The 72,089-nt window shown below is 35.5% G+C and overlaps 5 protein-coding genes and 1 non-coding gene across 6 annotated transcripts in view; 5 read left to right on the top strand and 1 right to left on the bottom strand.

Annotated features, from left to right (window-relative positions):
- The window catches only part of LOC136229085 (BTB/POZ domain-containing protein At5g66560), a 3,062-nt gene extending 1,552 nt beyond the window's left edge, over window positions 1-1,510 (top strand). Inside the window, exons 3-4 of the mRNA XM_066017651.1 lie at window positions 1-402; window positions 480-1,510. The exon at window positions 1-402 is cut by the window's left edge and continues 927 nt beyond it. Of these exons, the coding sequence (XP_065873723.1) occupies window positions 1-402; window positions 480-1,043 (966 nt within the window). The 3' untranslated portion in view covers window positions 1,044-1,510. The remainder of the gene's footprint in view (window positions 403-479) is intronic.
- A 5,146-nt stretch (window positions 1,511-6,656) lies between these two features.
- Window positions 6,657-8,851, top strand: LOC136229086 (methyl jasmonate esterase 1-like). The gene is made up of 3 exons (XM_066017652.1): window positions 6,657-7,072; window positions 7,175-7,315; window positions 8,441-8,851. Exons 1-3 carry the CDS (start codon window positions 6,701-6,703, stop codon window positions 8,717-8,719), a joined length of 792 nt encoding a protein of 263 aa, XP_065873724.1. The 5' UTR covers window positions 6,657-6,700; the 3' UTR covers window positions 8,720-8,851.
- A 414-nt stretch (window positions 8,852-9,265) lies between these two features.
- LOC136229087 (salicylic acid-binding protein 2-like) lies at window positions 9,266-10,298 on the bottom strand. Its single transcript, XM_066017653.1, has 3 exons — window positions 9,900-10,298; window positions 9,662-9,799; window positions 9,266-9,572 (listed from the first exon to the last, which is right to left on the bottom strand). The coding sequence occupies exons 1-3, from the start codon at window positions 10,269-10,271 to the stop codon at window positions 9,291-9,293; spliced, it is 792 nt and encodes a 263-aa protein (XP_065873725.1). The 5' UTR covers window positions 10,272-10,298; the 3' UTR covers window positions 9,266-9,290.
- Window positions 10,299-16,416: 6,118 nt separating this feature from the next.
- Window positions 16,417-19,946, top strand: LOC136231149 (cold-regulated 413 plasma membrane protein 2-like). The gene is made up of 4 exons (XM_066020442.1): window positions 16,417-16,884; window positions 18,216-18,323; window positions 18,403-18,473; window positions 19,496-19,946. The coding sequence occupies exons 1-4, from the start codon at window positions 16,709-16,711 to the stop codon at window positions 19,747-19,749; spliced, it is 609 nt and encodes a 202-aa protein (XP_065876514.1). The 5' UTR covers window positions 16,417-16,708; the 3' UTR covers window positions 19,750-19,946.
- An 8,941-nt stretch (window positions 19,947-28,887) lies between these two features.
- Window positions 28,888-28,974, top strand: LOC136231735 (small nucleolar RNA SNOR75). Its single transcript, XR_010690101.1, has one exon. It is a non-coding gene; the product is annotated as a small nucleolar RNA SNOR75 (small nucleolar RNA).
- A 10,001-nt stretch (window positions 28,975-38,975) lies between these two features.
- On the top strand, window positions 38,976-41,127 carry LOC136229441 (oxygen-evolving enhancer protein 1, chloroplastic). The gene is made up of 2 exons (XM_066018233.1): window positions 38,976-39,269; window positions 40,269-41,127. The coding sequence occupies exons 1-2, from the start codon at window positions 39,036-39,038 to the stop codon at window positions 41,022-41,024; spliced, it is 990 nt and encodes a 329-aa protein (XP_065874305.1). The 5' UTR covers window positions 38,976-39,035; the 3' UTR covers window positions 41,025-41,127.
- The last annotated feature ends 30,962 nt before the right edge of the window (window positions 41,128-72,089 follow it).

Here is a 72,089-nt window from a genome sequence, read left to right on the forward strand (position 1 = left end):
ACGGCAAACATATTAAACGCATCTGAATCATGTCGTTCTGCTCTAGAGAAGAAGATTGGATCACAGCTAGAGCAAGCTACACTAGACGATCTATTGATTCCTAGCTATTCATATCTTAACGAGACTTTATATGATGTTGATTGCTTGGAGAGAATCTTAGGCTACTTCATGGATGGAGTCGGAGATAGGAATTCAGACGGAATTGAAACAGAGGAGGACGATCACAATGTGAGATCACCAACGTTAATGCTCGTCGGCAAACTTATCGACGGTTATCTAGCTGAGATTGCCTCCGATGCAAATCTGAAACCTGATAAATTCTTCAATCTGGCGATCTCTTTGCCGGAGCAAGCTAGACTTTTCGATGATGGTCTGTACAGAGCCGTCGACGTCTATCTCAAGGTAAAAATAGACCGCACTCGTTTTCAAAATCTGCAATCATTTCATTAATTAATTTAACTGTTTCATTATCCTTAAAGGCGCACCCATGGATAGCAGAGGCGGAACGAGAAAAGATTTGTGGAGTAATGGACTGCCAAAAGCTTACATTAGAAGCGTGCACCCATGCTGCACAGAACGAGCGGCTTCCGCTGCGCGCGGTGGTTCAAGTTTTGTTTTTCGAACAATTACAACTCCGCCACGCAATCGCCGGAACTCTGATAGCAGCGGAGCATGATCCAGCAAGGCCGTCGATGCTGAGACTTGAACACGAAGAACTAGAGAATGAGGGAGCAATCACGGCGGCAGCGGAGGCGGGGGCACCGGAAAACAGCAATACGTGGCGATCGGCAGTGAGGGAAAATCAGGTACTTCGACTAGACATGGATAGCATGAGGACGCGGGTGCATCAGCTGGAAAAGGAATGTTCCACAATGAAAAAAGTAATCGAGAAGATTGATAAGGATAGCCCACCACCTCCACGTGGATGGAGAGGATCACTAACTAAAAAACTAGGGTGCAAATTCAAACCCCAAGTATGCGATTCTCATGAACAAACGGTCATAAATGGAAGGAAAGGAAGGGAACACCATCACTCAAAATAGACCTCACCGTACAGGAACTCCGAGAATTTCGTTAATTAATTTATTGTGTAGGTGAGGTCCATGCGTTTGCTATGCATAGTACATTGAAGTTACTGCCACGTATGCTTCTCGAGTATTTTTTTATTATTATTTGAAAGAGGGTCATTTTCTGAGCAATTTAATTTGTCTGATGGGCCAAATCGCACAGCTTTTAAGAAAATGGAGCGAGTGGGGGAAATAAAAGTTTGTGCAATTTAAACTTAGTAGTGGGAGTTCAGTTCAAGTGGGTCCAAATCCAGATTACATGAGGTTGGAAAGAATAAGAATTGGTTTAGAAACATAAGAAGAAATTGTAGGTGGATATATAATATATTATAAAAATATATATTTGTCCCTGTTTTCTTTGGATTTTTGTGTGCTCTAGTTGGAGCCAGATAGCATGCATAAATATGATGTGGATGTCGCAATGCAATATTTAACTTACTGTTTCTGTTTAATCTATTACTATTATTATTGTTTTTTTTATAGATCAGTGATGGTCAACTTGCAAAAAGAAAAAAAATATTGGCCCTTGAAAATATATAGTAATTGGAACCATAAAATTTTATTAATTTATAAAAATATTAATTAATCGGTAAATTAATAATTATTAATTTATAGAGTGATTTTAAATTTTTTTAAAAATAAATTTTAAATTATTAAATGTTTTAAACATTGCAAACTTCGTACAGGGAATGACTTTATTACAACGAATTTAGAGAAAGCAATCCTAAAGAAGACATTCATAAACTTGAGGGAATGATTGGTCAGCTTGGTTATCCCAATCAAATGAATATCAATCAAATATTGGACTATCCAGGTGAAAACAATGAATGCTCATAAGTCCAAAGTTTAGAAGAAATTGTGACGAGCGTTATGCAAAATTCAATTGAGAATAAAACTGATGATGATTCGGTACCTTTGAAACGAGTCACAAAAAAAGAAGCAATTATAGCATTATCCACTCTTTACAATTTTTTGTTACAATTTGACAAAGATACACCAGAACTTTTGAATACACTAAGAATAGTTAGAGATGAAATTCAATTAGATTTAAATTTCAAGAATAAACAAAATACTATAGATTCATATTTTGCTAAATTATCCCAAGTATGTATATTTATATATATTTCGCATATGTATTTGAGAAATTATTAATTTATAGAGGTAATAATACAATGTATTTATAAGGGGTTGTTCCAGAAAATTATTATCTTATTAATTTATTAAAATTGATAATTTTTTGAACTGGCCCAAGTCGGGACCAGAAAAAATTATTATTTTAAAGAGTTTATTAATTTATCGAGTATTAATTTATAGAGGTTTTACTGTACAGTGTTTTGTTAGTAAACTTGTTTAGAGTGACCTCTAAATCTGTAAAAAAATGAAGGTATATAAAAAAATAGAAAATTAGTTTGTTTTGACAATTTATAAACCTTCATTTTTTAGATTTTGATTTTTTTTTTTTTTTTGACAGATTTGTTGAAATTGAAATGTATATCTTTTTAAATAATTCATGAAGCTAATAGATCACCGTAAGCAAGTTCAAGAGGCCAATAAGTCACTTTATAGAAATTTAGCTGCCCAATGGGATACTTTAACTAAGTTATTAGTTAAGAGAGTTAATAGGACATTTTATAAGTTCAGAAGGTCAATCGGATTTTTGAAACAAGTTCATGGGCTTTTGATATATGCCTTTTTTTTTAATATTGGTATATTCATATTTATTTAGGTTAAATTTATAATTAGAAATAACTTTAGACCTAAATGAGTAATTTGAGCTATTTAGTATTGGAGATGTAGGTTATCAGGTGATCTCGGAAGCCTTTATCGTCCATGCGTTGGGAACGGTCCGTAAGAACACTCTGACGATCAAATCGGTAACTAAGAGAGAGAGAGAGAGAGAGTATTAAAGTAGAGAGATAATGTAGCAGACCTAATTATTGGGTGTTGGGGTCTCCGCATGCAGTCATGATTTATCATAGCGTGAGAGATACTTATATCTCTAATATCTTGTCCGCGATCTCCATTAAATAAGTCATCAAAATAGAACCTCCATCGTTCCTTGATATCCTTATCTCCAATTAGGACTTTTTGGTCCACATCCTTCACACATTTAACTTTTCCGAGATCTCACGTCTTTCTATCTCTCATCCGATCAATTCTATATATGTCTCTTTTCCCTTCCTTCGTATCCAATTTTGTATACAGATCCCGATTCATCTTGCTCTAGCATCTCGTATGACATTCTTTGCTTCCCTTTTAGCCTCTTTGTACTTTTCGTAGTTCTCATCACTCATGTATTTCCCCAATATTTTATAGGATTCTCACTTACTCTTTACTGCTTGTTGTACTTCTTCTGTCCACCAAGATGTGTCCTTACCCGGTGGCATGCTACCTTTAGATTCACCTAGAACTTCCTTCGCTACTTCCCTTATACTATGCTCCATCTTAGTCCATATCAAATCTATATCTAAATCCATATTACAAGTCCAAATATCTTTTGTGGTCATCTCATCCACAATTTTTTGTTGATTCTCCCCTTGCAGTTTTCACCATTTAATCTTAGTCTCCACTTGTGGTGTTCATTTTCTTATACATCTCCTACTTCGAAAATCAAGCACCACTACTCTATGTTAGGTTGTCGTAGTCTCACCAGAGATCACCTTACAATCAATATAACTCTTTCTCCAAACACTCTTTACTAGGAAGAAGTCAATTTGGCTCGCATTACCGCCATTCCAATAAGTCACTAATGGGAGACCCTTTTCATAAACTATGTGTTCATGGTACTCAAATGTCAACCAACCAAAAATTAATGAGCAAATAAAATGAGAATGAGATCATAACACTCATGGAAAGTGCAAAAGAGGGAAGAGTAAGAAAAAAAATCAAATTAAAGTACATCCATGGTTACTGAACTCTTTATCCATTTTAACATTATTATCAGTGAACTTTAATTCTTAATGGTATAACCATTTAACTTTACACTTTTTAATACTAATGATGACTCAACTTTATCTAACTTCTCAAAATGGCCGTTAACGACCTCAAAATGAAAATATTCAAAAATTAAAGTTGTTTATAACGATATTTACCGTGAAACCACATTTTTTATTTTCCAAAATCACGTATTTTGAAACTTTTTCTCTCTAAAAATTCACTCTCTCTCCGAACCAATCAACACGAACTCAAAACGGAAATTTTCAAGAATCAAAGTTTCTTAGAATATCATTAACTTTTCGAATTTTTTATTTACACGGTCGTTTTGAAGCGTTGAGTGGTCACCTGTGTTAAAAAGTGTAAAATTCAGTAACAATATCGTTAAGAATTGAAGTTTAGTGGTGATAACATCGGGATATTATCCAAGGGATCAAAAAGGATATTTACCAAAACGACCCCGTATTGGGAGCGCCAAGGAAGCAATGGCGTATCAAGCAAGTCATCCGAGTGGCGGATCACCTAGACTCTGCCACACGAGATCCGTAGTCAAACCTACGTGAGACCCGCCAGCCTGTCTCGATCTGCCTGGCGAGCGGTTGAGCCGATTCCCCATAAAGACAATTAATGGACCGTTAATGAGCTAACGGCCACACTTAAAGGAGATCCGTAACCGCCATTAACGAGACATTAATGGAGACTTTCTGGTTACTGGGAGTTACGATCACATGACTATAAATAGCTTGCACCCCAAACTATTGAGGTACACATTCATTCTCTTCCTTAAACTCTACCTTGTCAATATAGTTTATTCTCCTTTTTTCCATACTGATTTTGGCTTCGGAGCTTCCCCCGTCGAACCCAACGACGCCTCTATAGAGAAGGAAGCTGATCAGAAATTCACCACTGGTTACCAAGTGGCTATAATGTTAAAATGGATAAAGTTCAATAGCCATAGATGTAATTTATCCAAGAAAAAAAGAATATTTTATATAAGTTTCACTATGCTTTTCCTTACAGGCCATGACACGCACACCATTGGTCGACTCCCGACCTGGCAAGAAACCCACATTTATCATGCTTGAACACTAGTGCATTTTATTTTTTTACAGAAAGAAAAAAAAAAGGAATTTAGGTTATGTACATTGTTAATTGCTGCGTCATATTACCTGAGTAAATTGAAGTTACATGAGTAATTCTATGTGTCTCTTTCTCCTTCCTTAATATAAGTATTATATAATTATCAAAAAAAAAAATATAAGTATTATATAAATATTATTTTATTTTTTAATATGTATGGGAGAGGGGTTTTAGACAGGTTGTGGTAGAAATCGATTCTCAGGCTAGTCTTCAACTCATAGCTGGTGAGGTTTAAGCTCATCACCCCCATTCATGTCTGCTAAAGGAGCTTCAACGAACGGATTGGAATATTATTTTTGTTCACAACTATAAAGAAGGTAACCGAATTGTGGACTGGTTGGTGAACTTCGCAGGTTCTTGCTCTCTAGACCACTATGAGTTTAGTATGCCTCATACAGGCCTTCAAGTCATTCTTTCTGAAGATAGAAACGACTCCATACAAAGTCGTCACGTGCGATCATAATTTAGTTCTTTTCTGTTCTTTTTCTTCTTCTTCTTTTCCTCTGAGCCTTGAGCCTTCCTTTTCTATCAAATAAAAAAAATTATAAATCTACTAAATTATATTTATGTTGAATATATAAATATAATACCTCTTATTTTATTATATTTATATGTTATAATATTAATAATGATGTATCAATTTAGTTTTTATAAATATATATTTTATATGTTTTTAATTTTTATATCCATTATGCCCTGAGAGTTCAAGTACCCTATTAAAAACTCCAGGAGAGCCATGGACACCACCATGGCAACAGACACTATGATGTGCCGCATATTCTCCACTACTCTAAAAGGTGATATATCCTATTGGTATGAGATTCTCGACACCGAAATGATCATCAACTTTAAGCAAATGTCAATATTTTTTATCGGCCGCTTCATAACATCCATCCTCAAAAGCAAAATCATGTAGATCTCAACTACTTGGTCTAATACGAGAAAGAAACTCAAACACTATATAGAAAAATAAAACGGGGAACCATTCAGATAAAAAAAAAAGAAAAAAGAGTTTTCCCATGAGCTAACCACTAACAGACCCTGAACCTTCAAGGACTCGATGATTTGGGCAAGAGACTTCTATAAATGAAAGACCCATAGGCTAAATCCTTTACTCAGTGAGAAGGTAAAATTTTTATTATATTTTTAATCCATCATATTTGATAATTTTAATTTTGTTTTTATAATTTTTTATTAACATTTGAATGAAGTTATAATGAATAAAATATTATATTTTACAAAAAAAATTTGAATATCGAATTTAAATTGCGGTTAAATTTATAACCCTTAACATTTTGTTTTTTCGGTTTTTTTTTTACTGGTCCAGTTTGAATAACATGTACGCCACAAAATGTATGTCTTTGTAAAAAAAAAAAAAATTGTTCCATAAATTTCAATCCATGAAGATTAACTCATTTTCATTTTTACCAAATAGTAATTAATCAAATGACGATTTTTCACTTGCCCCAACTTTTGAATAATTACAATTTAACCAAATCTTATCTTTATTCTAATCTTGATGAATTCGGGGAATTTGCAATTCATACCAAAGAAAGGAAATGCAGAGTGGTGGAGGACAGAGACACTTCGTGCTAATCCATGGAGCCTGTCATGGAGCTTGGTGCTGGTACAAGGTTTCACCTCGTCTAAAATCGGCGGGCCACAAAGTTTCGGCTCTGGATATGGCAGCTTCAGGTGTGAATCTGAAGAAATTGGAGGAGCTCCGATCCTTTTCCGATTTCTATGAGCCGTTGCTTGAATTCATGGAGAATCTTCCAGAAGAAGAGAGAGTGATTTTAGTTGCGCATAGCATGTGTGGATATGGAATTTCTATCGCCATGGAAAAGTTCCCTGAGAAAATATCAGCCGCAGTATTTGTCGCAGCTGGGATGCCTGGTTCCGATCTGAGTTACAAGTCCATTGATGCAAAGGTATTAACTCATCCAACTTCTTCTTTTTCCCGATTTGTTAACTTCATTTCAAATAGGATTCTGATCTGATCTGATAGCACTTTTAATAATATGTATATACAGTATGCGGAAAGATTCAAGATCTATTCTGAAACAGAGGACCCTCAGTTCATTTTTGGCAATGGACCTGACAATCCTCCGACGGCAACACTCCTCGGCCCTAAGCAGATGGCTTCGAGATTATACCGCTTATCTCCACCTGAGGTATCTTCCTTTTTTAAATTAACACTAATTTAATGTTAATTTAGCTAAATACACTCATAATTATGTTTGGGAAATGTACACTGTTTCTAATTTTCTTCTTTTGTTCATTAATCATGGGCTTGGCTGAAACAGCTTGATACAGTGATACTTCTAACCTACTATTGAGTATTGACATTGCAATTTGCATTATAATAGGTTATCTTTCCTTATTTAGAAAGAAAATAACAGGCTTAATAAATATTAATAAATATGCACGTCATGTAACCTTATAAATGCTCGATTTTGACATACATCCGTACACACACGAATGCCCACTAGATACAAATGCTTACTAGATTTGAAGCTTGCACAATACAGACTTGTATTATTGTATTCTGCAATTTAATTGTCAATAATTAAACCGTTTATCAAGACTCTGATACCATGTTATGCTGATAGTTAAAGGTTCAATTGATATTAGTATCTGACAATAAAGATACGATTGGTTTGGCTTGAATTTTGTAGAGTGTTTTATTAGCTTTTTGAACTTTCTTAAATTGTCAAATTAACTTTTTAAATCCATGTAATTGAACAAGATAAGATACCAACAAATTCAAATGTATTAGCAAGTTCTTTAAGGGGCTGCCAAAGAATTCTTCAAATTTAAAGGATCAATCGCACTTTATAAACCAAATTTAAAAACGAAAACAGTATTATACTTTTTTTCTTACAATCATATGTTACATAAATTTTTTTTGTTTGGAGTTATAGAAAATGTTAGGTGCAAATGAAAGTTAGACATATTTTTTTCTAGATGAGTTTGATACTTACAATTAACTTTTAACAAAGGAGTTCCACAATAAATAAAAAATGTGTACCATTATATTGATACAGGTCGGATTGAACTCAGCCCGGCCGGACTGCTTTTATATTAATATAAATTTTTTTCTTATCCTCATTTGATGTTTGCTTATTTTGCTAAATGTTTTTTTTTAATCATTGCTAAATGTTTTTTTTATTTAAAATCATGTTTATCGAGTTTTATTTAATTAATTAATTAATTAGGATGTTTATTATTATTATTATTATTATCATTATCATCATAATCTTATTATCTGTTAATTCCATTTATTAATCATATTGCAGGATTTGGAATTAGGAAAATTGTTGGTGAGACCTGTCCCTATATACAATAATACAGAAGCTAATGATGAAATAATGGTGTTCACTAAGGAAAGACATGGATCAGTGCTTCGATTTTTCATAATTTGTGATGAAGAAAATTGTGAAGAGCAGAAATGGATGGTTGAAAACAATCCTCCACACGAATTTAAGCTAATCTCGGACTCTGATCACATGGTCATGTTTTCTAAACCTCAAGAACTAGCTTCTTACTTCTTGGAAATTGGAGATAAATACTTCTGAATTTATATAAATTATCCGATATAATGTTAGATTAATCGGATTTTATAAATTTATGTGTTTGATCTATACACCAAATCTAAATTTGTGGGTTTTGTAAATATAGATTATTAGTAGTATATATGTTTGATGTCATAGTGGTAAGGATATACTATATTTATCTCGTGGATAGTATTTGTTGCGCATACCTTAAAACGTCTTTCTTACTTTTTGTACAAAGAACTCAAAATTTCATAATCGGCCCTTGATAGAGATTCCTTGAAATATTCACGGAAGGAAATCATTTTCCATCCCTCAATCTCACCTGTTTATAATCCTAAGCATACACAGTGACAAAGGGATAAAGGGTCACAGAAGATAGATCTTCTGTTTGTTGATATTAGTGAGAAATTAGAAGAAAAATATATTTACATCAGCAAATATATAATTTTGTCTGTAATTCTATTGAAAATCTGTAACGGATTTAACTTCAGTAACAGATTCTGAAACAGAAAAATTTAGTTCGAGCTAATTAAAGTAAAGCCTTAACTTTATTTGACATGACCAAATTTATCCAACCAAATGGGATATGTTTTCAAGTGTACTTGTTAGCTACCTCTATAAGATGATGGCATAGTTCGTGAGGCTTGGAAGTCATTGGCATATGATCAGAGCCGTTGATCTCAATCACATCTTTAATCCCACTGAACTCGATGGTCCAACGTTGGAAATCCTCTGTTACAATATTGTCGTTGTCGCATACAATATAAACTCGATTCACTGATCCATATTTTTCATCAGTAAACTTCTTTGTCTTAGCTAAATCTGCTACGAAAAATGATGCTGGTCTGTATAAAATTTTCCCTAGCTCAAGATCCTTCAATTATGAAATTAATTAATTAATGAGTAAAAAATTCAAATAATAATAATAATAAATTTAAAATTTTAAAAAATAAAAGTAAGTACCTCGGCAGGGCTTAAATTATAGATCTTGGAAGCCAAATATTTGGGACCAAAATGTACCCACATTATGGGTCCATTTATGGTTTCTTCCCATGAAAATTGATTATCAACTCCTATATCTTTTGGTGAAATCTCGATCAACTTTTCCAAAAGAAACAATAATCAAAATTAATTACTTTTGCTTCATATTGAAACAAAATGAAATTCAACGTATGCTGTAAATTGATATTTAGGTACGTACCTTTTCAAAAATATAAGACGGATGATGTAAAGTATCAGGTAAAACAGCGGTAACAAAAACAGCAGCAGAAATATTTTGTGGATATATTTCCATGGCAAGAGCCAAATTGATACCACCTAAGCTATGACCAACTAATATTATCTTTTCATTTTCTTCTAACAAACTCATTACTTCCATCAACGGTTCATTATACTCTTTGAATGTATGAACCTCATGGAATGCCTTTGGATGTTGGCCTGATGCAGCCAGGTCTACCACCGTCACGCGGTGCCCGGCCGCCTCTAACCGTTGCTTCACCTTGTACCATACCCAACTTCCTCCTCCTGCACCATGGACTAGAACAAAGTGCTTCCCATTTTTGCTTTCTGCCATTGTTTTTTTAAACTCTTCTGATAATAATTCAATCAATTTGAATGTAGGTGTATAGCTTGCTTCATATTTATAAATTATATATGTTGCACATTTTAATTTTTATACTTTGGGTAGGTTGGAGCAGGTGGAATTTTGGACCCACATTTGGCATGCAATTGGGGAAAAAAATGTTTAAATAAATTATTGATCCTCTCAGAGTCAAGTCCATTAATTTAAATTAATATTCTGTGATTATTATGGAAAATTAACAACTAATTGTGTATTTTTTAGTGTTAAAATGCATATGTCACGCTCATTTGAAAGTCTGGGACATTTAATAATTGTTATCTTTGTATCCAAAGTGTCCTCCTAGCCCTCCAGTAAAGTACCTGTAAAAGAGAATAGACGATTAAAAAGGTCGAAGTCCGACGAATCCACTTTGATGTCTAAATAAGCAAGGATTGCAAAGGATTGAAGAAAAAACACTTGTAATATAGTGATGTTTATCTTTAGGAGATGTCCTCCTTTATTAAACGTCATGTTTAGCTGGCTGGAGGGTTTTCCATATAGGAAACGGTTTTCTGAAGTCTACTGGATCCGAAGGTGTCTAGTGTTTCACGTGGCTGTTTGGATCCGAAAGCTCGTTGCTTGACGTGTTAATAGTTTATTTTATATGGTATCATTAATAATTATATATATAAGATTCTTTTTTTCAAAATTATTTTTTAATTATATGTAGGACAGTGTGAAAATTTTAGAATCAATAATGAAAGTCAACTATATTTTGATTAAGATCGTTAATGTTAAATATAATTTGAATTCTTAACTAACTAATAATGTCCAGAAAATTCAGGATATGATACTTTGAAAAGATGTCTGCTCAAACAATCTAATCCATTAAAGTTATTGATAATATATTACACCTAAAACTGTGGCAAAGTATGAAAAATAATCCATACGAAAAAAAACTTAATACATTAAGCCCCCAATATGTGAATATGGTCTAAAAAACTTTCAATCTGTGTAAATTTACTTTAATTTATTTCAATTTGTTCAAATTTCTCTTACTCTACCATATAAACTTAGAAATTTAATCATATCACTTAAAAACAAGTTGAGTAACTAATTAATTTTTTTATTAAATTTATAACTCCTAGGACTCATTTGGTTCGCGTAATAGAAGAGGAATAAGTTAGCTATTTCCACTTTGGTTCAATTTGTTTGATAGAATAGTTATTCCATGGAATCTCTATTCCTTAATTCCATGGAATAACTATTCTTCCATTTTTACAAGAAATAGCTATTCCTAACACTGTATTTTATAATTTATAAAATTGCCCTCCATTAAATTCTCAATATTCTCTTCAATCAATTTTTCCAATCCTAACAATTTTGGCGAATCCATAATTTATATCATAAAAAAACGTGAAAATGGAAAAATGGGGAAAACGTTAAAAAAGTAAAAATACGAAAAATATGAAACACGAAAAACCGGAATAACGTGAAAACGTTACAAAATACGAAAATATGAAAAAACGCACAAAACATGAAAACGTGAACAAACGTGAGAAATACGAAAACCCAAAAAAGCAAACACACGAAAAAATACAAATCATGAGCAATGCGAAAAGTGAAAAAAATATACAAAAACGTAAAAAATACAAAAAAAACACGAAAATGTGAAAAAATACGAAAAACACAAAAACGCAAAAATTGCTAAAACACAAAAACGTGACAATACGTGAAAAATGCGATAAGCATGAAAATGCGAAAAACACAAACAAAATATGAAAGCGTAAAAAACACAAAAACATGAAAAAATACGAAAAACATGAAAAAACAAAAAAAGTAACAAAATGTGAAAAATACAAAAACGTGAAAAAGAGAAAAACCGAAAAGCTAAAATGTGAAAACGCGAAAAAACGTAAAAAAAATACGAAATTGTGAACAAGCGCGAAAAACAAGAAAACTTGAAAAACACGAAAAAAACATAAAAAAAAATGCCAAAAACACGAAAAATATGAAAAACCGTGGTAAACGCATTTTTCACATTTTCGCCTTTTTAACATTAAAAATGTTTTTCATATTTTTTGTTTTTAACGTTTTCCACGTTATCGTGTTTTTCGCTTTTTTTCACGTTTTTCGCTTTTTCCACATTTTCATGTTTTCCATTTTTTTCCGCGTTTTCATGTTTTTAGCTTTTTTTTTTACTTTTCGTGATTTTCATATTTTTCCATGTTTTGTGTTTTTAACAAATTTTTACGTTTTTTGTGCGTGTTTTCACATTTTTATGTTTCCATATTTTTTTCAGGTTTTCGTGTATCTTTTCACATTTTTGTGTTCTTTTAATTTTTTTTTTGTTTTCATGGGTTTTTTCTATATTTGTTCCTATTTTTGCGTTTTCACAGCTTTCCACGTCTCTATATTTTTTGCATTTTTTTGTGTTTTCATGTTTTGCGTGTGTTTTTATGTTAACTTGTTTATATGTTTTTCGTGTTTTCACACTTTTCCTTTTTTTTTGTGTTTTTATGTTTTTTTTTTTTGCGTTTTTACTGTTTTCCATCTCTCTTTTTTATGTTTTTCATGTTATTATTGTTTTTTCGTTTTTAATGTGTTTTCTATTTTTCATGTTTTTTTTCCATCTTTCATGTTCCCATTTTTCGATTTTTTTTATATTTTTTAAAATAATATATATTAAATATTTGAACAATTTATAATAATACATTTGAGGATAATGTTTTATTTTGAATGAAAAAATTATATATTCCATTCTATGTTATTCCACCAACCAAACATAAGAATAGTTATTCTTAAAGAATTTCTATTCTATTCATTTAGAATAGCCGTTCCATTCCATTCCGCGAACCAAACGGCACCATAATGTATTAGAAAAACAAAAGCTCTTGGCATGATATTGGAATTTCTCCTACCAATAATAATCTATCTCCTATCATAAATGCCTCCATTATAGCCATATTTCCAGTGATAAAGCCAGTAATCTACATTATGAATGGCTGATTTTAGCCCTACAGTTAGTGTCGGAGTCATAAAGAGTTAGTGACAATTTTTTTAAAGTCCAGTCATTAGGGTGGGACAAAATTTTTGGGCTTCCAACATTCTAAAACTTTATCATTCTTGTATCTGTGGTTTAAAAGTTTACTTGGGATTTACAAACTTAAACTCTGTGGTTTAAAAGTTTACATGATACAGGTCCGTAATCAAGTGAGAATTTTAATCTTAAATCCATAAAGAAGTTCTTTTCAAGCCTATGCTGGAAGGAGTGAATCCCAAGTAATAAGAACAATAGCTCCAATGGAAGCTAAGTTTTCTTATTAGATTCATAAAAGTTGCCTCTTTTATAAGACAACAAGTGAATGGAAAAATCCTAAAAGACAACAAGGCCCCCCATTAAGGTTACATCATAAAGAACAAAATATTGGGTAATAAAGGAACAAAAGGGATAAATGACATTTGAGTTAATAATCCAAAATGGCAAAATAATAAAAAGTGAATGGAAAAATAGTAAAAATCAGAATTTGGACAGAAAATCAACATTGTCCTTCCAATGTTCGGAGTGCAGTTTCAGAGCCACACGTCGTGCCAACTAACCTATACGGCATGTGAGTCAAGTGACACGCCAAGTGGGAGAGTGGCGTGTCGTGTGGGTGAAGGTATGTTCGTCTTCGTGCGAGAGTTGTTTTTTCCAAACTCCAGACACAGCCTCACACGACGCGTGACCTGACTGGCACGCTGTGTGAGAAACATTTTCAGCTTGGCCTTTCTTTACTCCCACGTGGTCTTTTCCGTGTCAGAAATTCCCTCATCATTCACTCACTCTTCAAAAGAGTTGGACCCCAACTTGTTCCATGTCGTCTAAAGAGTTCCTTCCGGTTTCCATGGGCTCAAATCCCGCACATTGGAAGAGGGTGACATTTTTCCAAGCCAATTTGGAAGGGCTATATGATAACTCTTGGTCTCACAACAAAAATCACGTTAAGAGACATTCGCAGTTGCTTCGTATAATAACTTATCCGCAATTGGTGGTTTGATATATATAATAGAAGTATTTCAGCAAAGTTAACAATAAAAATACTAATTTAGTAAGATGTATTATAATAAGTTTTTAAAAAAATGTAAACACATTTTTCAATTATGCCATTTTTATAAAGGAAAATTATAAAACTGGATCAAATGGGAGACTCATTTACATATTTAGACCGATTATACAATCCATTACTCATCTAGACTATTTATTTGTGACTTTCCCAAAATACCCTTTATATATATATATATATATATATATATATATATATATATATAACACTTAGAAGTTTCTTACTCTTTCTTATTTCTCTCTTCCGTTTGACTTCGCATTTTTCGCAATTTGTGAAGTCTGCGAAGATAATACTACTTAAGAATATGAAATATACTTCGCATTTTTCGCAATTTGCGAAGCCTGCGAAGGCAATACTACTTAAGCGCATGAAATTTACTTCGCATTTTTCGCAATTTGTGAAGCCTGCGAAGGTAATACTAATTCGCATAATGACTTTTTTTCGGAGTTTTCACAATATGCGAAGTAAAAGTCATGTTCTTAAGTAGAATTATCTTCACATGCTTCACAAAATTGCGAAAAATGGGAAGTGGTATATAACATTCAAATCATAACAACAAGAGTGCAACAATAATTCTAATATTAAAATCATAACATTACCAAAATTTAGAACAAGATTGCAACAATAATTCTAATATTAAAATCATAATATTATCAAAATTTACAACAAGATTGCAACAATAATTCTAACATTAAAATTATAACATTATCAAAATTTACAACAAGCAATAATAATTCGAACCCTAAACCCCAGGAATTTGCTAAGGAGTTCATACATAAAAGGAAGTTCGGAAACATAAGGAACTATATGCTTTATAGAAGCAAGAAAAATCGGTGGCGTCATACAAAATCAATCGCCTTTGGGATGATAATGATGATTTTTCTTTTCTTTTCAAGCAAGAATCTAAGAAAAATAGGCATGTTTACCATCTTCATCACATCCCAATCACCTCTTATTGTGATTGATGTCTTTTTATTCAAGATAAACAAATCACTGTGATTGATGCTTTTGTATTCAACCTTCACAAAAAGTAAGTAATTTTAGGGATAATGAATGAAAGACACTTGAAAATAATGATTTTGACTTCGCAAAATGAGTTTGTGTCATATTTTGCGAAGTCTACGAAGCAAACTTCACATGGAAAAGGATTGTTTTGCTTCGCATAAAGCGATTCTACGAAACCTCCGAAGAGAAAAACAAGTTGGAAAAGGATGATTTTGCTTTGCAGGCTTCACAGAATCGCTTTCTGCGAAGCAAAATCATCATTTTTTCTGTTCGCAGACTCCGCAAAAATGTGACGAAAACTTATTTTGCGAAGTAATTTCTGAAAAAAAATAAAGATGAAACGGTAGAAACCTACCATTTTTACGTCTTTTGCCATTGAAATCAACAATAAACTTATGATAAACGCAGAACGTCGAATAACCATGCTTTCAATTCGCAGAAGAAGAAAGAAACCAAAAGACGAATATGAAACAGGAAGATAAAGAACCATCCTTCACAAAAATAGAGAGATAAAGAGAGAACGAAGAAATATGATGATAAAAAAAAATGGAGGTGATTTGCAAAATATAAAAGAAGGGGGAAGATGAACCGATACAGTACACATGAAGGGGATGATAAGTTGAAACCGATAAAAAAAAAAAAAAAAAGATAAAAGGTTTGGAACATTAATAGTTTAGATAGATAATGTGTATAAATGAGTATTCTATTTCATCCGGTTTTATAATTTTTACTTCTTATAATTAACCATTTTTTAAATTTTGATAGGTATGTGAATCTCGGTGAAAACGTTCTATAAATTTAGTGAAATTTTGTAGCCATCCAATATATTGATAAGGAATTGAAGGGGTTTTAAACGACGACGTAGGGATGATTGACGCAGTATGCTCACAGAAGAAGACGGAAGATCCATCCAGTCAAGTAAAGTCACGTACAAATATTTACGCGCGTGAGACCAACAGTTATCTTCCCGAAATTATTAAATTAATTTCTGTTGTTAAAATAAAAATAAAAATTCAAATACCATAAAATTAGCTATTACTATTCCATGGATTTCGAAGCTACGAATTGAATGAGCCTGAAACCAAGGTCCCACCTTTCACTCTGTAACCGAAGACACTGTCCTTATCATCAATCATCCTCCACTCGAATACTTCCAAAAGATCGCCGAGCTTCTCAAAAACACCGCTAATTATCATTAGTTGGCTCTGATTCTGTGTTTTTACTGAAGTTTTTTCATTTGTAGAGCTGATTTTCTTCTAATTCTCCATTTTCACGCTGTTCTGTGATTTAATTTAGATCTGTGGGGGAAAGGGGATCAAGTGAAAGGGGATTTCAGAAATGGGGAGGATTGAGTTTTTGAAAATGACTACTGATGATGCCAAGGCAGAATTAATCGAGTCTGATATCACTCAACTCAGGGTTGCTGCTAAGAAACTCATCAATGATGCTACTAGACTCGGTGGACTCGGCTTTGGTACTTCTTTACTCAAATGGGTCGCCTCCTTTGCTGCCATGTCAGTCTTTTTATTCTTCTTATGCGTTGTTGATTTAGTATTTGAAGTATACTTCTGTTTCGATTGTTATGGATTTGATTCAGATCAAGGTTTAAGAATGGTTAATTGCTCCTTCAAAATTGAATCCTCATAAATGGATGATTGTTCGATGGCTTGAAAGTAGGGATGTCAATTCGGGTTCTCTGTGTCAAAATCCTGTTAGGTTAATTATGTGTTTCATATGATTATTATGAAATAAATGTCAATCGTGTGGTGTTAATCGGATTTTATGTGTATACATACTCCAAACAGAACATTGGCCTTGATGATGAATGGTTGTCGATTCCTTAGTAAAGATGTTATCAGTTTGTACCATCTGCTTCTGATTGTGGCATCAGAAGATACCAAAATCTGCTACAGTATTACTTGTAAAAATCTAGAGAAGGAATCCTATTTTTAATTCTTTGTTTCAAGACTATATAGTTCATTCTTAGGAATTCTGAGATCTTGATGAAAGAACCTAATGATTCATGATCTTAATTGTTGTCCAGCAGCACTTGCAAGCCAACTGAGTAGTGGTGGCAATTCAGGTTATTCGTATTATGTAAAATGCAAAGGGTAAATTTCAAATAACCCCCCGTGGTTTTACTGATTTTCAGAAAAAGGAATGTGATTTACTTTTTAGCAAAACGAGGATTCAGGTTTCGCACTTTTAATAAAATAAGGATTTTTTGAATTAATATTATTAAAACCATCTTTAACGACCTGAAAATGAAAATTTTCAAGAATTAAAGTTGTTCAATATCATATTTGCTATGGAACTACATTTTCGATTTTCGAAAATCATTTTTTTTGGAACTTTCTCTCTCTAAACATTAACTTTCTCTCTCTTTACCAAACATCATCTAAATAATCTCAAAATAAAAAAGTTGAAGAATTAAAGTTGCTTAGAATATTAGTAGTTCTTAAAATATGTCATTTTTGAAGTTGTCAATGGTGATTTTAATATATCAATCGAAAAAGTCCTTATTTTGTTAAAGTTGAAAACCTCAGTCTTCGTTTTGACAAAAAGTAAAGCACAATCCTTTATGTGAAAATTAGTGAAACTACAGGGGTTTTATTTGAAATTTATCCAAATGCAAAGAAAAATGATAATTGTGTCAATTTTATCATGTCAGTGAGTTATGTCTGTAAATTGTGTTATCATGTAAGAAATTGCCACTCCTACAACTGAGGTTGTTTTTAATTCTTGCCCAAAACGATGGTTCCTTTTTCTGCAATATGATAGGTCTAATTGGATATATACTCCATTCACAGTGAGCAAATTCATGAAAAGCAAATGTTTATTGCAGATATTTGCTGATAATAGATCGAACAAACTGGAGAACAAACATGCTGACTGGACTCTTAGTTCCTTATATATTCTTTAGTCTTCCTTCAGGAATATTTGATTTTCTCAGGTGATAACATCTTTCATAAACAACTTATTGGCTATTGTAGTTTTCATTTATTTTTCTTGATATCTGAATAATTTTTCAGAGGTGAGGTTGGAATGTGGATTGCCTTCATCGCAGTGGTACTTAGGCTTTTCTTTCCCCGACATATCCCAGGTATTGGTTCCACTCCGCTGATTGTATGCAATTGAGTGTGCTATGTTGCTCAAGAGAATCATACTTTTCCTAGTTAAAACTACACAACTTTAGAAGCGTTTGAGGACTATGGGAAACCCTGCCTTACATGCTATGTAATTGTTATCTTAGCATGATGTTAACCGTTCAATTTTAGGAGTAAATTAACGTCTGCACTGCACTTTCACATCCACATCCTTCAATTCAAGTTGTGATCTTGGGACTCATGGCCTGCTGGTTTGCCATTTTGCCCGCTTTATTCCTTTTCCATGTCGGAATGCAACCAAACTGCATCTTTCTTATCTTTAGGTGAAATTGCACCAATGGCAGTGGTTACTGAAACCTTTTTTCAAGTGTTAATGAATAATTATTTGAAATGATGTCTTTTAGGCTATGTGAACTATTGTCTTTAGCATGTTGTTAACTGTTAAGTTCATTTTTACGAGTTGGTGCATCAGAGTTTACATCTCACACCAATGCATAACCTGCCTCACCTCAAACTAGAAGAAATAATCTATTTGCCACCATTTTCACACGCACATCCTCATATTCAAATTCTGATCTGGAGTATATGCAGCTGTTGTCCTCCTCATGTTTTCATGGCCTGCTTTTTTGCCATTTTGTCCGGTTTATGCCTTTTCCGTGTCGCAATAAGCTATGTGAACTGTTGTCTTTAGCATGTTGTTAACTGTTAATTTCATGTTGGGAGTGGGTGCCTCGGAGTTTACATCTCACACTAATGCATAACCTGCTTCACCTAGAACTAGAAGAAACAATATATTCGCCACCATTTTCACATGCACATCCTCATATTCGAATTCTGATCCGTAGTATATGCAGCTGTTGATCTTCTAATAATCTCAATTCATCCATCAACATCAGAAATCAGAATACACCAGACCACTACTTGTCATGTTAAGATTGCATTAATGTTACTGAAAATAATTTTCGAGTTTTAATGAATTTGTTCCTAATCCGTGGATTGTGGTTATGAACATTGACAGGTTGGCTGGAGATGCCAGGATCTTTAATTCTTCTTCTGGTTGTAGCTCCCAGCTTCTTTGCAGAGACATTGAAGGAGAGCTGGGTTGGTGTGCTCATATGCCTTCTCATTGGTTGCTACCTATTGCAAGAACACATCCGGGCTTCGGGCGGATTCAGGAACTCTTTTACTCAAACTCATGGAATATCAAACACTGTTGGCATTATCCTTCTGATGGTTTATCCAGTTTGGGCATTGGTGCTTCACTTCATTTAGTCATTTTATTTACATACTTGCAGATTGGAATAGTGAAAAGTTCATCAATCATTTTCCATGTCATATCTTTGAAATTTTATATCTAAGATTGCAACATTCTGGTCTGTATAAATTTTGATGGATCCTCTGCCTTTGTTTGTGATTATTAAACCTTTTGAGTTTACCTTTTGAGTTTAGCTTAGAGCATTTCCAGCCAACTTTGCGTGGGGCTTATTACTCACCTCGATGGAAACTCGAATGACTATGCTTACCTTATTCATGCCATTGGAGATCTTACCAATAGGAACTGGCAAGTGTCCTTGCCTCATTTTTGTAGAGAGGAAAATAGTTGTGCAGATTGGCTGGCTAATCTTGCAGATGCTTTAGGTAATTTTGTTAATTGCCCAAGTGGCCTTTGTAAGCTGTCACGGGCACAATTCCTTAGCCAATTGTCGTCCGTGCGGCACTAGCAATATTCTCCCCCGAATTGCTAGTTCAGCCTCTCCCACGTGCCTTAGCAAGCTTTGTTGCCTTAGCGAAACTGAAGTCACAAGTATAAAAAATGCACAAGAGTGTGAGGAAATAAATAAGTATTGTATTGCACACAAAGAATGCTTTACAAGGATGTTTGAGAGCTTGGAGTTTCCAAAAAGTGATTTACAAATGACCCCTTACTCCTATTTATAGGCCTCCAAGCCTCTTAAGAATGTTCTAGAGATTTACAAGGAAAAAGAATCTAGAAAGTTCTAGGGAATACTAATTTAGAAGTGCTTGGGCCCTTCTAGGTGCTGCTGGGTGCTGCTTGGACATTGCTGGGCGAATCTGGAAGCTTCTGGGCATTGCTTGGGCAGTTGGGCAGCTTTCTGGCCCGTAGGCACAAACTGAGGTTAATTCTGCGGGCAGGGATTAACCTCTTAGCCAATTCTCGAAATTAGTAGACTTCTCTCGTGCCTTCTAGAATCTTCTGGGCTTCTCTAGATATATAAATGATGTGTGCAAAGTTTGGTGGCCATTGGATAAGCCTAACTCCCCAAAGTAGAAATATGTGGTGTGTGGGGCTTCGTAGTGTCTGCCGAAAGACGGACCCGACTTGGTATAAGACACACTATAGGGGGGGTGTGTCTCTGCGTGTGTCAGGGATCGGCAGCGCGCCTGGCTGCCACGGGCCCGTAGGCTATCCTAATTGGTCCGGAGTGGGGGAAACTAAGCGGTCCGTTACAAAGCTCATTGAGCAACATTTTGGGGGTCGCTTTCTCCAGATTTTGTGTTCTATAGCTTGTTGCTGCACTTTTCCATTAAAAAAAAATGCTCTTATTACTAAATTGAACCTGTAATTATCTTCCTGCTAAAATATCTCTTATATACCTTGTATAAGGTGCCTTTCTGTTAGACAATAATTACATAGCCCATAGTTATGAAAGTCGAAAGGCGAGCCGAGGCGATAAAGTTGTAAAACAGAATAAAACTTCTAGTCTAATAATAAGATTCTAATTTCTAATAACATATTATACATCATTATCATAATTATTAGTACTTTCTCTACCTTCCTTTTGCACATACTTTCAACAAGGATTCATTATTGTTGTAACCTTCGATGTATTAGAATTACTAATACTCATGTCCAAAAGCCTGCAAAATTTGACACTAGTAAGCTATCGTTTCGCGAACTATCATACAGTTTCACAAACTTTTATACAGTCTCATACTGTTTCACACCCTTTCTTAAACATGCATAAATTATAACCTCCATAAACTTTCATAAATTGAAGTAATAATAATAGAAAAATAATAGTAGCATCATCAGCATAACTTTCATATATAGTATTATGAGTAACAGTTCCATAATCAACATAACTTTCATAAAAAAATCCCAAAAATTGGGCAGCATAACAGTAGCGTCAGTCATACTAACAGAAAAATAAAGAAAGTAGAAGAGTAGAAATTTGGCCAGCATAACCGTAGCATCAGGAGGATGAAGAAAATAAAAACAAAAAACAGAGGAGAAGATTAGAGAAAAGAAAAAAAGAACAGTATCTTATAGTGCAGTGAAGTAGATTGGCGGTGATGGTTGGTCGGCTGAAGAAGATCAGCGGTGGTTGTGGTGAGAGTTTCTTTCGAGGAGAAGTTTCTTTCCTTTTTCTTCTTTTCCTTTTATCGTTAACTTACAAATCTGACATAAAACAACATTATATATATTTTTTTCTATTTTTTCTTCCAATGACCAAAGATAAAAAGTGGACCTACCGCCTTAACTACAAGAGGCGACTGTCTCTCGCCTCCGATCGCCCCTTGCCTGAGTTGGAGAGGCGGTCCCCTCTTGCAAATCGCCCGCCTACCAGCACCAGAGGTACTGGAAGGATCGCCTAGGTCGCATCTCGCCTCAGGCGACCCAAGCGAACGCCTTTCATAACTATGACATAGCCTAACATGGTTTGATTGACCACATTATCGTTTTTGCTGTATTTTTTATCATGATTATTATGTGATATATATATCAGAGACATTTGATGAATTAAGGGTAAATTTAGCCTTAAAGTTGAAAGACATGTTTTGTTTAGTTCAAGTTAAAATTTAGGTATCAATTCAGTTTTGAAGTTGGCAATATTTGATAAATAACCTAAATTTTAAAAAAGAATTGAGAAATTTTTTGACAAATGTTTAGATATTAAATTTGATTGTGTTTGAGCTAATTTGTTAAATATTACCAACTTCAAAATTGAGTTAGATACTTAAACTTCAATTTGAGCTAAATTAAAATTGTCAATCAATTTCAACACTAAATTGATAGTTATTTTTTTTTTTGTATTTGGGGTAAAAGAGGTTTCCATATCTCCATCTAAAAAGAAAAAAAAACAAAAAAACAAAATAAAAATTATTTATATTTTTGTCAGTTTTAGATTTAGGTTTGCGGGCATTACTCTTTCTAAGTCCCAATATAGCAAGTTAATGAGCATATTAGAAGAAAAAGATCAGCTTAAACATCATAGCTCCAATAACTATCCTAACTCTGCTAATGCACATATGGTGGGCAGTATAGTGACTGACCATGCTCCAATTGCAAATGGCAATCAGCTACAACAGAGTGCGAATAGTCCAGCGAGTTACATTCACTCTACAGGTATCACTCACAACTCTATTAGTTGGTTAACTAATCTTGATCATTATGCTTGTGCTATATTGCCTAATATTGTTGAACATATCTCTACTAAGGTAGAATGGATTCTAGACAGTGGTGCTACAGACCATATAGTGAATAACATGGATTTGTTATATGACGTTCACACTGTTAATGCAATAGTAGTAAGATTGCCTAACGATGAACAGTTAAGGGTTACTCAAGTAGGGACAGTTAAGGTCAATAATCATTTAGTTTTGCATAATGTTCTCTACATTCCCACTTTTAGCTTCAACATTATGTCTGTTAGCAGATTATTAGAACAGCATGATGTGAATTGTGTTTTTGCATCTGATGTTTGTGAAATACATGATACAAAACTTCAGCTGATGATTGGTTTAGCTAAATTGAAAAAGGGCTTGTATGTCATACCTCATGAACATCAACCAACTGTGCCAACTGTGGCTTCCATATCTGCAGAAAAACAACAACATGTGTCTGAGTTGAATCTGTGGCATCTTAGATTGGGACACTTGCCTGTTGAAAAATTTAAATTTTTACCTCTCAATGTAAAACATTCTGCATTTTTTTTATTGTACTGTATGTCCACAGGCTAAACTCAAGCGTTTGCCTTTCCCTGTTAGTCAAAATAAAACTGAGAATATTTTTGATCTCGTACATTTAGACGTATGGGGCCCCTTTTCTGTGGAGTCTCATGCAGGTTATAGATATTTTTTTAACTATGATTGATGATTACAGTAGATATATATGGATATACTTGTTGAAAAATAAGTCTCAGGTACCTAAAGGTATTGAGGGTTTCTATAACTTTGTAGAGACACAGTTCAACCTAAAGATTAAGTCTATCAGGAGTGACAATGCACCTGAATTACAGTTGGCTATTCTGTGCTCAGAAAAAGGCATAAAACATCAGTTTTCATGCCCTTATACTCCCCAACAGAACAGTACTGTTGAGAGGAAACATCAACACTTGCTTGCTGTTGCTAGAACACTTAGAATACAAGCTTCCTTACCCCTAGTTTTCTGGACCGATTGTATTATACATGCCGCCTTTCTGATAAACATCATGCCTACACCATTATTAGACAATAGGACTCCTCATAGCATGTTATACTTAACTCAATTTGATTATACTAGTCTAAAAACTTTTGGATGTCTGGTATACAGTTATAATTTTAGACCAGGGAAAAACAAAATGGATAATAGGGGAACACCTGGCATCTTTATGGGATACAAGCCTAATGTCAAAGGTTTTAAGGTTTTTAGTCTTCACACACAGACATATACCTTGACAAGAGATGTAAAGTTCGTTGAGCATTTATTCCCTTATGCGCAGTCTTTAGATCATAAGCCAATACCTGAGTATCAGACTATGAGCAACTCTTTTATTGAGAGTTTGTCATCTTTAGAGTATTCTGTTGTAACAACAGAAAACTATGTTCCCGTTAGTCCACCACTTACAACACCATCAGTAGCTATACCAACCCTCGAGGTTCCTGTTGAATCTTTTAGGTCTATTGAGCACAATAGCGCTATACATAGTGCTGATAATGATCCTCATACTTACATAAGTCAAGACACACAAGCAGGTCCATCAGTTGATATACCTATTCAAGGAACTAGGCAATCATCTAGGAATAAGAAGCAGCCCTCTTATCTTATTGATTACCACTGTAATCAACTTAGGAGCCATGACATAAACACTAATATCAAATATCCCATTTCCAGTGTATTATCCTATCAAATGTTAAACATTCCACATAGGAATTATGTCATGAATTTGACCATAGTGCCTGAACCAAAGAGTCACACAAAGGCTATGAAACATAATTGTTGGAAAGAAGCTATGCAGAAAGAATTAAATGCGCTAGAAGCTACTCATACCTGGACACTTGTTGAGTTACCTAAAGGAAAGAAAAAGGTAGGCTGCAGATGGACCTTTAAGGTTAAGCTTAAAAGTGACGGGACCCTTGAGCGATATAAGGCAAGGCTTGTCGCAAAGGGTTATACCCAAATAGAGGGTGTGGATTTCCTAGATACCTTTTCTCCTGTGGTGAAACTAACTACAGTGAGGCTTATACTTGCTATTGCAGCATTACAAGATTGGCCTTTGTACCAATGTGATGTTAACAACGCATTTCTCCATAGTAATTTGCATGAGGGAGTGTACATGGCTCTTCCTCCTGGCATGAAGACTTCTAATCCTAATCTTGTCTGTAAGTTACAACGGTCACTTTATGGTTTGAAGCAGGCGAGTAGGTAATGGTACGAAAGGTTATCGTTATTTCTATTTAAACACAATTACATTCAATGTTCATCTGATCATTCCCTTTTTATAAAGTACAATAATAACCTTATCACTGTCTTACTCGTGTATGTTGATGATATAATACTCACAGGCACCAATCTAGCTGAGATAGAAAGCATCAAAAAGCACTTAGATGAGGAATTTAAAATAAAGGATCTAGGTACTCTAAAGTACTTCTTAGGCTTTGAGGTAGCTAGATCAGGAAAGGGAATTTGCATTTCTCAGCGCAAATATACTCTAGAGTTACTACCCCCATGGACCATACTGCTCGTTTTAGTAAAGATGTAGGCGTCCCAATCCCTGATCCCACTGTGTATAGAAGGTTGATTGGCCGATTAGTATATCTGACCAATACTAGGCCGGACATAATGTATGCTGTTAACACTCTTAGTCAGTTTCTACAGACACCCACTGACATTCACTTGAAAGCAGCACATAGGATTTTGCATTATATTAAAAATGATCCAGGTAAGGGGCTGTTTTATCCCTCAAGCGCACCAACTCAGAAACTACAGGCCTTCTCAGACGCAGACTAGGCTACATGTGTCGATACTAGATGCAGCATTACTGGTTACTGTATTTACATAGGAAATGCTCTAATTTCCTGGAAAAGTAAGAAGCAAGCCACCGTGTCTCGATCCTCCATAGAAGCAGAATACAAGGCCATGTCCTCTGCAACGGCTGAAGTACAATGGATACTATACCTCATAGATGCATTGAAGATCAGTCACAACATCCCAGTACCCCTATTCTGTGATAATCTTTCCACCATATATCTAACTACGAACTCCACATTCCATGAAAGGAGTAAACACATTGAATTGGACTGCCACTTCATTCGGGAAAAACTCCAGCAAGGAATTATAAAGCCAATTCCAGCCACAACGAACAACCAAGCTGCGGACATATTCACTAAAGAATTAGCATCAGGACCCTTCCAACGAAATGTCACCAAGCTCAGCCTAATTTCCATATATGCCTAGCTTGAGGGGGGGGGGGGTAACAAGCTATTGAAACGGCTACGTTTCATGTCAAGTAAAAACGCACCGTTTCGTTTATCAACAACGGTAACAAGAGAAGGACTCATGGAGTTGATCTTTATAAACAGCCGCAACAATGGTTACAGCAGATAAGTTTTCGATTCTCATTCTCTTCTCCTCAATCTCTCATTCTACAATCTTCTGTAATTTTCTCTCTTCTTTTGTAATTCTTTTCTTTCCTCTGTAATTCTCTTTATCTCCAACACATTGTTGTAGATCATTCAAAGATAATAAATCCGTTTTGTTAAGATAAGATATCAAAATAGGTCTATAATTATTAGGGAAGTCTCAACTTAGAAAATCTCTAATGGTGGTAACACCCAATTGATGTCCGTAGACTCAAGTTAGATTTAAAAGTAATATCCCATTAAACTCTTTGTTACTTCACAATTTTGAGGAGTAAAAAACAAAAGAAAAAATAAACAAAAATGACTTGACAGGAATTTAGCCACTATAAAGTAAATTTCTCTCTATACTTCCTATACTTTATGATACTAGAAGAATAAGGCCACTCTCTTATTGTGTGTTGGTAGTGATGACTACTCTTCAATGTGTGAGTATTTATTCCAAAATATAAAGGTTGTTAAGTGATGACTATTTTCCTATGTGTGAGTGTTTATTCCAAAATATAAAGGTTGTTACTCTATTTGATAACAAATTAAATTAAGTGACAAACTCCCTAATGGTTGAGAACAACCAAATCCCTCTTAGTAATAATGAAATAACATTCACTATGGATGCTATTAGGCTCCACATACGAAATAGCATCAATAATGGAACGTTACATGTCATTTATATTCCTCTATTAAGTTCTGACAATTGGAAAGAAAAATTAGAACTAAACAGAGTAATATGAATAATGTGTCTTATTTCGTTATTGAAACCTAAATTAATACTATTTTTTAAACGTTAAGCTTAGATTAGTGTTATTTATACGTGGAAACTATATTGATACTTTCTTAAAAACTTTAGATATATTTTGATATCTTATCGCTAAAATATATGAATTTAAATTGTATCTTATTAACAATTCTAGTCTTTTTTTTTTTCCTGTGAAAATTCATTAGTCTTTTATGTATAAGTAAAATAACGTATCCATAGAAATATCAATATAGGTAAATGAATTCCAGGTAAATGACCCATAATAATAAATAGGGAAATTTACGTAGAAATACTATTTTTAAAAATTATTTACAACTATGTCAAACAGTGGCGAATACATGATTACTCGGTTGGAGGGGCCGATTTTACACGTGCGTTCGGGAAATTTTTTTTTTTATATATATGTGTGTTATAATTTGAATGATCAAGACCCAATTTTAAATATTAGTGTACAATTTCTCAAAATTAAGCTAGATTTCATTTAATAGTTCTAATATGTAAAAAAAAAATTGGATTTAGGGAGAGCTGAACATGTAAAAAAATTAAAATAATTGATTTAAGGAGGCCTAAAAGGCCAAAATAAAAATTAGAAATTTGGATTTATGGAGCCCTAACAGGCCAAAAAATTAGAAATTTGGATTTATAGAGGCCTAACAGACAAAAAAAAATTAGAAATTTGGATTTAGGGAGTACCTAATAGGTCCAAAATATTGCAATTTTGAATTTTGGACATGCCTAACACGTAATGGGATATATTTAATTTTTTTATTAGTTCGATGCTAGTTTCTAAAAAATTACAACATTTTTAAATTTTTTTTATTTTTAGCTTTAAAATTTTATAATTTAATTTAAAAATTAAATTATTTGAGTCTCAAAAATAAGAAATTAATTTTTTTAATGGAAAAGACAGAATAAAAATGAGTTCAAAAGTGTTATGAAAATAAATAAATTAATTAATAATGGTAATATAGTTTTATAATTATTGAAAAATAAAATTTAAATAAATAAACAATTTCTAAAATAAATTGAAGTTGAGGGGAATTGAACTAGGACATTAAAAAAAAAGTAATCGTTTTTAACCATCTTATCTACCTTTTAACAATGAAATATTACTATATAAAGTCTATATGACTAATATTCGGGGGACCGAAACTATTCGTTATCATGGTAGTTCCGGTGGCTAGAGGGGCCCGGGCCCACCCCTGTCTCCGCCCCTTTTAGTATTTAAATTATGTCAAAGTAAGAAAATCATCATTTTTAATATATTTTAAGGACTATGATTTATAAGTTAGGAGTTAATAATATATTTTTTTAGGGTTGGAATTCATGAATGAATTGGAGTTTAAAATTCATAAATGAAGATATAAAAATTAAGTTTTATAACAAGATATAATTTTTCATAGCTAATATGGTTTTCATATAAACCCTAATAAATTGGTTACAGGTAGATATATTTTATTGGGCCTGGGAAAATTGAAGTCGGGCCTGAGCGAGTTTAGTATGTGTGGTATAGTTGTAATTTCAACCACATGTTTCGTAAATCGAAACCCTAATCCCATCAGTCTCCGCCTATAAATACTTATTCAAAGTCCTCTTCTTCAGATCTCAAGCTTAAGCTTAGCTTCATCTAATGGCAGCGTTTTTCATCTCTATTTTGTATGCCGATACTTCTCTTCTTCCTTCTCTCAGAGATTCGTTTCAATTATTCTTCACTGCTTAAAACTAATTTTCTTGTTTTTACTTTCTATTCTTTTTCCAGTTTTTCTACTTGATTCAGTTTTTTTATATCGATTTCTCGGTGATGATGAAAACACAGATGACGAGTCCGATTATCCATTCTTTAAATCGTGACGACAAAACGAGGCATTTGTCTGAGAGAAATCGTAAATTTCCTATTATTTTCTCTAATTTAGTATTTGTTTTCGAATGATAAAGCTGGGCTGTGGTGATGATTGGGCTGTGGTAATGATATAGATAATCTTTCTTATAATTTTATCTGATGATTACATCTCCCGCTACTCATTCTGAACGCCCTTTTTTCCTGAAATTTAAATTCATTTGCAGTTTTTCTAAATCTATCATTTGCTTAGGAAGAGCTTCTGGATCGCTTCTTCAATTTATCTCATTTTTCTAATGAATTAATCGTTGCTGGTTTGGAATTTATTGACTGATTAATTATCGTTTTCTGATTTTAATGTTGATTAGTGGAATTTTAATGTATTTGATGTGGGTGGATTTGTTTGAAAATTATTAAAATGCAGCAGTGATGAGAAAGTAAACTGACATTTTATTGTGAGGTTCAAACCTAGGATCAATTTTCAAGCACTTTTGAGCTGCACTTGTTTATTTTTTTTATTCAATTGGTAAATGGATCTAGTTGAGTTTTGACCTGTTTGGGATAGCATAATGTTCTTGTTCAGGAGTTTAGTTTGTGAATAGTTTGTTTATTTTGGCCACGAGTGCTCATGGGATGATCCTGCCACCCCTACAAACTCAAACCAATTGGACAAACAGCATTAACAATAAGATCCATGCTTTCCCAAACAAATTTATTCCTTCCGGACAAAATTCCCCAAAATGTTTTACTTATTAACACACAAAGAACATTGATCAGGAGAAAGCGTATTGAAGATAAAGTCTATCTCCATGAAATTAACATTGATCAGTAGAAAGCTATGATCGTTTCCTTTAAGAGCATGTAGAAAATAATTGACCTTGAAAATACGTGATACAAGAGAGGAAGGATCCGAGATTAATCTCCTGCCCTGTTTAATGAGCATCACTAAATTGAACTCCCTGATCTTCTTAAACCCCCACACATCATTTGTTTGCATATGGAATGATCATTAAGCCAATGAATTCATTTTTCCATTCGGTCTAACCAAAAGAGTAGAAGAGTCTTAAGCTTTATCATAATAGTCGTAGAGTCTGTGACTCCTATCTTAGTAAGAACTGAAGGAACAAAAATCTTCCCCATCTACTACCTAACTAAGGTATTGAAAGGAGCAAAGTTGTGATATTCCCTCGTCGAGAAATACTTACAGGTGGTTTTGTCACGTGGTTTGAACCTATGATCTAACACCTTAAAACAAAGTTCTTAACCAACTTAACTACTTTAAACTTTTGAGATAATACTACGTAGGTTAAATATATACTAATATTTGGGGGGATACACAGGACAAAAATAACGACACTCAAGGGCGGAGCTGATAGTCGGGGGGCTTCGGCCCCCCCGGGCTCTGGGCTGGATCCGCCCCTGGCCTGAGGTATTCGAGTGCGTTAGAGAATAGGTCGTGTATGTCCCAATTTGTCTTTCACTTTGAACCTCCATTAAAGCCCAAGCCTTATCTGATTTCATCACCAAATTCATCTCAAGCCATGAAAACATGCCAATCGAGCATACTTTGTTACATATGTCCATTGACACTCGAGTCATGTAAGATCGGGGTGAGAATATTGTTGAGGGGGCCAAAGCAATTCCACCTTAACTATCTTGTCCACTAAACTTTGCGGACACAAACAATCAGAATGAGTATGAAGCCCTCGAGTATGAGGACCACTAACAATATACCATGATTCCAAGCTTGCTGTCAGTCATTGTTGGGGTTTAGTGTCTTATAGTCAATTATTGTAGGATATAAATTAGTTGTAAATGAATCGTTCATTATCATTTGTTATGTTTAACTATATAAAAATATTTAACTTTTATAAGAACTAATCAAGTTAAATAAAAGAAATCCCAAAGTTTATTTAAGTGATCGTAAAGTGTTCATACAAGCATTTAAGTGAGATTGAACTTTATAATAAACTAATAAACTTAAAATAACTTCAAGTCAAGTAATATGTTTATGGGATTAACATAATACTTTTGAGACTTCCATGTAATAGTGTTTCTGTTGTGAACATAGAGCTGATCTCACAAGGTTTAGATATAGAGATAATTACGTGGATTTGGTGAATGAGTTAATTAGGATTGAGGACCCGACTTGAGATAACAAGATAGATTTATCTAGTATCACATATTCGTCTCATTGGTATTAGTATGTACATAAGTAATCCTTAGATTCAAATAAACATTAATTAATGATTCTGGATTATAGAGTGTGATACTTAGATTATGTTTAAACAAGATCAATAACATGAATGACTCTGTAGTGTGTGCGAACAGATGTTGGGTATCACATAAAGTAATTGTGGGGTGCTTAATATTAGATTAAGCAAAATAGGTGATATATCCAATGATCTCTTGTGGAGAATTAACTGAAATCCTTGCAAGGTGATAGGAGTAATAGTAGAAATGAAGATTTCACTTAACATGTTTTTTCAAAGTTAATTCTACCTAGACAAGTAAAACAGATGTCTCGATATATGTAGCCATAGTTATAAGATTTGTTTAAGGATATAGCTGATAAATGATCAAATTATATTGGACTTAATACGGAAAGGTAAACGCCAGTATCAACCCGACTTCTTTTCGCTTTGGGGGAATGTTTACGGTTCTGTTAGTAACAGTCTTCAAACTCATTCTGTTACATGTTTAGTTGAAATTAATCTAGTTGAATTAATTCCAAAAAATATATACGGTGTAGCGGTAAGAACCAAAAAGGTCACACATGGGATTTGGAATCAGATGACAGAATGACAATTTTAGAGTGAGATAGAAAGCATCCAAAATGTGTAGAATTAACTGATTTATTGATAATTGATTTATTGATAATTGTAATTTGATTATAGCTATAGATAAATTAATGAGTTACTTACAAATAACTTCCCTGTGGTTTGGCCGATTTGCGATGTGGTACCTGTGGTATTTTTTTTTGCAAACACCTCCCTGTGGTTGTCGTCGTTATACAAATCAAGGAGACGACAGAAAATCTGTTAAATCACATGAGCAATTTGGGAAAGAAAAATTTCGACTTTTTTTTCTTAATTTTTAAGTTGACTTCATCTTCTTCTTCTCTTCTTCGTTCTTCTTTCTTCTTCTTCTTCCTCCATTTCCTCTTCTTCTTCCTTTCTTTTCTTGTTCTTTTTTTTCCTTATTTCTTCTCTTCATCTTCCCCTTTTTTCTTTTTTTCTTTTTTTAATTCTGGAAATTCCAGATTCTGGAAATTCCGGAATTAAAAAAAATTAGAAAAAAATAGGAAGAAGAAGAGAAGAGAGGAGGAAGAAGAAGAAAACGCAGAAGAAGAAGAAGAAGAGAATCAACGATGAAGGAGAGAGGAGGAGAGAGAAAAAAATTAAAAAAATCGAATTTTCTAAAATGCTCCTATGCCACGTCAGCTTTTTAACAGATTTTCTGCCGTCTCCTTGATTTGTATAACGGCGACAACCACAGGGAGGTGTTTGCAAAAAAAAAAATACCACAGGTATCACATCGCAAATCGGTCAAACCACATGGTAGTTATTTGTAATTAACCCTAAATTAATTAAAGGATTATAATTTTATAAGGAAATAAAAATTCCAATTTGATTAGAATTATTGATCATTAATTATATTTATATAAGATATAATTAATGATAATGTTTCTAAATTAGTTAGTGAATATAATGTGATTATAACAATAATCAAAATCTGATAACATCCTGATTTACATTGATATCATCAACCATTATTCATTCTTGAAGGAATAATGATAATTGTTAGAAATTATAATAAAACGTTATTCTTTTTAAGGGAAGAATTGATGGCAAATTAAATGCAGAATTTATGCAAAGTTAAATGACAAATTAATGGAATATTGGTAAACGATTAAACTCTATTAATTGTTAGGAGTTAACAACTTGCAAAAAGGAATATAGATACACCATATACTACATGTAATGAAGTGAAACAAAATTCTAAAGGGCGGAAAAGACGGGGAGAAAATATTCTTCCGACTTCCACTCGAATAATTACCTTTCTCGGTTACTCTCTCTTTGATCTCGTGTTGATTCCTTTAGAGACAATCACTTTAGATTGTGGTTGATTACTAACCGTTTTCTTTTGTATTGTTTTCATTATTTGTGAAACACAGTTGAGAAGTTAGTGGGCACTTCGTTTGCAACGTAATTCTTCAGAAAAGGTACATACGTTTAATCCCTTTTAATATGAAATAACGATGAACGAATCTTGGGAAAAAAAGAAATAGATAGAAAATTTATATTTCCGCTGCGCCTACCTTTATCTATTTTTCTTCAGTTCAATATATATTCATTTTAGTTTTTCACAAAACCAAAATATTTAGAAAATTACAAATTCAAATAAACATGAAGAGAATTAAAACTTTTATTTTAATTTATATATATATAATTTTCTAAACTAATATATATATATATATATATATATATATATATATATAACTATTCTAAAATATATATCCCTAATTAATCGATTCTAATCGTTTGACTTAGATCGTTAACAAAATCAAATTTTTAAAGATTAATCTAATTAACTTTTTTATCGATTTAAACAGTTAAGCCATTAATCCATAAACACGTATATCACATATACAAAACATTGTTTTAATCAATCATTTAATCTCTACAAACCCATTTGTTAATTAACCGAATCATAAAACCAATTAATCTCGCATTAATCATTTAATATTTTCATATATGAAATAACGGATTTAACGCTCGCTCTGATACCATTGAAGAAAAATAGACAAAGGTAGGTGCAACGGAAATATAATTTTGTAATCTATTTCCCTTTTCCCAAGACCCGTTAATCTTTATTTCATATAAAAAAGTATTAAACGTATGTACCTTTTTTGAAGAACTATCTACCGTTGTAAACGAAATGCCCACTAACTTCTCAATCGTGTTTCACGAACAATGAAAATAATAGAAAAAAAAACGGTTAGTAATCAACCAATTAATAGCAATCTAAATTGATTGCCTTTAAAGGAATCAACACGAAATCAATGAGAGAGTAAACGATAAAGGTAATTATTCGAGTGGAAGTCGGAAGAATATTTTCTCCCTATCTCTTTAGCCCTTTAGAATTTTGGTTTCACTCCATTACATGTATAGGATGTATCTATATTCCTTTTTGCAAGTTGTTAACTCCTAACAATTAATAGAGTTTAATTGTTTACCAATACTCTATTAATTTGTCATTTAACTTTGCATAAATCCTGCATTTAATTTGTCATCAATTCTTCTCTTAGAAAGAATAACGTTTTGTCATCATTTCTAACAATTATCATTATTCATTCAAGAAGGAATAATGGTTGATGACATCAATGTAAATCAGGATGTTATCAGATTTTAATTATTGTTATAATCAAATTAGAATTCCTACTTCCTTATAAAATTAAAATCCTTTAATTAATTTATCTATAATTATAATCAAATTACAATTATCAATAAAATCAATTAACCAAATAATCCCATAATACACTATATATTTTGTTTGCATCTCATGGCTAAAATGCATCTCTAAATAAGAAGGAACACAATGTTTATGAGAAATACATGAGGAAGTTTAAGAATCACACTAAGAAGCAAAAACAACAGCTCAGAAAGTGTGACAACAAGGCTCGCACTGGCCAAACTACGGACAAGGATGTTTGCGCTAATTTCTAGCTTCATGTAAACATGTACAACTTACCCTAATCAGATATAAAGGGATCAGGTCTCCCTGGCTCTTTTCCTTGCAGGCAGTCAATAGTAGCCATCGACCATTTCACAAAGTGGGAGGAAGCCGAGGTGATGGCCATTATATCAAAAAACAGGGTCATAACCTTTGTACAAGATAACATTATAACTCCATACAAGGTTCCTCATGCCATGTTAGGTAATAGAGGGAAGTTTGGTTATGCCTCTTTCAAAAAATTATGCGTTGATTATGAGATCTAACAATGATTCACATCTGTTCACACCTGCAATGGAACGACTTAAAAGAGGTAACAAACAGAATGATCCTCAATGGGATCAAGAAATGCCTACTCGACATTGAAGGAGCATGGTGATACCACCTAAACTCGGTATTATGGTCATATTGGGGTACCCCACACTAGGCCAAAGAGAGAACACTTCTCTCTCTAGTGCACAAGGCCGAATGCATGTTCCCCTCTGAGGTCACTGAGAGAACCCCAAGTACTCGAGTACGAGAAAGATACAAATGTCGAGTCCGATGCAAATGACTGCCTGAAGGAAACTCACCTATAAAGATTAATGACTATGGAAGCCTCCAAAAAGAGGATGGCCCAACAATACAACAAATGAGTCAGGGCTCATCAGTTCCATTTAGACAAACTCGTCTTAGAGGACAAGGTCATTGATTCACAATCCCTTTTAGGAAAGGGAAATTTATCTAGGAAAATAGACAAACATAGGTGCATGGAAATATATATATATATATTTTTTATCTGTTTACCTTTTCCAAGATCCATTAATCCTTTTTTCAAGTTTAATCATTATGTACATTTTTTGAAGAACTATCTACCATTGCAAACAAAGAGCTCACGTAGATAATCAACTGTCTGTTCACGAATAAGAATAGCCCGAAAGAAACACCTTCTCAATCAACTAATAATAGCAACCAAGTATAGGTTGCCTCTAACAATATCCACATGTACTAGGATACGAATGAACAAGAGTAGTAATTATTCGAGTGAAAGTTCGAGAGAAAATTCTAGCCCTAGAGACAGTGTTGTCTAAATTCTATGTAGGGGGTATTTATATTTTTTTTTCGATTCCTAACCCTAATCCAATTCGGTTAAAATAATTAATTAGTATTCTAATCTGATTAGATTTACTAATTAAATAAATAAAGATAATTGCTAATCTTATCTATATCTAATATAAATATAATTATTAATAATTCTAATCCCATTAGAATACTTATTTATATTAGGATAATAATTAGATTTAATTATATCATATTGATAAGACCCACATATTATCCCTGGAGTAAAAGCGTAATAATAAGAGCAAGGAAGGAGTCTCCAACATTATACTACACCACGTGGCATTAGGAAGGATACGTCGTTCGAGTGACATACGCTAGAAAGAGTTGAATGATAAGGATTTGTCATCCTAACTCCTTCAACATACATCCGCCATCGTACACCTTCTGAACAATTTTAGAGGAAACCAAGGGACACTACTGTTAACATCATTAAAGCTAGAAAAAGTGATGTATTTGAAAGGAAATCAATAGCCGTTAAAAGCATTAATAATATGATTGTTAGAGTATAACATCATCAATGGCTAAAGGTTACAAAAACCTACATAAATACCACAATCCCAAGGTATTCGAGGTATGCCTACTAATTCCCTAAAGAGTTATTGTCATTATTCTTATTCTCAAATGTTATACTGACTTTGGCATCAGAGTGTCCCTCGCCGATCCCAATGGCACCTCATAGGGAAGGATTCTGATTTAGAATATTTTACACAAGTATCAACTGGTGTAGTGAGCGTGGAACTTTGATTGAAATAGAGTTTCACCACGAACTGACTAATGACGTCTAATGGACTACCACCTCTTCCTATCATTGAGACTCATGCGATACCCAATACGGGGATTTCTATAATACCAACAATTAGGAATTCCACAATTCCCTTACCATTTCATATGATGATCACCACTTCTGATCCTATTATGGTTGAAAATGTGCATGACGCCTCTCCTCGCACTTTCATGGACAAAGTTGGAGCGGTTGTAGCAACTCATATGAGTCGAGAAGCAGGAGATCGAATAAATTCATATTTGGAGAATTGGTGAGAGACTTATGGCATCCACTCAAACTCATAATCGTCCCCCGACGATAGGGCTGTAAATGAACAGAGCCACTCATGAGCGGCTCGGTGATCGGCTCGATAAAAGCTCGGCTCAACTCAGCTCGATCTGTAAACGAGCCGCTCATGAACACGATTTACTGGCTCGGTTCGTAAACGAGCCAAGCTTGAGCAGGCCAAAGCTCGGCTTGAAAGCTCGCGAGCAGGCTCGATTAGAACATTTATGAACAAATTTTAGTTTTGTAGAAAACTATATAGTTTTGTGTTAGTTCACAAATATCTAAACTTAATATTATTTCATTTGCTACTAGATGAGTTCGTTCACAAACATAATAAATTAGTAATAGACGAACTAATTGTAAGCATCTTATTTATGTATTCACGAACTTTGCTTGTTAGCTTGTTTATGTACACAATTAAAGAGTTATTTGTAGCAAACTTCACAAATATAATTAACAATGTACTCACAAACAATTCATGGTTAGATAATTTTCTTAATGAACTAAGTCCAAAAGAGGATTTTGGGCTCGAAACAAGCTCGAAGCTCGGCTCAAGCTCGTTGAGCAAGCCAAAACTCGGCTCGGGCTCGGCTCGTTAATTTTATAGCAAGCTCGGCTCGAGCTCGAGCTCGAGCTCGTTAATTTTATAGCAAACCGAGCTTGAACATGCCAAAGCTTGGCTCGATTACAGCCCTACCCGACGAGTTCACGACCTGGGGATATTCTTCTCGGATCCAGCAGTCTATGTCCCAATTCAAGGGTAAGTGAACATTTGTCTACTAGTGTACCACATATTCTCCATGGAGGAGAGATTCTGTGATCCATGGTAGAATTCTCTTCGTTCATGCCACCAGGAATGACAAATCCTCCATTCGCCCAAAATATCGAGTTAACAACTGATTAGACTAGGTTTGTTGATCAACATATACAAATAGAGCTATTTGGAGATCTAGAAAGATCAGAAGTTCCAAGAGAACTATGGAAATTTGATCTAGTCAATGGACAGAGATTGTCCTAGAATAGAGTTTAGCCAACTCATAACCTCATAATCTGATCACAACCTATGATGGATCGGTTCGGAAGCAGAATGACTGACTATTCTTCCCCTTAAAAAGCTATCATAGAAGGAACAGAGGGTGAGATAGATAGGTGAGTACTGGACACCTTGACAAGATACGAATATTCGACGAGTATACAATGCGAATCTTAAGCTATGAGGGAGATCAAAGGTTCAAACCTCCTACACTCCCCTAATGTAAAGGAGAAGGCAAACCAGAGGCCCATGCCCGCCAGTACGAAGAGCTGAAGGATGTTTGTGATACCAATGAAGGGATTATATGCAGAGTTTTCTCAACCACTCTCAAATAGACCTGGGCTTGGGCCGGGCTGGACCGAACCTGTCGGGCTTTTAATAAAGCCTAACGAGCCCAAGCCCAGTCCAACCAACAAGAAATTTAGTCGGGCTCGGGCTGGGCTCGGGCCTAAGATATGAATCCCAAGCCTGCCCGTCCAAGCCCATCTGTATATTAAAAAATATATTATAATTTATATTTATATATTATATATATATATATATATATATATATATTATTTATATACATATAATCATAATAATTTATATACTTTCAAACAGCTTTTCAATTATGTATATTTCATCAATAATTTATATACTTTCAATTTCAAACAACTTTTCAATTATGTATATTTATATATTCACTGCTATATACTCTGTTTTAGTCTTGACTCGGTTACAGTTCCTTGCTTGGAACTATTACAGCTAATCGTACCTCAATCGGATTCTATGTAATCATCTTTATCTGAAATTCACTTAGATTAACAAAGTTGAATCTTAATTATACTATTCATGACGTTAAAAGTAAAATTACTCTTATCTATTTTCGATAACAACATTTTTATACTTATCTTTTTTACAATAACATAGAAAATGAGTTGAATATATAGCGAAATAATTGATAAAATATGAAAGTATATAGATAGATAGATAGAGAAGAAACATGATCCATGAAAAAGAGAGTGAAATCTATATCCGAAATAACAAAGTAGTACACGTGGCAAATTCCAACAGAGTTAAATGAACCAATAGGAGAAAACCTTATCCTAATCCCCTTATCTTACTGACTTCACCAAAGCCACCAAAAATACTCTGAAATAACACAATTCTCTTTCATTTCTCCAAACTCTTCTGGACACGAACTATGGCAGCTTCACTTCAAGCAGCAGCTACTTTTATGCAACCCACGAAAGTGGGAGCTGTCTCTTCTTCTAAGCTCAGATCTTCTCAATCTGTTTCCAAGGTATTTGGAGTGGAACCTGGTAGTTCTAGAATCAGCTGCTCTTTGCAGTCTGATTTTAAGGATTTGGCTCAAAAATGTGTTGATGCTACGAAGCTTGCTGGTTTTGCTCTTGCTACTTCTGCTCTTGTTGTCTCGGTATTTATCTTTATCTCTCTCTTCTTTGATCACCTTTTACATTTTCAGTAATTCTATTTTTGTTAAATTATGCTAAAATATCACAATTCCCGATCCCGAATCATTTCGGGACTAAAGTTTTGTTGTTTCACAATTTGTTTCTTAATGGGTTTGAATCAGGGGTGATAATCATTGGGTAGTGTCAAATTTATATTTGTATAATATCAAAGTGTAGTGTCAATTTTAGAGTTATATGAAATGAATGAACTTTAATTCAATTTAAAAAAATATATGTATGTCATAATTGTTAAATCCAATCGTATTAGTATCCTGTTTGAGTATCTATATTAATAATGACACTATATATTATGTTGAATTCATGTTCTCTATATATAAGTTACATATAAGTTACATGTAATTTTATTGTTGTTCTTAAGAAATAAGGATCATATATAATCCACTAATTGTTGAAGAACCAATAAATTCATAAAAACCCATGTACAAAACCTTGATCATTTTTTTTCAAAAAAATGAAAAAAATTCAATTAAATTTTACCGTAAAGATCTAATTTAAAAACAAGATATAATCAAGGTTTTTAAAACTGGATGGACATTAAATCGGTTTGACAAAGGTCTAGGAGTTAATGTGTTTGATTGATTAATTTGGATTGGTTAAATATAAAAATAAATTCACATGATTTAGATCATTTTTAAATATAAACTACGTGGTTTAAAAGTTTACAAACAAATACCTTTATAATTAATTTTGTTAGCAAAAATAGTTCATACTAATTAACGGTGTTAAACAAAAATTAAAAATCAAATAATAAATTTTTATCTTTATATTTATTTATTTCATGAATTAATCTCTTATTATCCAATTATTATACAAAAAATTAAAACAAAAATAAAATATCAAATTCATCGTTTCGTTCGCCCTAGCATCCTATTTTTTTAAACCATAAATACAATAGAATTTTAAATATTTATATCATCCCCGTTTTGGTATTTGAATTGCAGGGAGCAAGTGCTGAAGCCCCAAAGAGGTTAACCTTCGATGAAATCCAGAGCAAGACATACATGGAAGTAAAAGGTACCGGAACTGCAAACCAGTGCCCAACCATCGACGGCGGCAGTGACAAATTCGCCATTAAACCCGGCAAATACAACGCCAAGAAGATCTGCTTAGAACCAACCTCCTTCACCGTCAAAGCCGAAGGTGTATCCAAGAATTCCCCAGCCGAATTCCAAAACACCAAACTCATGACCCGTTTAACCTACACACTCGACGAGATCGAAGGTCCCTTCGAAGTCGCCCCAGACGGCACCGTCAAATTCGAGGAAAAAGACGGCATCGATTACGCCGCCGTCACCGTCCAATTACCCGGCGGTGAACGTGTCCCATTCCTTTTCACTATCAAACAATTGGTCGCTACCGGAAAACCAGAGAGCTTTAGCGGCGAATTTCTTGTACCGTCGTACCGTGGATCGTCCTTCTTGGACCCAAAGGGCAGAGGTGGTTCAACCGGTTATGATAATGCGGTGGCTTTGCCGGCCGGAGGGAGAGGAGATGAGGAGGAGCTAGCTAAGGAGAATATAAAGAGTGCTGCATCATCAACTGGGAAGATTACTTTGAGTGTGACCGGAACTAAGCCGGATACCGGTGAGGTTATCGGTGTGTTTGAGAGTATTCAGCCGTCGGATACTGATTTGGGTGCTAAGACACCCAAGGATGTGAAGATCCAAGGCATTTGGTATGCTCAGTTGGAGTCATAGACTATGAATTTGTGTATTTAATTATTATATGGTTGCTTCTCATTTTTTTTTGCAAAACTTTCATGTGATCCAATTGAGATGATGAAGGACTATATTTCTTGTATATTAGTAGTTTTCATCCTTCAATTAGCTTATCACATTGGAAAACCAAATTCAATGTTCTCATGAAAAATTGAACTTTATATACTTTCAAAATCATCAAATCACCCTGTGGATGATTCAAAATAGGATTATAAATGTAGTGCTACACTATCAAAGAGAAATGAGTAAAAACCTAACACTATTAAAAAAAATTCAAAACCTAAAAACCGAACTCTCGTGAAGCAGCAAACAAACAGAATCCAATATCCTGTTAAAATGCCAAAAATGCTTATCATAAGTTGAATCAGAAAACGAGTGAAAATACCTGGAGTGGTTGATCGACTTGGGAGAGGAGATCGAAAGAGTGATGAGGGAGAAGGCTGAAAAGAGCGCAGAGAGGAGACCAGAGGAGTGGTGGTTGGGAAGGTTGAGAAGAGCGCAAAGAGAAGATCGGAGGAGTGGTGAGAGAGAAGGCTGAGGGATCAACTTGGGATGTATTCGTCTGATCAACCAGTGGAATAGCAAAGTTTTGCAATCATGCCGCTAAATTCATCTCAATCGTGGTGTTGGCCCTGTGATCTGAAGTGAAGCATCTCAATCTTTTGCTATCTGATGGGCCAAAAATGAGTGAAATGTAGGATAATAAAATGGGCCTTACACATTATTAATTAAAACTCATTCAAGTAAGTAAAAGGAATATACAAAATAGAGGAAGTGGTTGTAGAGATTTAATATTGAAGTAAATAAATACATTTTTGTAGTAACACTTTTTAAAAGTGCATTTACAAAAGTGTTGGTATAAGGGTATTTTTTTTTATAGTGAGCAAGTGAGGGTGTTTTCTCATTTCTGTTTCGTTTAGATTAGGAAACTCCATCCATATTTCGTTTATAAAATGAGAAAAAAATTGTTTCCATCTCTAGCCTAAGGGAATTCTGGTTTCCATAAGCATCCTCATTTCTCCTTCGGGGAATTCTAAAAATTTTGGAATTCTCCGAACAGAAAAAGAAAAAGAAAAAGAAAATGAAAGTATATTTCTCACTTTTGAAAAGTTAAAAGGAATATTTATTTTTTTTTTTGAAAAAATTGTCATTTGCTACGTCATCATTTTTTTTATGGCGTTAGTAAAAAATTCTCGATTTGCTAATGGTGACAACTATAATCTAACACACACAAGGTGTCATATGTAAATTAACCATAAAGCTTTTTTTTTTTTTTTTTTGAAATTATCCCTATGAGCTATATTGTATACTTGATATAAAAATGCATCAATCATAATTAGTAAGTAATATATCAATTTACTAGCCATATAAATAAATAAAAATTATCTAAACATAAAAACAAACATCTAAATTTTCATAAGGTATATTATTTTAAGAATCTCCATGGGAAATCTCCATTGGAACATGGTGGAGATAGGGACGGAGATTCTCATTCTCTTTTCGCTTCCGATTTGGAGAAAATTTTCCCCTTTCCCTAACCAATGGGGAAAATAAATGAAAATTTTCCATCTCCATTAGGAGGAATCCCTATCAATTTGCAACCCTATTCAAATATTAATTACACAAGTTTTTCGCTAAGATGATCCTATTATCAAATTAAAGATTAATTATACAATATTTCCGGAGTAATGCACTCTACAAATCACCTGATGTATCTATACCTATTTATTTCTTAATACTAATCAACTTCCATGAATAGTATAAATCTCTCTTTTGATTGGTTATGTGTATTACTTCCGAAATACAATAGAAATTCTTGGTTAATTGACTTTTTTAGAGTGCCTTTGGTAGGAAAATGGTGTACAAACCTACATTCTCCACCAACCTTTGGTGAGTATACCACTTGGACTATGTTTAATTGGTCAAATAATTAATTAAGTTAAAACTCATTATTAGCAATAATATCAACCAGAAAAGAAAAATGATCGGAATGAAAATTACAGAGACAAATGTTTAATAATCTGAAATTACAAAAAATAATAATTACATAATATTGTACACCTTTTATAACAAAAATCAAACACAAGGGATGCTAATACATATACTCGATAGTCTCCTTAAGACAAAATTTATCCATTGTTGGCAATCGCTTTCTAGGAGAGAACAACAACGTCATTAAACTCTACCATGTGTAAGGAAGTTATCACCGAAATTAAAAAGAGAAAGATCAATAATTCAGAGAGTGAAAAATAAAATTTGTCAGAAGTTTTTCTATTTTTTATCTGGACTGTAACCTCTTTAACACGAACATAAGAAGAAGGAAGATTAAATATAAGGGTGGGAAACGTCTTTCATTAATTGCATCTAAAAAAAATTAGTTTCATTTAAATGATAATTAAACACTCTATAATAATAAAAAAAAAAATTGAAGAGACCATCTTGTTGGAATTTTGGTAGATCAAACTACACAAGGGAACTAAAAGAAATACCAAGCACATCATTCATGCTTATGATTAAACCAAAAGAAATGATAGGGATACCAACCTAATTTGAAATGCAGTTTCAAACCGGTATGTTAGAGATAGGATTGGATCTAGTGCTACCTAGTCGACGAACATATCTATTGGTATCCACACAAATTTAATTGACACACAAAATAGTGTGCTAGCACTATATTGAATACCAATCAGAAACACTCAACTCAATTTTTTTATACAGTTTAGGATTTATCTATTTCAGCTCCATATGATAAGTGCTGGTTTATGTATGTTCTTCCCTCTCTTCTATTTCTTTTGCTGCTGTTTGTTTTGTTTTGGAATTTGAATTTGGTATGACTTGGAATTCGAATTTTTTCTGGATTTTGTTATGATGAAATTTATTCTAGGTTACAAGTCTGATCTTTAGTAACCTAATGTTCTGGGTTATGAGTTTATTAGAATTTGTTCTGGGTTATGAGTCTGTGTTGGAATTTGAGGTGGAGTTGTTCTTGTTTAGCCATTTCAAGCATCTTTTGGCTTGTTGTGGTGGAGTTGTTCTTGTTCCTCCTCTGGGCAGGGGCGTTTCAAAATCCAAAATCCCTTCAAGGAGAACCATTACTAAGGATTGTTTTTCTCTTTTCAATACAGAGAAAATGAAATTGAAAACTTTAATCAGTTCTCAATATCAAAGAGCGTCTTTCACTACATATACTTAGACAAGTCTCCATAATTTGGCATACATGTGTTTAACTGCTCACTTTGTTGATAGTGAATGGTGCGTGCAAAAGAAAATTTTGAATTTCTATGTTGTAGAAAGTCATAAAGGGGTTCATCTTGCTAATGTTATTAGTTCTTGCATGGAAGAGTGAGGTTGGCTAGGGTCATGTGCATAACTATTGATAATGCTTCAGCTAATCTTGTTAATGTTGAACAATTGAAGAAAATGAAAAAAATGCACTTATGTTTGATGGAGTTTCTTTTCATATAAGGTGTTGCTCTCACATTCTTAACCTAATTGTCAAAGATGGTCTTCAACTAGTTGATGGATCAATCAAAAGAATTAGAGATGTAGTTAAATATATTCGAAACAACCCATAAAGACTCACTTTGTTTAAACGTTCTTGTGTGTCATCAAGTATTAAATATACAAGAGCATTATGTTTAGATTGCCTCACTAGGTGGAATAACACCTATTTCATGTTGGATGTTGCATTAGGATATCAAAAGCATTTGACAAGTTAGAAGGCATTAATAAGAAATATGTAGAGGAATTTATGAATGATATTCTTATTGAGAGTGATTGGTTGAATCTTAAGAATCTTTGTAGGCTTTTGAAAATATTTTATGACATAACTTGTAAATAATCTGGTTCATTTTACTGGACCTCTAGCCTTCATTTTCATGAGATGATGAAATTTTTTAAGGATATCACACTATGTCAAAATAGTAGAAATCCTTCTTTGCAGTACATGGGGACTCATATGAGAGCAAAATTTGATAAATATTGAGACTTTATCGACACAATGAATGCGATGCTTTCTGTAGCAGCGGTTTTAGGCCCAATGTATAAGATGAGATATTTGATCACTATGCCAAAACCCTCTTCAGATGACGGTTAAAAATCGTCGTCCCGCACGATATAAATCTGTCACAGGGCTCGCTGCCGTCTGTTAAGGCATTAGACGATGGTCACGTTCTGTCATCCGTAATAGCCTCACATGACAGCGACCAAATAGTGACCTGTCATCTGACCACTAATTATATGACGGTTTATCTAATAACAATTGTCACCGAATATATGTTGTCATGACACCATTTTTTAAATAATATGTCAAAATATTAAGTTAAAATGGAGGTGTTATGTTAATGTTATGACAGTTTTTGTTTTCTCGACTGTCATCATAACGTAATTCACATGATATAATTTGTATTAAATTCTTTCGTTGGAACATAATTAGTATGACAGTTTGTTATCAGTTCTGTATCGTTAGATAGGAAGTAAGATGAAATTTTCTTATAAGAATTTTGTCATTGTTTTTTTTTTTGGTTTTTACCTCTTCCATGAACCTGTATATATAACCAAAGTAGATTGCAAATAATGTGCAAATAACCTTTATATATAACAATAAACTTGTACATATGTGAAGATCACAATCCTAACCAAAGGTTTCTCATTACAAAACTAACATTTAACTATATAAGAAGCCTAAACACCTAAACCTTGAATCTCCTGACTTGTTATGCCCATTCTTTGCATGTTTCCTTCCATCCCTTTGCTCCCTGCAACATAAAATACACAAGTTAATTGAGTGATGAACTTAATACCAAGTGCCTCTATTGTGCCACACACTTTAATAGTGTAATTAGAGCCATTATATGTAATTCATATTGACATAAACTGAGGGTAAAAGAAACGACTCACTAGAGATGCATGAAATTCTGATAGCACATAATCCACAGTTTATTGAAAATAGTCCAATCCGTTCTCAATGCCTAAATTGATACTCTTTTTTAAATGTGAAGCCTATATCGGTGTTATTTTATACGTGGAGCCTAAATTGATACTTCCCCAAAAATCATAAACCTATTTTGGTACAAATTGGGAAAAGCATGCAGTAATTGCAAGGTAAACTCAGCTGAGTAAAACATAGAATTCTGAAACTACACTAACTGACAAGGCAATATTAGCTCGATCTATTTTTTTCTTAGACTACAAACGTACCTTTCAAATTCATTGATTGACCAAATATTAACCTAATGACGTATCATGTATGGTATTAATTGTATAATGCAAAACTATCATCATAATAGACTTGAATCAGATCATCTGCAAACAAAAGAGAATAAGCACTACTTCATACTATAATCAACTATATGGTGTATGGAAAATATTACAGTATTTAGGAGTTGCAAAAGGTACTATAGGGATAAAATGGAAACTAAAGGAAATAGTAGTAGTGCAAGATAATTTAAGCAAATGAGCAAAAGTAGGAATTGGAATAATGCTTGAGATTCGAGAACCTTGAGGCATGATTCTAAATTCTAGAAGGTAAAGGATAGTTATAATTACCTCAACGTTTTGGAATTCTCTAATATCCAGCTTTGTCCTATACCACAACCCCAATTAAGATTTCACAAATACATAATTTTTTAGTCAACTACATTTCACAAATAAACATGACTCAACATATAAGAAATAAACTAACAGGTCAGGTTCAAAAATTTTGTACTTTAAAGAAACAGAACATTCCCAGAAAAATGAAATCAACTTGAATTGTAGTGGTTGTTTGATGCATTAACTCTTGAAAGCTACCTTTGCTTCATTAACTCTTGAATTTCATAACATTCCCATAGAACATATTCTTGTTTTATGATGCCAAAGATATATAAAGGAAACCAACAGGTTCATGTAGTGAACAATTTGACAATAAAGCTTGATCAGTCAACCTATTATCAGAATTTCATTTACATAAGGCTTGTTTGGTTGACCAATTTGCGGGTACAAGTTAGTTGAATTTCTTCCGAAATAGCTACAAGAAGATGTTTCTTAATACTAACCAAACACTTTAATTCTGCGGTTTTGACTCAAAAAGTAAAAAGGAGCTACAAAAAGAAGAACCGAAGAGACACATAGATCAGTCATACAAATCCAAAACAACTGAATCAAGCTCTCACAGTTCAATTTTCACACCATCAAACAACACGAAACTAATAGAAACATTGAGATTAGAGAATTAAATACCAGCAGCTGAATGCTAATAACACGATAGAGAATCTAATAACATTGAGACCTAAATTGGTACCTTTTTTAAACGTTAAGCCTATATTGGTGCTATTTTGTACGTTGAGCCTAAATTGATACTTCCCTAAAAACCATGGGCCTATTTTGGCACCTTATCCCTTTAAACAAAAGATCTCTTTGATTTCGCTCCTGATTCGTTGATGTCTCCAACTACAATACACCATCCAAAAATAGCAAAAATTTCAAAATCTCGCCCAAATTCATAGAAAATCCATTAATAGAAACCAGACCCAAATTCATTTGGGGAACAAGAACAAAGGTAGAGTTTATTTGGGGAACGTGATATCTACCAACAAGAAATAAACTCATATGGACAAAAACATGACAAACACAATTTAGGATAAAATGGATCTTATGTTATTTTAAGTTTAAAAAATTATTCTGATCATTGTGCATATAAATATAAAGAAGCAAAACGATTGCTTCTCTTACACAATTTTTCATTTCTTGTAAAGAAACACTTCATATAATCAAACCCTCTATTAACATAGCCAAATGTGAAAGAACATTGACACAAACTGAAATCACATATCAGGATAAAACTGAAGCAATCAGCAAGCACAAATATTATGATGAACATATCTGTAGCCTGTACTAGGAAACTTCAATATATGTTATGCATCTTGCTGCATCAAGTTCAATGACTGATCAAACAGAGATCGAAAAATATGGTTCGAGATCAAACAGGGATTGAAAAATAAAATTATCTGGACTAACAAACAACAAAGCCATATAATTAGTGCATTAAATACCTGGCCAGGTCTTAATTACTCTCCATAATAGTATACATTGACAATCCTATCAACATAATCCGCAAAAAGCTTTCCTTCCCAATACACCAAACAGCTCACAGCAGAACTACTTGTTATTGATCTGATCGGTCTGGTATCTACTTCAAAATCTGATTTACATATATAGTGAGAACAAACTCTAATTTCACAACTTTAATTGTAAAATTGGGAAATAATTAGATTGGTGTGATTAAGGGGCAAAAGAGCAAAGAAGAGTATTTATACATGTTACCCATATGATTATCATCTCCACTTTTTTCTATATATAAGACAAATATCTTCTTACAAACCAAAAAACAAACTTCTTTTGAATTTGAACTTACAGCAAAATATATATAATTCCAAACTATCCTAATTAAAGAGAGGATAATCGTTTTGTCTTTGTATAGATTAGAAATGGGTGAAGTGAATTATTAAAGTTACAGAGGAAACATATTTATAGGTAGTCTTTGCTAGTTGTGTCTCCTTTCGACTACATGCTTCTCTAAATAACATAACATGCTTTCATCAAAACATGTATATTTGCTTAATTACATAGCCAAAATCTGAATTTACTAATCTTCATCAGCATTTGATAGTAACCACATAAAGCAAACATCTTTGAGCCATGGCAACACATGCCATTAGTTATGCAAATTAGAAGGATTCACCAAAAGCACATGCTAGTAGGGATGTAAACGGGGCGGGGATTTGGTTTCCCATCCCCGTCCCCGCCTAAATGGGGATTCCCCGTCCCCGTCCCGCCAACTAAACGGGGACAAAAACTATCCCCGTCCCCGTCCCCGCCCCACGGGGAAACCGTGGGTACGGGGAATCCCCGTCTACCCATTTAGAAAACTCATGCCATACCCACATTAACAGTTTTGCCCCCTGTTGTCCTCAGATTAGACTCTAGCAAGTGTACTAGATACAAGTAATAAAGTGATAAGTTAAGTATCATCTCCACATGGATTGAGATCCAAAATTATATTAGAAAATCGTTGCTAAACAGTGTGTGTGTAAAAGTATCTTCTTAGTAGGATTGGTTGTTTGAGTTTGGTCAGTTAAGACAAAAGAGTGCTAAAGCTATAAAAGATATGACGAATAGATGACAGTTTAAAGGATAGAACAGGCTAGGCACTACCGAATAGGTTGTGCAAGGTCATACAACAATCCAACGAATCAGTTAAAATACCAATGAAGTCAAAGTAGCAGCTTTAATGCCCACTTAAGTCAACTTTCGTGTATTCTTAAGTTCCTAAGATTTACTAGAACCAATAGCGTCCTAAAGGAACTTTCTTTCTTGCATTAAGATCAAAGCTGCATTTCTGTTAAGAAAACCCTTGACACAACCATCTAACATGTCTGCTTCGAGGTTGCAAGATTGATAGAGATATTAGTGAAGATGCAAGTAGTGTCCTAACATACATCTATCACATGCATACATGCCGAAGCATAGAAGTAAAAACCCTCATCAACACATCATTGGCAAAATACTACAAATTCATTAAAAGAGTTATAAGACTTACATCACCGGCCCGGACTGGCCGTGCCCATTCAAAATGGATTACTCACTCATATCAAGCAGTGAGTAATCAGCAGTTCTTTTTACATTCAGAAACTCCATTGGAGCTCTCTTCTATCGCCCCTAACAGTGACTTTTCTATTCTAAAACAAATATCTGATGCCCCCTTCTTTCCTTTGCTACGTCTATTTAAAGGAGAGGGACCAGGGCCAAAATTGGTACCCGAAAGTATCCTTACAAAAATACAGAAAATAAGTCAACTACAACTACAACTACAACTAAACAAAATGAAATGATTTTGGATCCTTTTGACCCTTGAACACTCAATGGTCGAAACTTCTTGTCATCATGCTACTTTAGGTAATGCCACCGAAACTCTTTTCCACCTGCTGCCTCTGCCACAGCCACCTCTGTTCTGTCGCTGTCCGTCATCAGAATATCCGGCGTTTGACCGCTGGATCATAGAAAGGCTCCACTCCTCCTTGACAGTTTCGAAACAAGCTGTTTCCAGCATGTTTGGCTTTAATCTTTACTCATCTACAAAAAAACATTAATGAGCCCTTTATTCTAGCAATATAATAGAAAAACACCCCAATTCTCTTATAAATATTATGTTAAACTTAGTCAATTTCATGCCTAACAAATACCCCAAATTGAACCTTTGCTTGTCCTCAAGCAACCGATTGTAAGAAAGAGTACTTCAACAGAAGAAGAGTTAGGAATGAAATTTTTACAGAGAACGATATGGAGAACAAAATTTTTTATGTTCAGCGAGGTAGTTAACAGATGCGTGCTATGATTTCAATGAAAAGTTAAAGCTCGTTTTAAATTGTGTGCCTTTACTCGAGAACTTCCTTAAAGCTTAAAATTTAGACTTCTACTTTCACAAGGAGTAACCAACTCGCCAGACATGCCTCACCAAGGATTGGAATAATTCACTCACTCTCGCATGGCATTTATTTACCATAGGAAAAAGAATGCGACTTCACTCCATAGCTCAGTCACCACACCCTTAGGGTGTGAGTTTGCCTATTGGTCCTGAATCTATGGGTCAAAATTCTTCCAAACATAGTCCAAAGGACTTGACAAAGGTTGTAATGTTAGGCTCAGGTTCTGGTTTGAAAGTGAGAGGCTATTTCAGTGTATGAATTCTGTCTTTATGCAAATTATTTAACCTACACAACTTTCAATCAACTAAATAATTCACCCTTTACCCTAACCACACAGCCTGTTTTCTTATAACACACTACTCTTTCTGTTAATAGTGAACAATCATTAAAGATTTCTCCATCCGAACACTCGATTCCCATGTTTGTTTCTATCTTTTCTTTAGCATCATCTGCTCAATCGCTTTTATTTGTGTATCTTTAAAAACACATGATTTCAAATTAAACAGTTGGTTTTGAAGCACAAGACAAAATTCAGGGTATTTAGGAATATCAGTGAGAGGAAGGGGTCACTTTGCGTGGGTTTTAGAAAGAGCAGGTTATGGCTCAAGTTGGTCATCCTAAAATATGGAGTGCAAAGCACATGTGGCTTTTTGTGTAGCGGAAAGGGGAATCTAAATGCCTTTTTCCTCCTATGATTGTAAAAAAGAATCTCCATTTCAACAGGGCAAACCAAGGCAAATTCTCCCTAAAGATAGTGAGCGCTGGCCCTCTCAGAAAAATTAATGCATATATTAGATGCATTTACAGGCTCGAGTTCTCACTATTTTTGGGGAAATGCAATAAGGCCAGGGTTACTAATTGTGAAAGAAGATTTAAAAATTTGAAATTTTTTAGAACTTCCAGACTCGGGGAGACATAATTCAAACAAACAACTAAAACCAGACAAATCTATCATAACACGCACAGTTTGTACAGTGATTCCCGTGAACACAAAACAATCGAATGTGAATGCAATAACAAGGAGATGAGAAAGAGAAGAAAAAGAAAATCACAAAGGACATTTACATCACAGATTCTCAAGGGGATATTTGCTATTCACCAAATCACTAATTAAACAAACTGAATTAAAACATTTATCATGTTATGCCTGCATATATTGTGATGTGTAACTCCCCACCCCCAAATTAAAACGAAACATTGTCCTCAATGTTATCAGGATGGCAGCAAATTATAGATAATTAAAGCATAACAACATAGGCAGAGCACAATTTGATAGAGTAAGGGTGTTAGATGTTACCAAATGCTAGGACAGCGACAATGGTGATAGATCAGGCGGGCTGGGAAAGAGAGGAGTTAACCTCTCTATCTGCAGTGGCAGGAATGCCCTCCCCTTTCGAGGAAGCATCAGCATTAGCATTAGCAGGTGTTTCAGGCATTTTTCTTACCGGACTCTTGACAGAAAAACCAGATGGACTCTCCTTGCCATGTTCCTCAATACAGATGTTTTTGAGCATGTCGATCGATCCCTATTGTATCTCGTATTTTCGCTCAAGTGCAAGTATCATCTCACGGTTGGCCTGGTTCTGAGCAAACAGGGAGTTGAACTTGTCAAGGATGTCCTCGCTGGAAAGCTTGGCACACTTCTGATAGAAACCCAGATCCTTTGGCAGCTCGACCTGTTCAGAATCCGATGAGACCGACACAGTTGGTTCACTTTTCCTCTTCCGGCTTTCTACTTTCCTTGATGCAACAAAGTCCGACATCCAAACCCACTTTCCATTCACCAGCTTACCAAACAACATTTTCTGCAGGCTCCGGAGATCAATCTGGTTTGGGTGGTTCACAATAGTGAGCCGTATGGTCCTCAGGCTTAAAAACTCGGATAGATTCAACAATTCCAGTGACCATGCTCCCGCAGCAGATGAGCGAAGAGTTCTTCTTATAAAAAGCACTGATGTACTCCCCAAACCAGTAACCTAAATTCATTTTTGTCCCAATTGCCATACTCCACAAAGCTGTAAGGTCTGCATGCGGCATAGTGGCTTGATTTTCTCGAGCAAAGATTGTGCCGGATACCAGCTTGTGCAAGTAACGAACAGCATAGTCATCAATATTTGACGCCTTGGAAACACTCCCGTCATAATGTTGCTGTCCTGAAATAGAATTCCAGAAGGCAGTAGGGTCAAAGACATCAGGGGTCTTGGTGAATGCTTCCTTGTAGCTTTCGGACTCCAGGTCATCATCGTCTGCAGCGCTTAACATTTGGTTAAACAAGTTGAGCGAAGGCCTCTGAGTGTGACCCATAAGCCTGAACCTGAACTTCTCTTCTTCTTCAGGATCAGTGATCTCAGTATTGTGTTTGAAAGTGGCCAGGAACTCTAACGTCAGTTCTTTGTATGCCGGCTCCATCTCAAAGAAGCAGCCGAAATGGCCTGCCTCCATGAGCGTGCGCACACGTTCTTCAAGCCTTAGCCGCTTCAGGGTGTCCCAACAAACTGTTCTTATGGGCCCGAATTCAAGTTTAGCTAGATCTTCGTAGTACGCCTGCACTGTTTCATCTTTGAACTGAAAAAGTTTCTTCACTAGCTTTTCATCTGGAACGAAAGCGACCGTGCTAGGTACCCAATTTTTTTGGGTCCTTTCTTGTTAGTATAAACAGGTGCAAAATCATATTTTAGTTTGTGACGACATACTTTTATAGTGTGGCCATTTTTACCACAGAAGTCACAATAAACTACCCTTTGAGGGTCATGCTGAGTGTGGTCAGCATTGTTATGTTGAGCATGCCAACATACCTTAGTGGTATGTCCTTTTCTTCCGCAGAAGTCACATTAGACAATCCGCTTGTTGAACCAACACACATCTTTTGTGTGTCCCCTTTTCCCGCAATATTCACACTGGGTGAACTGTTTATACTGACTAGTACTTGAGTACTCAACGTGGGATTTATGTTTATTTGAGCCTTTTATTTGACTCTGTAGGGTTGTAACGTCCTTTCTAAGTTTCTTTGACTCAGATTGAACCTCCGTGACAAACTTATGCATTATTTGGATGTTGTTATGTAAATCTACATTGTCTTGGAGGAGATATCTGAGGTCACTCAGCTTGACCTCTTCAATCTCGTCACACCGCCTGCTAAGTGATTTGATTTTCTTGTTACACTTTTTAGTTAGTGTGTATAAATCACTCAAGGCATTTACCATTCATTTCTAAGCAAAAGTAGGGATGTTACCTCATTGTTGTGTTCCTCCTGGTCAGTTTCATCAAAGAGGTCAGCTTGCTCAGATTGAGAGTGTTCAGCATCATCGGCCATGAAGCATATGTTTGCCGTTTCATTTGCATCAGCTTCGGATGATGTTGACTCGTCACTGTCACTCCATGTTGCTACCATTGCCTTCTTGTTTCCCTTATTATCTCTTTTTAGGTTTGGGCAGCTTGACTTGATGTGCCCAGTTTGGTGGCACTCAAAACATGTGACGGACTTGGAGCTGTCCTTCTTATATTTGTCACTGGACTCAGCTTTGTACCTATCAACTTTCTTGTATGGCCGTTTGCTGTTTCTGTCATTTCTTCTGAACAGTTTCTTCATCTTTCTAGTAAACATAGCCATTTCCTCATCATCAGTTGACTGAGCTTCTGTGGAGTCAGCTTTCATCACTAGTGATTTCTGTTTCTTATCTTCGGACTTTTCTCTGGCTTTAAAGTTTTTCATAGAGATTTCATGGGTCAGCAAGGATCCGACCAGCTCATCATATTTGTAAGTAGTCAAATCCTGAGCTTCTTCTACAGATGTTTTCTTTGCTTGCCAACTCTTAGGTAGACTTCTCAGGATTTTCTTCACCTGTTCTTCTTCAGTGAAGTTCTTTCCAAATCTTTTGAGCTCATTTATGATGTTGGTGAATCTTGAGTTCATTTCTGAGATGTCTTCATTCTCATTCATCTCGAACAGCTCATAGAGTCTCATATGTTGATTGACTTTGGACTCCTTAACCTTACTTGTGCCTTCATAAGTCACTTTCAACTTTTTCCAAATCTCCTGTGCTGACTCACATCCTGAAATCTTATTGTATTCTGCAGCATCTAAAGCACAGTGAAGCATATTTATAGCCGAAGCATTATTTTGTAATTTTCTGAGGTCATCCTCTGTCCACTCAGCTTCGCTTTTAACAATTTTCTCATTGTTAACAATTTTATATGGCACATGTGGACCTTGAACAATTGCAAGCCATGCACTCATGTTTGTGGCTTGAATAAAGTTTTTCATCCTATTCTTCCAGAATGTATAGTTAGATCCAAAGAATAGGGGAGGTCTAGTGATTGATAATCCCTCAGGGAGTATCTGTGTTGTTTGGTTCCCTGGAAGGAAACGAGTGTCTTCTACGTATTTCCAAGGATTCAATTATTAGTACAGAGGGGCGGTAATTATTGTCTTTTAGCGAACGACTGTTTCATGCTGTCCTGAGGGATCACTCAGCTTCTACTGCGTAAGTCTTTGTCTTCGGCAATTTCTAAGCTGAGTATATTTTTAGTCAGCTCAGCTTCGTAAGACAATTGTTGTTGCGGCTCCTTATGCTGAGCTTTATTCCACTTAGCTTGTTTTGTTCATCTCATGCTGACTTCTTCCTGTCTTACTTTTTATATTTATCTTTATTTATATTTATACTCAACATTGAACAAACGGATTAGTACAATTAAAATAAAGCACTTAAATTTAATTTTCTCTTAATCATGGATGATTTTGTCAAATCAAAATCTTGTGGAAAGGTGTTTCAACAAACTCCCCCGTTTTGATGTTGGCAAAATGCATAATTATGGAACTCAGTTTTGAAATTCCCCATGATTGATTTATTTTTCATATTTCTGAAATTTCTCCCCCGTAAGGGTTGCATCTGTTAATTTACCTCTTAAACCTTCCAAGATTTATTTGAGACAAACTAAGAATGTGTGTACTGACTAGATTCAGTTCTAATTTATTTTGAGTCTAGGTCTGCTTTCAGAAATGCTTGAATACTCAGTTTGATTTACTCGTTATTATGTATACTGGGTATTTGTTTGTTCAATTTGCTTATGTTAATGTGCATTGATAAGCATGGCATTTGGACAGAATGAAAAACAAGGTTCATTGGATAGAGAATGAAACATACAAAATACTTGTGCCTACAGAATAGAATCATAAAAAACTTAAGTTTCACTAGTCTCTCTTCTTAAGATTCACTTGTGCTTCATGCACAGCCTTACCCTTTCTTTTCTCACCCTTTCCTTTCTCTTTGCTCCCTGATGTACCTGCCCTTTGTTGAGTTCCATCTTGAGCTCTCTCCCCCGTTTTGCCAGCATCGGGTTTATAGACAAAGGTGTCATTTCTCGCAGCAAAGGATAGAACATTTGAGTAGCACTGTAATCTTTTTGTGCTTTCACTCAAGCCATCTATCACAGGAACACAATCATCTCGAACATTTTGAGGAACTGGGATGGACCCAGTGATCAGGTTGATAATGCACTCATGGGACTTACTAAGCCAAGTAAGAGAGCTGGTAATTTGAGCAAAGGATTGATGATACATCTTCAGTAGGGCAGAGTCATAGAAGATGCGTTGAGCATTGTCGAAGCGAATGGCCTGCAGAATACCTTGTGAAAGTTTTGACAGATTATCATTGGTGATGGGGTCAACATCCATCTGAGCTTTGTTGACATTGAGAAGACTCACGGCTTCACTGAGTTGATCAATTGTACATTGAGAAGTGGAGCAAACGAGCTCTCGTGTACAAGTGAGATCAGCAGTCAGCTTGGCAAAGCATTCATGCAACTCAGCAGATGTGGCATACGTAGGATTGGCCGTTGTCCCAAGGTTGGGCAATTCTGTTCTTAGGTTGGTAAAGTGTTGATCTAGCTCAGCCGAAGTTGCATATCCTAGATGTGGTGCAGAGAGATTGTTGATTTTACCTTCAAGGGTGTTCATGTGGTGTACCATCAGAAGTAACAGCTCAGTCAGTTTGGAAATATGATCTTGCTTAGGTTGCTGTGTTTGGACGGAGGTCATAACACTGATAAGATCCTTGAGTCCCTTAATTTCAGTAAGAAGTTGAGTGATGGCAGAGACATTTGGTGACTCAGGATGAGCATACCCAGCAGCATCAGAAGTGGTGAACTCCTGGAGAAGAGATTGAGCCGTTTCAAGGATTCGACGACCAGACTGAGTTGCACTAAGATATGCAAATTGACGAGTGGAATTTGGCTCAGACGTATGAATGGAGGTGGAGTTGGCTGCTTATTAGCTTGAGTAATTGGTTCTTGATGAGGTGCAGTACCAGGAGCTGAGTGTTCTTCATGATGTTGAAGTTGAATAGGTGGATCCATAGTTTGCTCCCCGTGTTGAGTGGCTGGATCTTCGAGCTCTTACTCGGCAGGATTTGGATTTTGTGGAGTCTTGGCATGTTCCTCAGTGCGAGTAACAGAGGCTTGATTTTGCTCCAGTTCCTTAGGAGGAGACTCAACATGGTGGGAAAAATACTCGAACTGGATATTGGATGGATCCGCAATTTGCTCCAAAGATGGAGAATCTGTCAAGAGATCAATAAGAGGAGTTTTAACAGCTTTCTTTTTCAGTCTTTTGAGGGACGTAGTTTTTGGAGGTGAAGGGTCAGTTTGAACATTCATATCCTCAACCTTGGCTTCAACATGCAGATCCTCTCTTTGATTATCTTCTTCTTCTTGTTCAATATGTGCCTCCTGATGTTGCTCAACATTATCTGGCTCAGCATGATCCTTTTCTTCAGTATTAGGCTGAGTATCATTCTGTCTTTGTTCTTCCCCTTCATCAGCTTGCTCAAATGGAGTTTTCTCAAGATCAATCCCAATGTTCTGAGTGCAGTGAGATTTGGGTGTTACAACCCAATCAATGGGATCAGCTTCAACAATTTTCAACCCAGAACTTCTACTTTTCTTCTTTAGAGGTTGTTCTGGGGATTCTTCACTTTCTTCTTCGGGCTCAACTTGCCCTTTCCTTTTCTCTGCTGACTTAGGTGTAACCTGAGGTAGGCCAGCATCAACATTCTTTCCTCTGGTCATAGCCCGCTTCTTCCTGGGCACAGTTTCAATATCCTTTGCACGTGTTGCAAGTGTTTTTCTCTTCTTCTTTGGCTTAGGGGACTCGGCAGGAACTTCCTTTGGTTCAACTTCTGGCTCAACATCATCAGCTGCTTGCTCAATTTCGATTTCTTGTTCAGCATCGTTTTCTTCCTCATCTTCCTCAGCATCTTCAACTCCCTTTAAAGGTTGGTTGAATATGTTGGTCCCTAGTGATTAGTTCCAAGGGGGGGTTAGGAACTAATGTAACTTTTTCGCTTTTAATTATGCTGACTTAATGTTATTTTAAGAGTTTGATAACTCAGCGTGTTGGTCAGCACGGCCGATTGATTAGTCAGACAGTTTTAGTTCTATGCTGACTAAGACTGTTTGACTTGAGAGTTGGGAATTGACACTTGAAAGGTCAGCTTCCAACTCAGCACTCAAATTTACTCAGTTTCAGTTGTAACAATTTATAAGCTGAGTAAATATAACAAGCAACACATGCACATATATATATATATTGAGAGAAAGAGTTTAGAAGTTACTCAGCACGACTTATCCTGGTTCGGCCTCTCTGCCTACGTCCAGTCCCCAGTTCCTCCTGGGATTTTCAATCCAATACTGAGCTCTTTCAAGGTAGAGCACAAACCCTTTACAAGGCAGTGAGTATGCAAGAGTACGTCCTCTATTCGTCTACTCAGCTCCTACTAAGTACTACAACCCAGCACTTAGATTTTTCTACCACTGAATACTTACAACCAAGTACTCAGCTCAACACTCTCAATATTTCTATTGATCACAAACTTGTTCTTTTTCAACTAAAGAACACCTTAGATGATTACAAAACAATCAATCCAGCATTTACACAAGGAATAGAAAATTCGGTGTAAGATCTTTTTGTATTTGAGTGCTTTGAAGATTTTCTCTCTTGTATTTTTCTTTTGATACATCGGCAATGATCTAAGGTTCTTGATTGTCCTTTTATAGATGGAAATCTGCAGATGGATCATTTGAATTGTTTTAGCCGTTAACACCAAAACGGCTCTTTTAGGGAACATCTCCTGGTCAGCTTCAGACTGTTCCGCCATTCCCTTCCTCTGTTTTCTTCAGGCGTCAGGTTTTGTCTTCTTGCATCAGACTTGTCTTTTTGTGCCAGTTGTCTTTTACCAATAATCCATTGACCCATGTTTCTTGGAATTAGTCTTCTGTGTATTTTCGAGGCTTCAATTATTGGTGCAGAAGATTGGCAGACTTTGTCCTTTAGTGAACGGATCCTTCATGCTGTCCTGACTGTCACTCAGCTTCATTCGTTATCTTCGAATGTTCAACTTCCATGTTGAGTTCCTTCTTAGTCAGCTCCTTTCTGTTTATACGATTCTGAAGGAGTCTTCTAATTTAGTCAGTTCGTTCTGGCAACTTAGAAGGAAGCTTCTGATGCTGAGTTCTACTTCACTCAGCTTCTATTCTTTCATGCTGAGTTCCGTTTCACTCAGGTTGGCTTATGCTGACTTTTGTCCTGTCTAACTTTATATATATATTTTTGCACTCAATATTGAACAAACACATTAGTACAATTAAATCAAAGCATTTAAATTTAATTGCCTCTTAATCATGGATGATTTTGTCAAATCAAAATCTTGTGGAAAGGTGTTTCAACAAAATAACAACCCAAATAGCAGAGCCGCGGTTATTTCTGATCCCAAACTCTTAGTCTCAGTGATTGTCTCGATCTTATGATCTTCAAGAATTTTGGTGATTAGAGAACATAGTCGAAGTTTCTTACCTCCACGTTGAAGTGCACCAACCAGAAACACAGGCATATTGAGTGGGCAATAGGTTAGCATGTGCCATATAAAGCACTGCTCGAAGTTGGAGGCAGACGAGGCTGAGTTAAGTTTAGGGAAGATGAAGTTGGTGAATATGTAGTGCGCCATCTTCTGGTTTTGCCCCATACTAGTGCTGGGTATTTCTCCTTTGTGATTTTTGGGTTTACAGAATCCCTTCATCTGATCAAGCTGTTCCGTTGATACCTTTTCCTTTGTTGTTCTAAACTCGGTTCCTTTGTTAGGCAAGTTGAGTAAGGTTGCCAAGTAGGACGGAGTGACTACAATCTTGTGACCTTTAACGTGCGTCTCCAGATAGTCAGCATCGTCCTTATCAACATGGAGACCGGAGTAGAATTCCCTAACCATCCGAGGATAGGTGGTTCCGGGGAGAGAGAAGAGGCATGTCCACTCGTTCTTCTCAATCCATTCACAGAATGGCTTTTCGGTGGTAATGAAGCTGGGAGAGAACCACCGACATTTTAGGACTTCCAGGTTTTTGACTTTCGTGTGAACCTTTACCATGGTTCTAGCCTTGGGTTTCTTTTATTTTGAGGAGCTTGCTGGGTCAGCTTGACGGTGTTTGCTCGGAGTTAGGTTAGATTGAGGAATAGATCTGGGGCTTTCATCGGTGATCAATTTGCTGGAATTTTCACCGGAGATGTTCTGGGTGTCGGACATTTTCAGAGATTTTTGTGGAAGTTTTGAGAGAGAGAGAGATTCTGAATACCAAAGGTTTTACACGTGAGGAGATTTGAGGAGTAATTCTTCCATTTTATATAGATCTAAAACGGTCCTATTTATTGAACTAGCCGTTTTTCCTTGGGGCGTTCAACCGACAGAGATTCTGTCATTTATGACATTTTCGGTGCATGGGTTGTCTCATAATTGTTTGCCTTTTCCAAGTGCTATTTATTACACGTGTTGGCATTTAATGGTGCAAGTGGGTTTTAGCGCAGCTTTTCTAGAAAGTGAACCGTTTGTGATACTGAGAACCTAGTTCTATCAAGGTGAATTTTCTATTCCTAAGCAACTTAGTATATGATAATTGCTCAGTATGTGTACCTACTCAGGATAATCACTCAATATGTATGTCAACATAGTATAGGGTGATTTTTCTACATTTCAAGCTCAGTAAGTAGTAGTTACTTAATTTACTCAGCATGGCATTTGCACAACGTTCAAGTTTTCACTCAGCATGGCAATCACTCAACATTCACTAGAGAATTATTGAAGGGGATTAGACATACCGATGAAAGAACAAGATGTTTCTTTTGTCCCTTCCAGGCGATCGGAAAATAAAGAAATAGTTAATATATTCAAGATAATCACGTATTTATAAAATACCGTCTCAATTCATCCATCCGATCCGGGATGTGATATGGTTCTGAAGGATGAACTGGATATGGACAGTTCCAATAAGATTTCTTTCTTGAACAAAAATCCATTTTTTGATTTATTTCATCTATTCCATGATCGGAACGGGGGGGGGGGTACACGTTACACCACGATTTTGAATCAGAAGAGAGATTTCAAGAAATGGCAGATCTATTCACTCTATCAATAACCGAGACGGATCTGGTGTATCATAAGGGATTTACCCGTTTTATTGATTCCTACGGATTGGATCAAAAACAATTCTTGAACTATTAGATCTATAAACTCTAAAATAGAATATATATATATACAAATAGAAATATATATAAATTTCTATTCTACTAAATATTCGACTAAATACCCTCTATCTAAGATTCTAATACTAATAAATAGATTCAAATAAATAGATTTAACTAAATTAAGTGAAATTCAAAGAATACCATGATTTAGTATATTATTTTATTCCTCAAAGACATGTATATATATTTTTTTTAATCATTTTATTCGCGAGGAGCTCGATGAGAAGAAATTTTCATGTCCGGTTCTGTAGTAGAGATGGAATTGAGAAAGAACCATCAACTATAACCCCAAAAGAACCCGATTCCGTAAACACCATAGAGGAAGAATGAAAGGATCCGCAGGTTCACCAATCATTGATGGTTCTAGAACCGCTAAGCCTACATTACATGCAATAGTACCTAAAATTACTACTGGAAAATTAAATAAAAGATCATTTGGCCATGCGGGTTCCCCGTAATAATTATGACCCATTCCTTTAGCCAATTTAGCTCTTAATATAGGATCATTCAAGTCAGGTTTTTTTGTTATTGGGATAGGTGAATTCTTATAGATGCCGGAAATAGACCGATTTTATATCACCCTTCAATTCGAATTAGCAAAAGCAATGTCTCCTTGCATAATATGGATTCGAAACATTCATGATCTGGATGTGAATGAGTCGAATTACTTATCCCTCGGTCTATTAGTGAACTATCTCTCCAGGGATTGTGAAAGATGTTCCACTAGAAATATTCTTGTTATTGCTTCGACTCATATTCCGTCCCTCGCCTTAGCAGTCTCGTTCCCTCGTTCAACTCCTTGCCAGTCGAGTTACTACGTACCTTTGTTTTAGCAACTTATCCTAAGGTCTCATGCGCATCGAAGCGACATGCGTGAAAGACCTTGCCTCAGTGCTCTCTCTAGTCAGAAATAGCGTAAGTTAATCAGGATGGATCAACAGGCTTTCCAAACCTACTACTTTCCTGGGAAGAGTAAGAAAAAAAAATAGATGTGGGAAATACCCCATAATCGTAGACTAATACCCCCCTCTTCTTTTAATCTTTCTGTTAGGTTAAGTGTTAATTGTAGTTGCTTTGCTTCCCTTAGTATGTTGAATTGTTCACGTGCCAAGGGCTTGGTGAAGATATCTGTAAGCTGTTCATTTGTTGGCACATAGGTCAGCTTGATCTCATCTTTTAGTACGTGATCTCTGATGAAGTGATGCCTTATGCTGACATGTTTCATCCTGCTATGTTGGATTGGATTTTTGGACAGATCAATGGCACTCTTGTTGTCACATTTGATCTCTATTGTTTCAGTCTTCAGTCCATAATCCTCAAGCTGTTGCTTTATCCATAGAACTTGAGCAACACAGCTTTCGGCAGCCACGTACTCAGCTTCAGTTGTAGACAGGGCTACAGATGATTGCTTCTTGCTGAACCAAGATACTAGACAGCTTCCAAGGAAATGACATCCTCCCGAAGTGCTCTTACGTTCTAGCTTATCTCGTCCATAGTCAGCATCAGTATATCCAATGAGTGTGAAGTCATTTGAAGTTGGATACCATAGACCTGCATCAATTGAGCTCTGCAAATATCTAAAAATTCTTTTTACAGCCGTTAGATGAGATTCTCTGGGGTCAGCTTGATATCTCGCACAATAACATACTGAGTACTGTATATCAGGTCTACTAGCTGTGAGATAAAGTAACGAACCTATCATACCTCGGTAGAGTTCAGTGTCTATTGACTTACTTTTCTCATCTTTGCATAGGACAATATCAGTACTCATAGGGGTTGATATGGGTTTGCAGTCCATCATATCGAATTTCTTTAACATTTCTTTGGTGTACTTGGACTGACTTATGAAGATGCCATTCTTACCTTGCTTGATTTGGAGTCCAAGGAAGAAGTTGAGTTCCCCCATCATGGACATCTCGAACTCACTTTGCATCTGTTTGCTAAATTCTTTGCACAAGGATTCGTCAGTAGCACCAAATATTATATCATCTACATATATTTGTGCAAGTAGGGTATGTTTTCCCTTTTTCTTAATGAACAAGGTTGTGTCAGCTTTTCCCCTGACATAGTTCCTGGTTAGCAGGAAGTTGGTCAACCTCTCATACCAAGCTCTTGGAGCTTGTTTCAGGCCGTACAGGGCCTTTTTGAGTTTATAAACATGGTTTGGAAATTTTGGATCTTCAAAACCAGGAGGTTGATTAACATATACCTCTTCATTTATGAAACCATTAAGAAATGCACTTTTAACATCCATTTGGTATAACTTAAAGTTCATGAAACTGGCATAAGCACACAATATACGTATTGCTTCTAACCTAGCAACAGGTGCAAATGTTTCCCCATAGTCAATACCCTCTTGCTGACTATAGCCTTTGGCTACAAGTCGAGCTTTGTTTCTTATTTCATTTCCATGCTCATCTAGTTTGTTTCTAAAGACCTGCTTAGTTCCTATAGGCTTTTGATTCCTAGGTTTAGGCACTAAATCCCATACCTCATTTCTGGTGAATTGGTCAAGCTCTTCTTGCATGGCATTGATCCAATATTCATCGTGCTCAGCATCAGCAAAGTTCTTTGGTTCATGTATTGAGACGAATGCAACATTGCTGAGGTATTTCCTAAGCTGATCTTTGGTCATCAGTTTGTTGTCAGCAGCATCAAGAATGGACTTTTCTGAATGTCCTCTTGGGATTTTTATTTCTTTGGGCAATGTTGAGTCATTTGGAATAGGTGTTTCTACAATCTCTACAGGAATAGATTGGTCAGTAAATGTTATTTCAACTTCTTGCTTACCTTTGGTCAACCCTTGTATTGATGATTCAGGGGCTCCATTTTGATCAGCGGAAGCTGAGCTTGGTTCATCTTCAGCGAGCTGAGTTGACTTTCCTACAGGGTCAGCTTCATCGAACTCAACATGGACAGACTCTTCTACAACCTGAGTTCGTTTATTATAGACTCTATATGCTTTGCTGTTAGTTGAGTACCCTAAGAAGATCGCTTCGTCAGCTTTAGCATCAAATTTTGCAAGATTGTCCTTTGTATTGAGTATAAATCATTTACACCCAAAAGCACGAAAGTACCCAATGTTGGGCTTTCGTCCTTTCCAAAGTTCATATGGGGTTTGCTTAAGTATAGGTCTTACTAGAGCCCTATTCAGTATATAGCATGCTGTGTGGACAGCTTCACCCCAGAAGTACTTTGGAAGCCTATTTTCACTCAGCATGGTTTTAGCAATTTCGACAATAGTTCTATTCTTCCTTTCAACAACCCCATTCTGTTGAGGCGTTCTAGGAGCAGAGAAATTGTGGTCAATACCACTGGTTTCACAGAATTCGTCAAACTGTTGGTTTTTGAATTCTCCACCATTGTCACTTCTAATATGAGCTACTTTTAGGTCTTTGTCAATTTCAAGCTTTTTAATCAATGTGGTGAACATCTCAAATGTTTCATCCTTGCTACTCAGCAAGATGATCCAAGTGTACCGAGAGAAATCGTCTACAATGACTAAGGAAAATTTCTTACCTCCCAAGCTGAGTGGCTGGATAGGTCCGAAAAGATCCAAGTGTAGTAATTCCAATGGTCTCTTGGTTGAGACAATATTTTTACTGTGAAATGACTTTTTAGTTTGTTTCCCTTGCTGACAAGCTTTACACAGTTGATCTTTTTCAAATTTTAATTTGGGTAATCCCTCAACTAATTGCTTTCTAGCTAATTTGGCAAGAAGGTCCATGCTGACATGCCCAAGTCTTTTATGCCATAGCCAGGAGTTATCCTCTTTAGACACTAAGCATATGTTTTTAGAAATCTGTTTTTCTAAATTTAGCATGTATACATTATCTACACGAGGAGCAGTTAAAATCAATTCATTTGTGTTCCCCTCGAGTATTTGACACTTAGTATCATCGAATACTACCTTTCTGCCGCTCTTGCAAAGCTGAGCTACACTTAGCAGATTGTATTTGAGACCTTTAACTAGAGAGACTGACTCAATAGTTGGGTTACTACCGATAGTACCTGAGCCGACTATCTTACCCTTCTTATTGTCTCCAAAGCTTACACTTCCACCTCGTTTAAGTTCTAGTGTGATGAACTGTGTTTCATCACCTGTCATGTGCCTTGAGCATGCGTTGTCTATGTACCAATGTTTTGACTTCTCCACGCATGTCAAGCTGACCTGCATTTTAAACTATTCATCTTTAGGTACCCAATTCTTTTTGGGTCCTTTCTTGTTAGTATAAATAGGTGCAAAATCATATTTTAGTTTGTGAGGACATACTTTTATAGTGTGGCCATTTTTACCACAGAAGTCACAATAAACTACCCTTTGAGGGTGATGCTGAGTGTGGTCAGCATTGTTATGTTGAGCATGCCAACATACCTTAGTGGTATGTCATTTTCTTCTGCAGAAGTCACATTGGACAATCCGCTTGTTGAACCAACACACATCTTTTATGTGTCCCCTTTTCCCGCAACATTCACACTGGGTGAACTGTTTATGCTGACTAGTACTTGAGTACTCAGCATGGGATTTATGTTTATTTGAGCCTTTTATTTGACTCTGTAGGGTTGTAACGTCCTTTCTAAGTTTCTTTGACTCAGATTGAACCTCCGTGACAAACTTATGCATTATTTGGATGTTGTTATGTAAATCTGCATTGTCTTGGAAGAGATATCTGAGGTCACTCAGCTTGACCTCTTCAATCTCGTCACACCGCCTGCTGAGTGATTTGATTTTCTTGTTACACTTTTTAGTTAGTGTGTATAAATCACTCAAGGAATTTACCATCTCATTTCTAAGCAAAAGTAGGGATATTACCTTATTGTTGTGTTCCTCCTGGTCAGTTTCATTAGAGAGGTCAGCTTGCTCAGATTGAGAGTGTTCAGCATCATCGGCCATGAAGCATATGTTTGCCGTTTCATTTGCATCAGCTTCGGATGATGTTGACTCATCACTGTCACTCCATGTTGCTACCATTGCCTTCTTGTTTCCCTTCTTATCTCTTTTTAGGTTTGGGCAGCTTGACTTGATGTGCCCAGTTTGGTGGCACTCAAAACATGTGACGGACTTGGAGCTGTCCTTTTTATATTTGTCACTTGACTCAGCTTTGTACCTATCACCTTTCTTGTATGGCCGTTTGCTGTTTCTGTCATTTCTTCTGAACAGTTTCTTCATCTTTCTAGTAAACATAGCCATTTCCTCATCATCAGTTGACTCAGCTTCTGTGGAGTCAGCTTTCATCACTAGTGATTTCTGTTTCTTATCTTCGGACTTTTCTTTGGCTTCAAAGTTTTTCATAGAGATTTCATGGGTCAGCAAGGATCCGATCAGCTCATCATATTTGTAAGTAGTCAAATCCTAAGCTTCTTCTACAGCTATTTTCTTTGCTTGCCAACTCTTAGGTAGATTTCTCAGGATTTTCTTCATATGTTCTTCTTTAGTGAAGTTCTTTCCAATTCTTTTGAACTCATTTATGATGTTCGTGAATCTTGAGTTCATTTCTGAGATGTCTTCGTTCTCATTCATCTCGAACAGCTCATAGAGTCTCATATGTTGATTGACTTTGGACTCCTTAACCTTACTTGTGCCTTCATAAGTCACTTCCAACTTTTTCCAAATCTCCTGTGCTGACTCACATCCTGAAATCTTATTGTATTCTGCAGCATCTAAAGCATAGTGAAGCATATTTATAGCCGAAGCATTATTTTGTAATTTTCTGAGGTCATCCTCTGTCCACTCAGCTTCGCTTTTAACAATTTTCTCATTGTTAACAGTTTTATATGGCACATGTGGACCTTGAACAATTGCAAGCCATTCACTCATGTTTGTGGCTTGAATAAATTTTTTCATCCTATTCTTCCAGAATGTATAGTTAGATCCAAAGAATAGGGGAGGTCTAGTGATTGATAATCCCTCAGGGAGTATCTGTGTTGTTTGGTTCCCTGGAAGGAAACGAGTGCTGTTCTCAGCCATTTATAGGGATCCGCTCAAGATAGTTATATCTTTGAGTAGTGAGCTTAGGCTCTGATACCACTTGTTGGTCCCGTGTGATTAGTTCCAAGGGGGGGTTAGGAACTAATATAACTTTTTTTTTCGTTTAGTTAATATGCTGACTTAGTTATTTGGTGAGTTTGTCAACTCAGCTTTTGGTCAGCTTGGCCAGATATGTTACAAGACGGCTTTGGCCGGATATTGACTAAGGCTGTTTTATTAGTAAGTTAGATATTGACACTCTTGGAGGTCAGTTTCTAACTCAGCACTTGAAATTACTCAGAGTCAACTTTAAACAATTTTATATGCTGAGTAAACTTCACACACAACACATGCAAATATATATATTGAGAGAGAGTTTAGAGATTACTCAGTATCACTTATCCTGGTTCGGCCTCTCCGCCTACGTCCAGTCCCCAGAGTCCTCCGAGCTTTTAGAATCCAATACTGAGCTCTTTAAATGTAGAGCACAAACTGATTACAAGGCAGTTGAATATGCAAGAGTACCTTCCTCTATTCGTCTACTCAACTCCTACTAAGTGCTACAACCCAGCACCTAGATTTCTCTATCACTGAATGTTTACAACCAAACACTCAGCACAACACTCTCAATGTTACAATTGATAAACACTTGTTCCTTTTCAAATAAAGAACACTTTAGAAGATTACAAGTAATCACTCTAGTATTTACACAAAGAATAGAAGATGGGTGTAAGATCTCTTTTTGTATCTAAGTGCTTTTGTATCTTTTCTCTCTTGTACTTTTCTTTTTGTAAATCAGCAATGATCCGAGAAGTTTGATTGTCCTTATATAGGGAAAATCTGTGTTGGATCATTTTGAAATGATTTAGCCGTTAATGTTAAAACGGCTCTTTTAGGGGACAGATTCTGGTCAGCTTCAGACTGTTCCGGCCATTCCCTTCCTCTATTTTCCTTCAGACGTCAGGCTTGTCTTCTTGCGTCTGGCTTGTCTTTTTGTGCCAGTTGTCTTTTACCAATAATCCATAGGTCCATACATCTCGGAATGTGTCTTCTGCGTATTTCCAAGGATTCAATTATTAGTACAGAGGGGCGATAATCATTGTCTTTTAGCAAACGACTCTTTCATGCTGTCCTGAGGGATCACTCAGCTTCTACTGCGTAAGTCTTTGTCTTCGGCAATTTCTAAGCTGAGTATATTTTTAGTCAGCTCAGCTTCGTAAGACAATTGTTGTTGCGACTCCTTATGCTGAGCTTTATTCCACTTAGCTTGTTTTGTTCATCTCATGCTGACTTCTTCCTGTCTTACTTTTTATATTTATATTTATTTATATTTATACTCAACATTGAACAAACGGATTAGTACAATTAAAATAAAGCACTTAAATTTAATTTTCTCTTAATCATGGATGATTTTGTCAAATCAAAATCTTGTGGAAATGTGTTTCAACAGAAATCTCCACCTGTCCACTTGTTTGTGGATGGTAAGTTGTGGCAATTCTGTGAGACACTCCAAGCTTGCCCATCAGCTTCTCAAATTTGTCATTGCAAAAGTGGGTTCCTTGATCACTAATGACCACTCGTGGGACACCGAATCTGGCAAACAACCTTTTCAGGAATTTTACAACCACACGGGCGTCATTGGTGGGACTAGCCATTGCTTCAATCCACTTACTCACATAATCTACAGCCACTAAGATATATTTATTCCAAAAAGATGTAGGGAATGGACCCATAAAATCTATGCCCCATATATCAAAAATCTCACACACAACTATGTTGTTGAGGGGCATGGCATTTCTAGCCGAGATGTTGACTGTTTGTTGGCACTCATTGCAAGTGCTAACGAATAGATGGGCATCTTTGAAAAGTGTTGGCCAGAAAAAACCTGATTGAAGAACCTTGGCTGCAGTTCTGCTAGCGCTATGGTGTCCTCCAGCTTCTCGGTTGTGACAATGGCTTAGAACATCCTATCCCTCCTCCTGCGATATACACCTTCGAATAATTTGGTCGGCGCACAACCTGAAAAGATAGGGATCTTCCCAAAAATAATATTTAATTTCAGCAAAAAACTTCCTCCTCTGATTAGTGGACAGGTTATGAGGCTTAAATGAACTTGCTAGGTAATTAGCAATATCGGCAAACCATGGTGCAGGCTGTGTGGTGTATAGATGCTCGTCTGGAAACTTTTCCATAATATCTGGTTGTTCCTGGCTACCTTGGTGAGAAATCCTTGACAAATGATCAGCCGCGACATTTTCCGTTCCCTTTTTATCCTTAATTTCGAGATCAAACTCTTGAAGCAGTAATAGCCATCGGATTAACCTAGGCTTAACATCCTTTTTTGCGAACAAGTATCGCAACGCGGCGTGGTCTGTGTGCACAACTACTTTGGATAATACCAAGTAGGGTCGAAATTTGTCGAAGGCACACACGACTGCAAGAAGCTCCTTCTCTATAGTGGTGTAGTTCTGCTGTGCCTCGTTTAATATCTTGCTTGCATAGTAAATTGGCCGAAACTTCTTCTCTATCCTTTGTCCAAGAACAGCTCCTACACAAGTATCACTCGCGTCGCACATCATTTCAAACGGTTGCTCCCAGTCAGGTCCTGCCAGTATAGGTGAGTTGATCAGTTTGCTCTTTAAGAGTTCAAATGCCTTTAAACAGCTTGCATTGAAAGAGAATTCGGCTTCCTTGTGAAGTAAGGCCGACAAGGGAAGCACAATCTTTGAAAAATCTTTGATAAACCTGCGATAAAACCCTGCGTGCCCCAGAAAACTTTGCACATCTTTGACATTGGCCGGAACAGCCAGCTTTTCTATTACTTCCACCTTCGCTTTGTCCACTTCCATCCCTTTTTCTGAAATTTTATGCCCGAGGACAATTCCGCCCGTGACCATGAAGTGGCACTTCTCCCAATTCAAGACCAAGTGGGTCTCCTTGCATCGCACGAGCACGGCTTCGAGGTTGTTTAGACAGCTATCGAATGAGTTTCCATAAACCGAGAAGTCATCCATGAATATTTCTACGGTCCGTTCCACCATGTCATGAAAAATGGACATCATACATCTTTGGAAAGTGGCAGGAGCGTTGCACAGCCCGAACGGCATTCGTCTGTAAGCATAGGTCACATACGGACATGTGAACGTTGTCTTCTCCTGGTCCTCATAATGAATTGCGATCTGGTTGTATCCTGAATAACCGTCGAGAAAATAATAGAAGGCATAGCCAACTAACCGCTCCAACATCTGATCAATGAAGGGTAAGGGGAAATGATCCTTTCTTGTGGCTTCGTTGAGCTTTCTATAATCAACACAAACTCTCCACCCTGTTATTGTTCTTGTGGGAACCAACTCGTCTTTCTCATTCAGGACCACAGTTGTCCCCCTCTTCTTTGGTACAACATGAACCGGGCTAGTCCACACACTGTGAGAAATTGGGTAAATAATGCCGGCATCAAGAAGCTTGATCACCTCTTTCCGCACAACCTCCTTCATGTGGGGATTTAGTCTGCGTTGCGGCTGGACAGATGGCTTGTGTTCCTTTTCCATTAAGATTCTGTGGACACAGACTGTTGGGCTGATACCTTTTATGTCATCAATTTTCCATGCGATTGCATCCTTGTTTCTTCGCAAAACTGCCATAAGTTGCGCCGTCTGATCAGGAGTTAACTTTGAGGATATTATGATTGGACTTCCGTTGGGTGGTTCCAGGAAGGCATACTCGAGGTGTGCAGGAAACGGTTTCAATTCTGGTTGATAACATTGTGATATTATCCCAAGGATCAAAAGGGATATTCGCCAAGGACCTACCACAAGAGACCCGCGGGCGAACCTATGAGGCGAATCTCCATGAACCCTCGATTCGCCATTAGAAACGGTTGGGCCACCCCGGCAGTAAAGGCCATTAATGAGCTATCAATTAGCTAACCGCCAGCTTAAAGGTAACCAGTAACCGCCATTAATGGGACATTAATGGAGACTTTCTAGTTACTGCAAGTTACAACTTCATGACTATATATATAGCCTATACATCAGGCTATCAAGGTACACACATTCACTTACCCTTTGTCAATTCAGTTTGCTCTCTTGTTCTACCTTACTGACTTTGGCATCGGAGCTTCCCCCCGTCGAACCCAACGACGCCCCCCACAGAGACGGAATCTAATCGAAAATTCTCCACGAGTTATCAATTGGTGCGGTGAGCGTGGATCTCTAACAAACAGAAGATCACAAAATCTTAATTGTATAGAGTTTCACAAAGAACAAAACAATGGAGTCAACGGAATAGAAATCACAATCTCAAACTTTGGCTCAATCAGTACAACAAATCTATCCAAATATACAGTTCTCCATATATTGGTGGGAAAGAGTTTTCTACATTGAATCTGGAATTTTATGATGAAAAAGATAAGTTTCCTCCCCTTTCTTATTCCATTTTTAATTAAAGAAAATTGAGATCCCTCACTCTTATAAAGTGCTATGAATATCATTACATGTTATTATGATAAATCTAATAAACTGTGAAAGATGAAGTCATAGACACAAATCTTTCATTAAATCTTGCATGCTTACTATGCCCTCATATTTTTATGCATGACAAGTGTAATATGATATTATCATTGAATTAGTACAAACGCATGTATAAGACCCGTAATCTTGGGATTTACAAAAAAAATTCATCCATTCAATGTGATTTTGTCATTTGATATTAAAATATCATAAAAGGGCTCATGTAATTACAAATGATTTAGATCTGGTCGGTCTTTTGGATGAACATGCATATAACTATTAGAAGAAATTACAAAAAAAATCATATTTGGTTTTTCCTTGTACAATTCACCATCTATATATGGCTTTTCTCCTATATAGTACTTTTAATATCAAAAATTCATATTTTTGAATATTGTTTTGTCAAACAGTTATTTCATTCCCTTTTTTACAAGGATGTGTCTATTCATATAAAAAAACTGTTTATTTGACATTGTTAGAATTTCTGTTACCAACACAAGAGACTTGAAAATATTGAGTCTATTTGTAATTATCCTGTAA

This window comes from Euphorbia lathyris, chromosome 5 (genome assembly GCF_963576675.1).
Source record: "Euphorbia lathyris chromosome 5, ddEupLath1.1, whole genome shotgun sequence".
In the NCBI taxonomy this organism is placed as follows: Eukaryota; Viridiplantae; Streptophyta; class Magnoliopsida; order Malpighiales; family Euphorbiaceae; genus Euphorbia; species Euphorbia lathyris.

What these genes read in the sequence shown, in the direction of transcription:
- LOC136229086 (XM_066017652.1), top strand. Translation starts at nt 6,701, where the DNA reads ATGCAGAGTGGTGGAGGACAGAGACACTTCGTGCTAATCCATGGAGCC. An exon ending in ACAAGTCCATTGATGCAAAG is followed by an intron (nt 7,073 to 7,174) that starts GTATTAACTCAT and finishes ATGTATATACAG; the next exon opens with TATGCGGAAAGATTCAAGAT. An exon ending in ACCGCTTATCTCCACCTGAG is followed by an intron (nt 7,316 to 8,440) that starts GTATCTTCCTTT and finishes ATCATATTGCAG; the next exon opens with GATTTGGAATTAGGAAAATT.
- LOC136229087 (XM_066017653.1), bottom strand. Translation starts at nt 10,271, where the DNA reads ATGGCAGAAAGCAAAAATGGGAAGCACTTTGTTCTAGTCCATGGTGCA. An exon ending in CGTCTTATATTTTTGAAAAG is followed by an intron (nt 9,800 to 9,899) that starts GTACGTACCTAA and finishes CTTTTGGAAAAG; the next exon opens with TTGATCGAGATTTCACCAAA. An exon ending in ATAATTTAAGCCCTGCCGAG is followed by an intron (nt 9,573 to 9,661) that starts GTACTTACTTTT and finishes TCATAATTGAAG; the next exon opens with GATCTTGAGCTAGGGAAAAT.
- LOC136231149 (XM_066020442.1), top strand. Translation starts at nt 16,709, where the DNA reads ATGGGGAGGATTGAGTTTTTGAAAATGACTACTGATGATGCCAAGGCA. An exon ending in GGAATATTTGATTTTCTCAG is followed by an intron (nt 18,324 to 18,402) that starts GTGATAACATCT and finishes ATAATTTTTCAG; the next exon opens with AGGTGAGGTTGGAATGTGGA. An exon ending in CTTTCCCCGACATATCCCAG is followed by an intron (nt 18,474 to 19,495) that starts GTATTGGTTCCA and finishes GAACATTGACAG; the next exon opens with GTTGGCTGGAGATGCCAGGA.
- LOC136229441 (XM_066018233.1), top strand. Translation starts at nt 39,036, where the DNA reads ATGGCAGCTTCACTTCAAGCAGCAGCTACTTTTATGCAACCCACGAAA. An exon ending in CTTCTGCTCTTGTTGTCTCG is followed by an intron (nt 39,270 to 40,268) that starts GTATTTATCTTT and finishes TTTGAATTGCAG; the next exon opens with GGAGCAAGTGCTGAAGCCCC.